Source organism: Lactuca sativa, chromosome 3 (assembly GCF_002870075.4).
Source record: "Lactuca sativa cultivar Salinas chromosome 3, Lsat_Salinas_v11, whole genome shotgun sequence".
Classification (NCBI taxonomy): domain Eukaryota; kingdom Viridiplantae; phylum Streptophyta; class Magnoliopsida; order Asterales; family Asteraceae; genus Lactuca; species Lactuca sativa.
The window spans coordinates 130,077,616-130,149,704 of NC_056625.2; the positions used below are offsets into that span (position 1 = coordinate 130,077,616).

Below are 72,089 nucleotides of genomic sequence, written 5' to 3' on the forward strand. Positions count from 1 at the left end.
GAACCCTTCATCTTTAAGTTCCAGAGTTCGTGTTCTAGTTTATGTATTTCGCCCCGAGGGCAATACTCAGCGAGCAGAAGCTCCTTCATAGCTTCCCAACCCATATAATTTGCTACAGGTAGAGTTAAGGATTTGACTCGGCCGTTCCACCAAGTCAGAGCTTTGTCAAGAAAGGTGCAGGCGGCGAACTTTACTTTGTCGGATTCTGAACAGGCACATATCTCAAAGATTGATTCAATTTTCTCGAACCATCGGGTGAGGGAAATGACACCTCTGGTGCCATCAAATGATGTGGGTTTTGCGTACATGAAGTATTTATAGGAACCCTCTTTTCGGTGTCCCTGACTGTTCTCTTGGTTTTGGGTTTGAGTACCATCGGAACCATCTGAGTTCCTTTGAGATATAGCAGCTGCCACCGCTGCATTGACAGCTGCCTGGAACATCACAGGGTCAAATTTAGGAGGAGGTAGTGGCGGAGGGTTGTTGTTGGTTCTTGAGCTGGATCTCCTTCTTGGAGGCATCGTGATCTAAAAAGATCAGGAAAAAGAGGATCATAAGTCCTCTGAATTGAATTAAGAGATATGGAACAGGGGATATCTCATTAAGACAGATATAGCATCATATAAAGCGATAAAGCAGGAAAGAGTTATCAAGGCAAAAAAATTTATCGCTAGTGGAATGATCAAGGAACAATGCGTATACGAGGATTTTCTACAAAGGATTGACTCGAGAAAACTCCCATAGTATTTCATGATTCATTGCAACGACGACTCGTTGTTTGGGTTATTGGGTAAGTTTTAGGTATGCTGCATACCACAGTCACTCCCAAGCACATGTTGGCCGTGTCTCGAATGAATATAGTTGGCCAGGCTATATTGACCCTAGACACGACTACATAACTGCCCAGGTTTAACCGCAGCGTACAACACCCATTTACTTATGTTTTGTTCTACTTGTAGTTACGGATCTTGACGGCTCGGTATACTTGTATACTTTTGAAAATACTTATTTTTTGAAGGATACTTTTAGTTCAGAGCGCTTAGGCCCTTTAGTGTTTATAGTTTTATACCATGTAAGGTTTGCTATACTATGTTCACTATAAACAAGGGCTCTTATACCAATCTGTCACACCCCGAAAACCAAAGGCGGAAACATTTCCGGGGTTGACTCCACGTTGAGTATCAAATCCAATGCACATAGTAATCAAAGTGAACAACCATTATATTACATATATTTGAAAGTTTACATTTGTTACTAAAGTAAATTGTACAAGTGTGATACTACTATATAATGAACAAAATGAGACGAGTCTTCTACACACTCCGTCTTCACCAAAAGAGATCACCGGGTACCTGTCTAATGCGGACCTGAGAATACAAGCAGTTTGAAAATCAGCATAAAGCTGGTGAGTTCATAAGATGTTTGTTTTCTGAAAAATGTACCAGTTTCCTTTCGTTTTTCCGAAAAGGTTTGTTATCCAAGAAAATCCCATATTTTCTTATGTAAAACAGTTTAGTTAACTTTCATTACAGTTCAATTACGCGTTATATGTTACCCCAGGAAAATCCCATATTTTCCTAAATGCAAGACCGATTGAATATCACAGAGTATAGTTTAATACACAAAACTATATATTGAGAATCATGGGATTACTATCCCGAATTAGATATAAAATACTTTAATATACGTGAACTGTAGATGGAAAGTTGTTTGAAAACCATGGGACTAACGTCCCGTACTAGATACAAGATAATTTGATATACGTGAAAATATAGATTGAATACCATGGGACTACCATCCCGGACTAGACATAGATTTAAAACCATGGGATTATTATCCCGAACAAGATATAGTTTCAAAACCATGGGATTACTATCCCGAACTAGATATAAGATAGTTTGATAAAAACCATGGGATTACTATCCCGAACTAGATATAGATTCTAACCATAGGAATAACATCCTGCAATAGATATGAAACCTACAGACTAAAAACCATGGGATTACCATCCCGTACTAGATACAAGATATAAAGATAGAAGATTGATATAAAATCAAATCCAAAACCAAAGCCGTGAATAAACTTATATTAATACATATTGTGAGTCGGGTAACCATGCTGATACGACAACGAGACCTCCTTGACGTTTGTCAGACGTCGGACGATATCCAGAATTTGTCACCCCAGGCGTGCCCGCCTAACTGTAGCTAGCAGTTAAGGTGTGGGATTGTCAGTCCCGAATAGATCTATTCACAAATTCCTTGCTCTCCCTCTAGGAGACACTGGTTACACTTCCGGGGAGGATTTACTGATCATCCAAAAAGGGTAGTGACGAAGTCACAAGCTAGTACTAAACTATTCATAGGGTTCTCATACGTTATCAAACATACAAAAGATTATGAGGCATAATACAGTGAATACAGATACATACAATGAAACTATCTGGCAATACATCCAAATGATACGGAGATAAACTGAATCAGACATAGTTTATCTAATAATTTTATATACATGTCAGTACGTGATTAAACAAGAACTAAAGAACCCCAAATTATTCCCATAATAATTTGATTAGTTTGGTTATTTCCTTAACTGAATTTCATATAGTTGTGGTTGATAAATCATCCCTTATGCTCAGCATAATACATAAAGGGTAAAGATATTTAAAAGTTTGTCAGATATTTAATGAAATATATCAATGTTATGATTTGAAAGCATTTGTAGTTTGCTTGTATTCCCCCTGAAAACATTGAAAAACCATTGAAAAAGGGTAGGGGTATGAACTCACCAGACGCGGAAATGTGTCGAATGGAATGCTATACGTTGAATCGAGGCTTGATAAGACGCGAGGTTCCTATGTAATATGAAATGGCATACATGTATATCTAATTAGATTCACAAACTCTAATTAGATATGAAGTTACACTCCAACGAACGAAAACACCTCAAAACGAGTGTTTGGAGTGACCCGGGTGACATCTACGGACGTGTATTGATGCGTGGGACTTGGGATTTGAGTTTAATCTTCAAGAGTAAACTCCCTAATGAGTTTTCAGCCTCTTAAACCATACCCACATGAGTTCACGGCCGTGAACTCATGTTTGGGTGTTTTATGGTGCTTAATCGGTCAATAACACTTAGGAATGGTTGGAACAATTTTACGTAAGGCATGGGAGTAATTTAATCCACAAAATAACATTATTTAAGGGATTTTATGGCCCTAGCATGGAGCTTACGGCCATAAACTCCTATACCCCCTTGAATGAGTGATTTAATGTCCCAAAACTAATCACATGTGATTCCTATAATTTTTACAAGCCTTGATATGAATTTAGGGCACCAAATAACACACAATTAGGAGTTTATGGCCTTGGAGCACATGCTATGGCTGTAAACTCTCAAATGAAGAGTTTTGTTATGTTTAAGGTCCCCAAACTATTTTTGATTGGTGCTATGATTTATTCCAAGGCTTTAGGTGTGTTAAAGTGGCATTTTAACACTTTTGGAGGAGTTTACTCTCCATGTTTGAAGGGTTTACGGACCAAGCATATACCTTGGCCGTAAACTCTCATATGCTCCTCAAAATTTATGTTTAGGATGATTTATGGCCAAAACCAATATTCTAGAAGTCATATCTAAATCTTGTTGGTGTCTTGGAAGGGTTTAAGGGCTTAAAAACCCTCTAAATATGTTTTTACGGCCTAAGCACCTTCCAGGGCCGTAAAATCATAAACAAGACCCTAATTCATGCATTAATCTCGAATTTGAAGGTCAAATATGATACACAATGGGTTAAGGAAGGTACCATGGTGATTAGATGCCTTAAATTTGAGATTTGTACCCTTAAACTTGGATTTAGGAGAGAGGTTAGAGAGAGAGTAGAGAGAGGAAGCAAAAGCTTCAAATGAATGAGTTAACACGTTTATATAGGTCCCAAATCTTGGACACGATGGAATTCTACCCGATACCGGCATTAAACGGGGCTTTTGGTCGCACCCGATTAAGTTTCCGTAACCCGGCGAGGACATTTCTAAAATTTCTGAAATAAACATTTTGGGCTAATTTCATGAGTTCCTAAGGGGTTTGGACACTCATTAGCATCAGATAAACATATAAGTTTAATTAATTTAACCCAAAAACGAAAATGGAACAAATTGGTAATCGACGAGTTTTACGGGTAGAACGGGTTTTCGGCGATGAACAACTTCGGGTTGTTACAGATCTACACACCTAACACTAAATGCACATGTACAATTCCAACCTTTTCCGCATGCATGGCCTTTTTGGGGCTAAAAAAGCCAACATGACACTCTAAGGCTTGCATGGGGGCTCCAATGGCATAAATTTGCATCTTTATGTCATATCAGCCCCTCTGGGTCCTAGATCTAGTAGAATACCCACTTCGATCGATCATTCTACAAAAGCTATCAATTTTGGATCAAAAACCCTCATAAAGATGGACATAAGAAGATCTAATGAACTAATAGTCAATATAGAAACTTGATTACTAGATACTATAGCAAATGGCGTGTAGTTTATGGATGTACTCTTCCCTTCTCGAGCTCACTACCTTCTTCTTCTTCAACAAGCTTCAAAAGTACACAAAGATCACTAAAAATGGCTCACACTCTCAAATAACACCCTAGGGTTTCGTGGATTAGGGTTTGAGACAGGGAAGCTGGAAATGAGGCCAAGGGTTGGGGGTTCAGGTGCTTAAATAGGGTGCAAAAGCCCGAAATTAGGTTTTTACTCTAGCCGATCGAATCGTCGAGTAAATAGCTTAAACCCCGCATATAATATGCCCTCTACTCGACGATTTAGGGCCACCAACTCGTCGAGTTAGCCTTTCAAAATAAATAAATTAATTAGTTAAATGCATATCAGGAACGAGACGTTACAATTTTTATCCACTTGTCTTAGACTTTGTCTTCGAAGTCTGCTGCGTCTAAAAACAACTCCGGGTAGTGCTCCCTCATCTCCTCCTCATGATCCCAAATCCACTCAGATGCCTTGCGGTGCTGCCGCGACACCTTCACTAACTGAACAACCTTGTTCCTCAAGGTTTTCGTCTTATGATCCAGAATCGCCAACGGTCTCTCAATGTAGTTCATTTCGTCAACCTGAATATCCTCCAAGGTCATAATTATTGAATCTTCCACTAAGCACTTCCGCAACTAGGAAACATGGAAAGTGTTATGGATCTGGCTGAGCTCTGCTGGAAGATCCAATTGATATGTCACCTTGCCCACCCGGGCTACAACCCTGAAAGGACCAATGTATATGGGACCCAACTTGCCCCGCTTCCGGAATCGGATCACACATTCCAAGGTGACACCTTTAAGAGGACCATGTCGCCCACCTGAAACTCCAAGTCTGAACGCCGCTTGTCGGCCTAACTCTTCTGCCGAATCTGAGCAGTCTGAAGCCTGCTTCGGACCTAGTGGATCCGCTCTATAGTCTTGAGTACTACCTCAGTACTCCCCATGACTCTCTGACCGACCTCGCCCCAACATATTAGGTTCCTACACTTCCTGTCGTAGAGCATCTCAAAGGGAGACCGGTCTATGCGGGCATGGTAATTGTTGTTAAACGAAAATTCTACTAACGGAAGATATGGATCCCAACTGCCACCAAAATCTAAAACACATGCACGCAACTTGTCCTCGAGAGTCCGTATCGTCCTCTCGATCTCTCCGTCCGTCTTAGGGTGGAAAGTGGTGTTGAAGTGTAGACAAGTACCCATCCCGTCATGAAATCGCTACCAGAATATGGAAGTGAAACGGACATCTCGGTATAACATCACTAAGACATGCACTCCATCTCATGCCACTATCTACCGCACATAAATCGTGACCTGCTTCTCAGTCGATATACTCTCCTGGATCGGGATAAAATGAGCAATCTTAGTCAACCGATCCACAAGGAATCATGTCAAATCAACCCCACGTTCGGTCCGGGGAAGCTAAGTGATAAAATCCATATTGATATATTCCTGTCTCAACATGGGGATGTCTAACGGTTGCATCTTGCCATGGGGCCTCTGGTGCTCTTCCTTGACCTTCCTGTAGATCAAGCATCTCTCCACATACCATGCTACATCCCGCTTCATGCAAGACCACCAGTAGTTAGGACAAAGGCCTCTGTACATCTTCGTCGCCCCGAGATAGATGAAGAACCGGGACTTGTAGGCCTCATCCATCAAAATCTATCGTACTCCGACCCAATACGATACCTAGACCCTCCCATGCTAGGTCAACAGTCCACGACTGTCATAATCAAAGGAGGCCACCTGGCCTACGATCCGTTCGCACTTCCGCCGCTCCTCCTTTAGGCCCTCCACATGCGCCTCTTAGATCTGCTCCAATAATGGAGTAATCATTGTTATCCTCAGACATATGTCTCGAATCGGGGCCGCTACCACCTTGTGGTTTAGGGCATCGGCCACCACGGTAGCCTTGCTAAGGTGATAAAGGATCTCACAACCGAAGTCTCTAACCACCGACGCTGCCTCATGTTCAGATTCGACTGATCCGTGAGGTATCTCAGACTCTTGTGGTCCGTGTAAATGGTACAACGGACCCTATAGAGATGATGCCAACAAATGTTGAGGGCGAACACCACAGCCCCCAACTTTAATCATGCGTTGGATAGTTAGCCTCATGAGGCTTCAGATGCCTCGAAGCCTGAGCTATCACATGACCCAGCTGCATCAAAATTGCTCCCATGCTTGTGATCAAAACATCACAGTAAACTCTAAAGTCATCATCTCCCTCTGGCAAGGTCAGAATCGGTGCCTCGCATAACCGCTGTTTGAGGGTCTCGAAGGCCGCCTGGTGCTCAAGCGCCCAACAAAATGTTGCCGACTTCTTGGTTAGTCGAGTCAAACAAACAATGATCTTGGAGAAATCCTGATGAATCTCCGATAATAACCCACTAGACCAAGAAAACTCTGAATCTAAGTTTGAGACCTCGAAACCTCCCACTGCATCATGACCTCTATCTTGGCCGGATCAACCAGAATACCCTTCTGGTTGACAAGATACCCAAGAAACTAACCTCGTGCAACAAGAACTCACACTTGGAGAACCTTGCAAAAACTCTCTCCCCCCTTGATGTCTCCAGCACCTCCCTCAGGTGTTCCTCATGCTGCTCCTGAGTCTTGGAGAAAACGAAGATGCCATCAATGAAGACTACTGCAGACCGATCCAACATCGGTCTATACATGCGGTTCATGAGGTCCATGAATGCGGCTGGAGTATTGGTGAGCCCAAACGGCATCACCACAAACTCAGAATAACCATAGCGAGTCCTAAAAGCTTTCTTCTACACATCCTCGTCCATAACTCGCATCTGGTGGTAACCCAATCTCAGATCAATCTTGGAGAACCAAGATCCACCTTATTGCAGGTCAAATAAATCATCAATCCTCGGGAGGGGGTAACGGTTCCTCACCGTTACCTTATTCAACTCCCAGTAGTCTATACACATGCTATGTGACTTGTCCTTCTTCTTCACAAACAGGATCGGGGCTCCCCATGGCCAACTACTCGGCCGAATAAATCCCTTGTCTAGCAGCTCTTGCAGCTGCGTAGACAACTCCTGCATCTCGGGAGGAGCCAACCAATATGGTGCCTTAGCTATCGGAGCCGCACCAGGGAATGGGTCAATCCTAAACTCAACCCGTCTCTCCATGGGTATTCTAGGAAAATCCTCAGGAATACACCTAGGTACTCTGGCATGAACGGTACATCATCGACTATCATCTTGCCCTTATCCTAGGTATCCATAACACATGCGACATATCCTGCGCAACAGTGACGAGGGTGATGCCTTGCCCTCGTTTCTGAAAAGAGAACTGGTATGTACTGTGGCCTTTCGCCCTGGAACACTAGCGCTCCCCCACTAGGAGTCCGAACCCTCACTAACTGCTGCTCGCAGTCGATCACTGCCTCATTGGGGCTCAACCAATCCATACCCACTATAACCTTATTCCCTTGTAGGGGAATAGGAACGAGATCTACTGAAAACTGATCATCAAATAATTGTAGTATACATCATCTATGGACCTTCGCAACCCTGACGGTCATGTCATCTACTATCTCCACATCCAGTGGGTAATCCAACTCCCCCGGAGCTCCTACAAATTGCTTGCTAAGCACGAGCGACATAAAAGATCGGGTTGCACCCAAATCAAACAGCACCTAAGCTGATATACCGTTCACTAAGAACTATCCAATTAACAAACAAGTAAACATAAGCAATAGTAAATACAAATAAAGAAATAAGGAGAGAATACATACCGGTCACAACATCGAGAGCCGCACGTGCCTCCTTTGCAGTAAGCTGGAAGGCCCTGCTCCTAGCCGCAACCGCCTCTGCCTGGCCCTGACGACCATCTGTAATCCTCAGTGTGGCAGGAGTGAGTGTCGTCACTAGTCTTGCGGCAGCTAGACTCGGACATTGGGCTTTCTTGTGGCCCCTCTAATTGTACTGAAAGCAAATCAGATCTGAAAACTGATGTTGTGGTGGTGGATCTATGCAATCCCTGCTCATGTGACTAGTTCGACCGCACTTGAAGCAGCCCAAACTCCCCGCCATGCATGTCCCCTCGTGCATTTTGTTGCAGTTGCCACACCGGTTGCGACCCTGTTGGCTCCTCGATTTATGGTCTGATAACTTGGGCTTCTTGCCCGAACTTCCTATCTAAACCCCATTTGGTTCCCTCTTCCTCTCCATCTCCAAATCTAACTCCCTCTCTTGAGCCCTGACAATCATGTCTTCCAGTGTCTTGCATCTGGAGCGGCTCACAAACTGGTGGATATCACTCCGCAACATCTCTTGATATGGGGCCTTTTTCATCTTCTCGTCCGCCATGTACTGCGGAACGAGAAGCACCCTCTCCCTAAACTTGGTGGTTATCTCCGCCACTGTCTCTGTCGTCTGCTCAAGATCCTGGCGTGACACCCCAAACAAGAACGGCGAAAACGTATGGGGGCGGATGACCTCATGTATAGTATCATAACAATTTAATATGAATGAAATATAGCAACCAAATATCATACATTATAATATGCCAACATTCATTGTTTTACAAATTGTACTTGTTTAACAATTACACAAAACAACATAAAGTGGGATTGCTCAAAAGGTAGTAAATTAATCCATATCCAAGGTTCGAGTACCTGTTCATCGAGTACCTGAGAATACAAGTCATTTTGAAAAGCGTTAACATAGAATGTTGCTGATTTCATAAGCATGTTTGTATGAGAAACTTTGTAATATCGTCTTTTATAATAAGTTGTAAAACTCCAGAAAATCCAATATTTTCTATAACAAGTTGTTTGTGAGTTTCGTTCCAAAACCGTGTATAATTACATGGATGTCCTTTATTATCCTTTGTTGGTGTTTGAAAAGAGTGTATCCCCAAGAAATCCTATATTATTTGTATTTAAAGGTGTGGTGGTCTTAAAACCCAAAGACCCGAGTGATGAAAATAAGTAGTGCACAGACAGTAGTATATCGTTTTTTTCTTTTAATAAAACCAATCAAGTAAAGCTCCCCGTGAACCAAAATAGTGTTGCTAATACCTATGTGAGTCGTTATAACCATACGAATATGATGGAGTGCCTGTCTTGACGTTCTTCAGGCATCGGTTTCTGAGAAGATATGTGTCACCCTAGACTCGCCTATCTAGCTGTAGCGAGCAGCTCAGATGTGGGGTGTCAACCCCATATAGAACTATACACAAACTCCTGCTCTCCCTCCGGGAAACTCTGGTTATAACTAACAGGGCTTACCGCGTACGGTAGGTAGGTACGACTAAAGGAGAGTCTCACAAGAGCCTTAACAGATTTACGTAAACTATGACTTCCCTTTCTTGAAAAACGACTTGAGTGTATCTAGTGTAATTTAAAATATTTATATAAAAAAGTATATAAGCTCATGCAAGTTATCATGTCTGGGTGTTTTCGAAAGATTACAACCTTTAACTTGCATCTAAACACATGTATAAGCACTTTTAGTATGTTAATACAATTTTCTGGTTTTTGACTTTTCTGTCCCTGTTTTTAGAAAAATTATAGAAAAATGATCATTAGTCAAAATTTCGATCCGTAAACTCTGGGAGTCTGGAAATTGAGTCTACTTTGTTCAAAAATTTTCTCATAATTTAGTTGATCCAGAACTAGTATGAAATTGTTCATCTTTTCAGTTTGGTCCGACATTATTCCGGAAATGATAGGCAGTTTTTGAAAAATTGCCAAAAATTGTTGAAAACTCGTATGAACATGTGAGAGTAGTCATTAGAAAGATATAAGCTTGTTCTATTCTCATGTAAAACATTTTTGAAGAATATTACATTCAAGGTGGTCAAAACAGTCCGTAAATGGACTATAACATTTTTGTGGAAGGCTAGAAATTAAGTTTACTTTATACATGTTTGTACACAATGCTCATTTATGCTATTTTTGTAGTGTATAGCCCCATATGTATTGTTTTCAGGCAATATTTATGTTAAGAACACTTTTCTCATGATATTTATGAAGATTTATGTGATAAAAATCTTGTTCAAGCAAAAATCCAAAAGTTAAAATCATAACACATTTGTCCATGCAATTATCCATTGGTTAACCGAATTCTGACTTGTATCCCCCCCCCCTAAAAGAGTATGAAAACATGAAAAATAGTGGGGTATGAATCTCACCTTGGGGTTTTTGAGATGTAGAGGAAGGTGAAGGAGGATTTTCAAGCTTAGTTGTTCTTTTGGTGAGATCCTTGAAATGGTGGGTGTTCTAAGGTCTATATTTACGAAAATGGAGTGTAAGAGGAAGGATTTTAGTCTAAACTTGGACAAAACAAAAGAGTTTAACCAAAATCTTACCAAGTTATGAAGCTTGAGGAAGAGTTTCTTGAAAAACACACTTACAAACGCACGAATCTTTGAAGAAGAGGAGGAGAGAATCCTTGAGGTTTGAGAGAAAATGTGTTGAAGATGAAATTATGAGTGAGGGTGGAGAGTGAGAGAGGGGCCGAGAGTTAGAGAAGAGGTGGAGGAGGGGTTGGTTTGACTTAAGCCATGGTTGATGTGAAGTTCCTAGATGCATGGTGGGCAAGAGCTTGGAGGCATGGGCGGTAAAGTTGTGGTGGCATGCATAGAAAATTCACCATTTTCTCTTTTTTTTACTAGCTCATCCTAACCGGCCCAAGGGGCTCTAGGCCCAAGGTTGGCCCTTAAAAAATATTTGTGGGCTTGATTTGGTTTGGCCCAATGAACGTTTTGGCCCATTTATGCTTACTAAGGGTTTTCGGCCTAATTAAACCTAAAATAGGAGGTCTCGGCCCGACTCAGGCCTATGTATGGGTTTTCGGCCAATATAAAGGCTTACTAGCAGATTTCGGCCCAACAGGCCCATCAGAGGAGTTTTTGGCCCAATATAATGTTTAATAAAAGTTTTCGCCCCTATAGGGCCCAAAGAAGGGTTTTCGGCCCAACAAGACCAAGAGGAGAAGTTATCGGCCCAATAGGGCCCAATAAAGAAATCTTGGTCCAATAAGGGATTTGGACCAACAATTCTTGGGCTAATGCCTAAAAGGATTGGATTTGGCGTATTGGATCGAGTTTTGGGCTTATACGTGGTGGTGCCGAAGATCACAGGAGTCTGATCCTTGATACTATGCATCCTCGTCTACTCATCCAGCTGCCCGGCTGCAGAGCCCGAGTCTGATCCCTCACCAGTGCCTGAAGTGCTAACTGGCCTAGTGCGCGTAGCATCACTATACTGAAAAAAATACACCATAACAAAATTCAGTATACTCATCATAACTCAAGGTATCTCACATTCTATAAGTTCCTTGGATTCATCTTAGCCTTCCTTGAGTCGAGTACGAATCCTTTGCTTTCATTAGTACGAGCCCATACTACCTTTTACATTTATCCATACTTTCCTCAAGAACTGACGTGACTCCACGATGTCCCTTCTACTACTACTTCTTTACGTGCTACTCTCATCCTAGGCTTGCCCTAGGATAATCACCATCCCACTCTCCGCCATCAGCTGCATAATAAGTCCCTGTTGCATCCCCCAACTAGCTTGCGAATACCATTAAATCTTACTAAGAGTAGATAATTTGATGGGATATCAAGCCCACCAAGCAAATTTACACCCTTTGATTGCTAAATAAACGTAATATAATGGTAAAAAGGGATATCAATCCTCGGCAAATTGGTTGTATTTAATCACCAATGCAATTCAATAGAACTAGTGAAATTAAACTAATTAACTACAATTAAACTAGGGGGGGTGTTTGATTACTTGAAAACTAAAATACTTGAATAACTAAGAACCTTGCAATTAAGCAAGTTGATGAGATGCTCAAAGGTTGAGAACAATTAGTTAACTGAGGCAATTCAACACAATGAACATTTGTGTGTTTATCATTAGGATCTAATACAAAGCTTATCCTTCATCCCAAATTGATTATAGCAATCATGAAGCATGATATGCCAAGATTCCTCAAAGGTAGTATGGACGTTGGGGAAGCCCACAACACACCTTCTTAATTAAGATCAAGGGTCAATTGAAGCAATTTAATCCCAAGAAATCTATTAGCCTGAAGAATGAAGGAATCCCCAATTCCTAGAGGATGTCAAATGCTTACACATCCATAAAGGAGCTATGATTCATAAGCTAGAGATGATTTCTACCATCATAAAGCCTTTGTTCTAGATAAATTCAATGATCCAATGCAAAATCAATGAAACAAATCAACCATTGCTCAATCAAATACTAAGCTCATGATCAAAGCATCAAATAAGCATAAGAATTGTAAACTAGAATCATAAACATGTAATAAATTGATAATCAACATAAATTCTTCAAAACCCACAAACATTCATTAGTTTTCAGCCAAAGTCAACCAAATAAGAGTATTAGCCACTCATGGCAACAAAGTAACAAGAGCAATAATTAATTTGCAGCAAGAATCTACCTAAGACTTGAAAAGATGAAAGAAATTGAGTATTTTGCTCCCCAAATCGCCTCTTGCAGGTCTCCAATGGTGGAAAAATCGTGAATGAGCCTCTAGATCTGATCCCCCTAGGTTATTGTGAGCCAAATGACCAAAATGGCCAAACTAGGCAGTTGCGCGGGTACCCGTGGGTACCCGCGCGGCCAAAATTCCCCCCACTTAAATGCTGCCAGAATGCCATTGGTCCACCATTCCACTACTCCATCCTTCCACTACCAAGGATTCCTTTGGTCCCCCCCTTATCCATGTAATTTGAATCCACCAATCATCATTTAGCCAACAAATGGATGCTCCAAGCCCAAAATTAGAATTTTATGATCCATCTTCACAAGCCCGAATAATCCAAGCCAATAACTTTCAAAGCCCAATTCTTCTTCTTTGATTCCGCCAAGCCCAATAATGCCTCGGTAGCCCACTAAGTCCGTCTCCAATAAACCCGCAACCGCAACAAGCACCTAAAAACCTACAAAATATCTCATGCAACATAACAAGCACCCGGTATGATCCATAATAAAGAAAATAACGAGTATACAATGCAATAATAATAAAAAAAATATCTAAAAATCTAAAATAAACTAATAAAATAAGGAAATAAAATAAGCTATCAAATCACCCCAAGCTTAAACCTAACTTGTCCTCAAGTTAGAACAAGACTAAAATGAGCTCGGGATGAACTATCTAAAAAGGAAAAAGCAAGATACCATAGAACGTGGTCGACATCAGTCAACATGGTCAGAATTAGTCCTTCAATGGACCCTACGCATCTTCAAAATGTTCCCCGCTTTCGAGCAATAAACCCCATTCTCAACCACTTGATGGGCGAATAGATCACGGCTGGATGCGGTCGCGGTGTGCAAGACAAAGGAAACAGAGATGCGCCTAGTGAGGGCACTTTAAATCACCAATGTAGACCATAGTGCACGAAGGAAAGGCGCCTCTTCACACACTATGATTCCTACATTTGTCAGGCCAAAGTGTATAATAACGAAATAGGGTTTTACAGCACGGCCTCCAGGCAAACATCTGGTTTCAAAGGCTTCTCTCTTGTACTGTCCTTTACAGTCTACCGTCACATCGTCGGGGCCTTTTCTCACCAAAAATCAAAAATAAAATAAAATAAAATAATAAAAACTCTACGTAACCTAAATCTAAACCTAACAACCTAAATCTTCAATCTTGAACTTCTGTTATTGGGTGTTCAATCACATTTGCTGCTTGACATTCAGATTTTTTTTTTGTTTTTTTTTTGGAATCATATATATATATATATATATATATATATATATATATATATATATATATATATATATATATATAAGTCTTGAACTTGGAATCTTGTTCTTCTTTTTGTCTTGCACTTTTTCTTCTTTGCTTTTGTTGCTTTTCTTTAAACTTCTTCATTGTTTCTTTTTGTCTTCACTTTTTCCAATTTCTTCATTTTTTTGTCTTTTCTTCTTGGAAGGTATAAGGAATTTCACCATGCAAGATAGGATGGAGGCTAACATGAACACCTAATGATCATTGACAATGCGCCAAGATCAACTAAAAAGGGGTGGGATATGACTCAAAAATGGGTGTTACCGAAAAAAAACTTGGACCCAAAAGATGTGAATTGGGGGACCCACTTCAAAGTTCATCAAGCACCTCAATGCAAGGTGTGATAAACAAAATCTATCTAACTATCTACTCTAGACCCCTAGAAAAAATGATAACCTATCCTACAAAAAACGGTGAGAATCTAACTAAGCAAGGCTCAGACGAGACTCGGGAGTACTAAGGGGTACTCCCTCCAAAACCAAGATGCGAGTCTTCAATATCTTCAATGTCTTCAAAATACCTTACCAGGCTAGTCTTTGCTCGCACACATTGGCATGACCAACCACATCCCTCCGCACCTAGACCCAATCAAGCTACATGCATCTGACCCCCACACAAGCGGTCTCAAAGTGGTCTGTGAGGCTCAAAACGTGTCCCATTCATCAAATACAAGGAATTCCATATCAAGACCCGGGACCAATCTATGATTCAATACTTATGACTCGATGCTCTGGTACCTGTAGGGATGCGAAGACAAGAGAGAACAAAAATGCATGAACTTAAACTAGAATGCATGTAAAAAGTATGAAAATTAGAAAAGAAAGAAATAAAATATGCAATATTTTTGAATTTTTTTAATGCAATTTTTATGAATGCCCTAAATGACTAACTCTAAATGCAACTATATACAACCTAAATGCAATAAAAATAAAAGATTAGACTACCTCACCCCAAGCTTAAAATTAAGCATTGTCCTCAATGATTAGGATGAGAGTAAGGAAGGATCATACCGGGATCAAGATGGAGGAGGCCTGCGAGGATGGTATGGAAGCAACACATGGGTTGCATGATGATGCTTGGATGGAGTTCTTGGCTGCCTAAATACACATGAATGAAAGCTTGGTGGCGCAAAGGACGCATATGAAATGGATTGAAATTTTCTTATGAAATGACATATTTGCGCGGGTACCCTCACAAACTTTGCGCGGCTGGGAGGCAGCCGCGTGCACACATCAGAATACATCCCATGTTGGGGTAATTTGGAACTCGGAATCTGCGTGGCTAGGGGTTCGGTCGCGCAAGGTTTGCGTGGGTGGCAATTGGCCGCGCAAACATTTGCGCGGGTGAGGAACCGGCCGCGCGCAACAATCAGATTGCATCCCATGTGGGGGTAATTTAGAATTCGGAATCTGCGCGGCTGGGGGTCGATCGCGCAGTTGCTGCGTGGGTACTTGCGCAAAGTGCAAATTTTTGGCATTTTTCAAACTTCACCAAGATCATTTCTAGACTTCAATATGTTTATTTTGAAGCCAACGTCAAGCTTAGAATCACCCAAAACTTTAAGCGGATATTATTTATTTACAATGCATTTGTTTAACGTCTTTGCCAAGACATAGCTCCGCTTCCGTCAGCCTTTGTAATTCGGATTTTCCAATTTTATGTCGTCAAATTCTCCTGTGTCAAAGCCTTCATAAAATGGTTTCAAGTGATGCCCATTCACTTTGAATATTTGATTTGTTTCCAAACTTTTAATTTCAACCGCACCGTGATCAAACACTTTTATAACAATAAAAGGTCCGTGCCATCGAGATCGCAACTTTCCCAGGAATAACTTTAAGCGTGAATGATAAAGGAGAACTTTTTGACCCGGAATAAAGTGTTTTTGGGTTATATCCTTGTCATGATATGCCTTTTTCTTCTCTTTGCACCTTTTAAACCTTTTAATCATCTTCTTGTTGACCACTTCCATCATTGGAGGATCCAATCTTCTTTGAGTTTTCCTCTTAGGATTACAATCATCTTCCATGAGTATCTTGTTTGTGCATACATTAGGGATTATCTTGTTTATTGGCTCAATCACATCAACCCGATACAATGGAGAAATGTTGCTAGGGTACCTCATTCCTTCAAAGATGTTAAGGTGAATGGTTTCTCCATCAAACTCCATAGTTATCTTTCCTTTATGGACATCAATGATTGTGTGAGCGGTATGCATAAAAGGTCTTCCAAGGAGGATCATAGATGATTTGGAAGGAGTCTTCTCTTCAAGATCAATCACATAAAAATCCGCCGGAAAAAACAAGTTAATTAACTTGTACTAACACATCCTCCAACACTCCCCTTGGAGATACCCTTGACTTGTTTGCTAATTGAATGAGTACTCCGGTTTCTTCCAAAGGTCCAACATTGAGTGATTAAAAACCTGAATATGGCATCACATTGATCGAGGCTCCAAGATCTAACATGGCACTTTCGACATGCAAATCACCAATGGTACAAGGGATAACAAATATTCCCAGATGCTTGCATTTGGGAGGTAACTTCTTTTGGATAACTGTAGACACATTTGCATTGACTTGAATCTTTTCATTTGCCTTGAATTTCCTCTTCTTGATGCATAAATCCTTGAGAAATTCTGCATAACTTGGAATTTGCTTAATAGCATTCAATAGTTGAATGTTGATTTGGACCTTGCGGAAAGTTTCAAATAATTCATTTTCTTCTTCTATCTTCTTGGAAAAGGCTAACCGGGAAGGGAAGGGTGGTGGTATGACCAATGGTTTGATGGGTTTGTTGGAAGAGTCAGGTTGATCAACGTTTGGCACAACCGGTTCCTTTGGAGTAGCTTCAACCTTCGAAGGCTCAACAACAATAACCTCATTTTCTTCTTCTCTTGAAACTCTTTTAGGGTTGCTTTCTCCAAGTGTTTTTCCACTTCTCAAAGTTATTGCACTTACATTGGGGTTCTTCTCGGTTTGAGATGGAAGTCTACCCCTTTGTTCTATCTTGTTGAGAGCGGTTGCCAAGTCTCCAATTTGTGCTTAAATGTTGGAGAAAGTATTATTGGTTTCTTATTGAAATTGGGTTTGGCTTTGAGCAAGAGAAGTGACAAGTTCTTGAACACTCATTTGATAGGTACCATTTGATTTGCCTTGTTGTGGAGGTTGTTGGTAATTTGGAGGGTTATAAGAATTTTTTGGATATGGAGGTTTTTTGGATTGGTATTGTGGATGTTGGGGTCTCATCAAAAGATTTGGTGGATTTTGCTTTGGTGGATAAGGGATGTTTTGGTTATTCCTCCAATTTGGGTTGAAATTATTTTGAAATCCCATGGGTCTTGGTTGACTTTGATATCCGCCCATTGCATTCACATCTTCCGGTTCACTTCCAAGTGTAGGACACTTATTTGTATGATGGCCCGCCATTGCACAAATACCACATACCATTAATTGTTGACCACTTCCCACCACCATTTGACTTAACACATTAGTCAAATCCAAGAGCTTTGATTCCAAGTGTTGAGTGTTGCTAACTTCACCAACTACTAGTGTAGAATTTCTCTTTAAGTCATTTCGAGTCCCAAAATTCCTTTGATTTTGATAAATGGTACCAAAAAGTAATCGGATCTCGTGAGGGGTTTTGTTGAAGATGTCACCACCACTTGAAGCATCAATCATCCTCCGATCTTTTTCATTCATACCCTCGTAAAATTGTTGAAGAAGTAGTTGTTCGGGTACATTGTGTTGAGGACAACTTGTACACAAATTATTGAAGCGCTCCCAAAAATCATGAAATGTTTCATTTTCCCCTTGACGAATCCCCAAAATGTTACTTCTTTGACTTGAAATGCGGGAGGTGGGATAGAATTTGCTATTGAAGGCCTTGAGTAACTCTTCCCATGTGTGAATTGATTCCAGTGGTAAGTTGAATAACCACTCTCTAGCTTTGTCTTCCAAGGTGAGCGGGAAGGCGGTTAGCTTGAAATCATCCAATGTCACATTCTCGGGCAACATGCTACCACATCTCATATGAAAGGACTTTAAATGCTTTTGAGGATCTTCTCTATCCAACCCATGGAATTTGGTTAGTTGATGGATGAAACTTGACTTCAATTCAATCCCTCGGCGGTTTGCGGATAAACAATAGCAAGAGGTGTGTGAGTAACATTTGTTTCCATCATTTGTCTATGTGTCAACTCTTGAGGGGGATTGGGTGGATTGGGGTTATTGAGATATTGTTGCAAGTAATTGGGTGGTTGATGATAAGGTGGGTAAGGGTATTGGTTGTGATTGTAAATTGGTGGTGGATAAGCTTGGTAATTGGGATATTGGTTGTAGGGGGGTTGTTGTTGTGGGTACATTTGGTTTTGGTACATTTGAGGGGGTTGGTAATTGGGTTGATTTGGGTAATGTACTTGTTGTTGAACTTGAAAAGCATTGTTTTGAGGTTGGTTGTTTTGTTGGAAGTTTTGGTTTTGTGGTTGATAATTGGGTTGGTTTTGAGGAGGGGCTTGATTCCAAGGTGGCATATCAATGAGAGGTTCTTGTGGTTGTTGTCTTGGTTGATGGGGGTGGGGTATTGGCATCTTCATTGATTGGGTTTGGGTTGGGATTGTGAGGTGGAGTGTGATTCATGGCTATGTGGTTTTCAAACGGAATGTCTTCAAAGGAATGACCAACAATTGGAAAACTCGGTTTGGTGTCCGTTTCACTTGAAGTATGAACTTGATCTTCTATGTTGATTAGTGGAGAAGAGGAAGAAGCTTGAACTAGTTGTTGTTAATTTGCTTGTTTGGCTAACTTTTTCAACCTTTTTTCTTCTTTTTCAATTTCCGGATTGTAAATAGTTCACCGGTTCTTGTATACATAGGCATAAAAATCAAATAACAATAACCAATTTCCCCGGCAACGGCGCCAAAACTTGATGGGATGTCAAGCCCATCAAGCAAATTTACACCCTTTGATTGCTAAATAAACGTAATATAATGGTAAAAAGGGATATCGACCCTCGGGGAAATGGTTGTATTCAATCACCAATGCAATTCAATAGAACTAGTGAAATTAAACTAATTAACTACAATTAAACTAAAGGGGGGGGGGGTGTTTGATTACTTGAAAACTAAAATACTTGAATAACTAAGAACCTTGCAATTAATCAAGTTGATGAGATGCTCAAAGGTTGAGAATAATTGGTTAACTAAGGCAATTCAACACAATGAACATTTGTGTGTTTATCATTAGGATTTAATACAAAGCTTATCCTTCATCCCAAATTGGTTATAGCAATCATGAAGCATGATATGCCAAGATTCCTCCTAGGTAGTATGGAGGTTGGGGAAGCCCACAATACACTTTCTTAATTAAGATCAAGGGTCAATTGAAGCAATTAATCCCAAGAAATCAATTAGCCTTAACAATGAAGGAATCCCCAATTCCTAGAGGATGTCGAATGCTTACATACCCATAAAGGAGCAATGATTCATAAGATAGAAATGATTTCTACCATCATAAAGCCTTTGTTCTAGATAATTCAATGATCCAATGCAAAATCAATGAAACAAATCAACCATTGCTCAATCAAATACTAAGCTCATGATCAAAGCATCAAATAAGCATAAGAATTGTAAACTAGAATCATAAACATGGAATAAATTGATAATCAACATGAGTCCTTAAAAACCCACAAACATTCATTGGTTTTCAGCCAAAGTCAACCAAATAAGAGTATTAGCCAATCATGGCAACAAAGTAACAAGAACAATAATTAATTTGCATCAAGAATCTACCTAAGACTTGAAAAGATGAAAGAAATTGAGTATTTTGCTCTCTAAATCGCCTCTTGCAGGTCTCCACTGGTGGAAAAATCGTAAATGAGCCTCTAGATCTGATCCCCTAGGTTATTGTGAGCCAAATGACCAAAATGCCCAAACTGGGCAGTTGCGCGGGTACCTGCGCGGCCAAAATTCTGCCCGCACAAATGCTGCTGGAATGCCATTGGTCGACCATTCCACTACTCCATCCTTCCACTACCAAAGATTCCTTTGGTCCCCCCCCCCTTGTCCATGTAATTTGAATCCACCAATCATCATTTAGCCACCAAATGGATGCTCCAAGCCCAAAATTAGAATTTTATGATCCATCTTCACAAGCCCAAATAATCCAAGTCAATAACTTTCAAAGCCCAATTCTTCTTCTTTGATTCCGCCATGCCCAATAATGCATCAGTAGCCCACTAAGCTCGTCTCCAATCAACCCGCAACCGCAACAAGCACCGAAAAACCTACAAAATATCCCTTGCAACATAACAAGCACCCGGTATGATCCATAATAAAGAAAATAACGAGTATACAATGCAATAATAATAAAAAAAGTTCTAAAAATCAAAAATAAACTAATAAAATAATGAAATAAAATAAGCTATCATAATTCTTCGAATGAGAGATCCTACTATAAAACGGTTGGAATCAAACAAGAGCTGTGAAATAGAGCGAGACCTAACCTTCTGAAATTATTTAGTCCTCGCTATATGTAACTTAACATATTCGTTGACTAGTTAGTTGAAGACAACTAGAACTCCTAAAAGAGAAAACAAAGAAGCATTCGAGCATTGAGTAACGACAATCAAGCATATCTCATTCAGGCTATCCCTGACTAATTTGTACTAGCATGCAGTTCATAAAGCTGATACACATATAACAGGCACATAAGGCATCCTTGCTAGATCCTTATTCCTAATCTAGCATGCAGTTCTATTTAAGTTGATACACATATAACAGGCACATAAGGCATCCTTCCTAGATCCTTAGTCCTAATCTAGCATGCAGTTCTCATAAAGCTGATAAATATTTGGGAGTACTTACTTGAGCTTGGCTTATTGGATGCACCACACCCTTTTCTCTTTTTTCAAAGTTCTTTTTGCTTTTTCTAAAATTCCTTTCTTTTTCTCAAAATCATTTTTATAAAAAGGTTTTCCTTTTGAAAATTTCTCTACCAATTCCTTCGTTTGAGTTCAGACACACCCAAAAGTGTGACTGAATCCCTCAAACCAAGGCTTTGATGCCAACTTGAAATATCCCCATCTATACGGTCCAAAAATATCGTTTCATATCATTTAAGAAACCACAAGTATCAAAATTTCATGAATCGTGTATCTCAAAAATCTCATATCATCTATCAATGCATCAAAATCATATGCCAAATATTAGAGAGAACTCTCCCAAGCTAAAAGTTGTGATGTGTGCCATGCAGTCATCCCGAGCTCTTCCCATTGCTAGTGGAAGTACCTGAAACCAAAACTAAAAACTGTAAGCACGAAGCTTAGTGATTCTCCCCAACTACCACATAGCATACACATGTCACATAAAAATATATTAGGCCCCACCCCTGATACATCGAGTCAGGGTCAGCATCAGCTTTCTCGGCATTGGGCCCCACCCAACATCGAACCATATTAGGCATCGGGCCCCGTCCGTCATCGAGCCTCGCCTGTCATCGAGCCTCGCCCGACATCGAGCACATCTTGGAATAAATCTGAACACAATCAAGTAATACACATAACCTAAGCATATATCATTAACATTTAAACATTCCTCGGGCCCCACCCAGAATTGAACTGTAGTCCGGAAACATACTAACATTCCTCGGAACTGCCCCGACATCGGACCGAAGTCCGGAAACATACAAGTACAAATGCATGCAAACGTTCCTCGGGACCGCCCCGACATCGGATCAAAATAAAGAAGCACATATAAACCTACATCGGGCCTCGCCTGATATCATACCGTAGTCCGGAACTACTACTAACTAAACGGGTCGGCCATGGTACCTTAGTCCCGTTCCTACTAGTGTAAACTCACCTCGTGTACTAGCTACGAAATCTCGTGGGAAGAATCTCCGACAGCTGCTCCAACGACTCCCTAGCTATCAATTTCACAATAACACTTAATCAAAATCTGATAATCCTTCTTAGGGTAAAATGACCATTTTACCCCTAGTCAAAGTCAACGTCATGGTCAACTCCCAGTGGACTCAACTCGTCGAGTTACCTTCTAACTCGACGAGTTCCTATACTACTCAGACTCGTGACCAACCGAGTCAACTCATCGAGTCCCTTGATAGACTCATCGAGTTCTACCTGGCATAGAATCGAGACAACCCGACTCAACTCGTCGAGTCCCTTTCTAGACTCACTGAGTTCCCTTGTTTGTTTGGGTTATCTTAATGGATTAAGCCCATACACTTTAGATCCAAGCTTCACAATTTAGAAAAACCCTTGCAATGCCCTTTTAAAGGTAATGTCTCTAACTTTACCCATTAGTACCTCTTCTTAAAGGATTTAGCTCAAACCTGTAACATCCCGAGATTCAGGTGCATTTCTTTCATCCTTATTCTTTATCGAATTGTCATGTTTAGTCCTTGAGTGGAGGACATGTAGCAAGTGAGTATGTTGGGCGTACCAGAGGAGTACGCTGCGCGTACTCACACGCTTAATTTGGATGTGGAGTCGCCAAGGTACGTTGGGCGTACCTAGAGTTACACCGGGCGTACCCGTCCCAGGTGCAAAACCCTAATCCTCCATGTGCACTATTTAAAAGGTGTTATGGCTCATTCCTTAGCCTCCATATTAGTGAGTGAAACCCTAAAAGAGAGCCCCATCATTCTTAGAGTGAGAGAGTGTTGCTTTTGAGCTTGTTAGTGCTTTAGTGGCTTAGTGAAGAAGGAGGAAAGGAGATCTTGGAGGCTAAAGCTTGAGGTGCCATTTTGGATCGGAGATCTATAGAGGAAAGAGCTACTCTTGGAGGTATAAAGTTCAAAACTTTCCTCTTCTTTTGGTTGCTATTGTATGTGTCCTTTTTAGGGCTAAAAACCCCAAAGGTGGAGACTTTATGAGTGTAAAGTGCTCCATGGTCCAAGATCTGTCCCTTTTCAGTGTTATTAGTGATGTAGAGCCATAAAGTTCCCATCTTGGATGTTACTTTGGAGTCATGCATGTGTTTTAATCCTTCTAGAGTTGAAGGTTGGATCATTTTAGGAGTTAGTGACTTGTTCATCCATGCAAAGGCTTAAAGTCATCAACTTTATGGATTAAGGGGCTTAGAAGGGGTCAGATCTAAAATATGGACGTAGGTCTTAACTGTTTAAGACCTCAAGAGCAAAACGGCTGAAGTAGGGAAGTACGCCGGACGTAATTCCTAGTACGCGCCGCGTACTGGGTGGCGCTCCCTGATTCTGAGGTGCAGCCGGGTACGCTCAGCGTATACATCTGGTACGCCCAACATAACCCGGAGAGTTGACTTTTGGTTGACTTTTACGGTATGGTCTATTGTGGGGCCTTTGAGCTATGGGAGGGGTAAAATGGTCTTTTCCCCTTCTGAGAGTGTCATAAGAGAACATAGTCTAGCCTTTGGAGTTATATTAAATAGAGTATTATTTTCATATGATTAGGCGAAGGCTAGGCCAGCGTTTACCGAGTCAGAGATTTACCGAGATACCCGAGGTGAGTCTTCTCACTATACTTTACCTAGTGTGGTAGTAGAGTTCAGAGACAGAGTATTATAGAGTTATATGCCAGTGTGATTGCATGTTATTATGTGTTGTGATTTGTTGTGATATGTGATATGCATGATTCAGAGTTACAGAGTTGGGACTTTCGGGTCCCTAGAGTTAGGGCCAGAGGGCCCACAGAGAGTTGGGGCTGGAGGGCCCCACTGAGACACATTGACCAGAGGGTCAACAGAGTTACATCCTCGAGTGGCTATTATGTGATTAGTGTGGTATTTTGGGGAACTCACTAAGTTTATGCTTACAGTGTTCAGTGTTATGTGTTTCAGGTACCAGTGATGACCGCGGGAAGGCGCCGGCTTGATTCGTACACACATATGGGATTGGATGTATTTTGATCTTGGGAGACATTTGTGATTTAAAAACATGATGTTATCACATTTTGTGAATGAATGGTTTTATTTAAAATGTGTTTACAAATGTGAAAAATTGTTTTAATTTTTACAGTGTTACAAAACCCTAATTCCGTAGGACCTAGAACATGGTCCTTACGCCATCCTTACACATAAATAAAGCTCACAACCTCAGATCTACACTCATAACACTAAATGGACACATAAAGTTCCCACATTTTCCACATGTATGGCCTTTTTGGGGCTAAAAATGCCAATATTACACTCTAAGACTTGCATGGGGGCTCTAATGGCATAAAGTTTGCATCTTTATGTCATATAAGCCCCTTTAGGTGCTACATCTGGAAGAATACCCACTTGGGTCGATCATTCTCCAAAAGCTATCAATCTTGGATAAAAAACCCTCATAAAGATGGACATAAAGAGATCTAATGAACTAATACCCAAGATAGACACTTGATTAACAGAAAATGTAGCAAATGGCATGTAGTTTCTGGATCTACTCTTCCCTTCTTGAGCCCTCTGTCTTCTTCTTCTTCCACAAGCTTTAAAAGTACAAAAAGATCACTAAAAATGGCTCTCACTCTCAAATAACACTTTAGGGTTTCGTTGATTAGGGTTTCACTCTGGCCGATCTACTCGTCGAGTCGAGGGCCCTTGACTCGACGGGTAGGTAGCTTAAACCTTGTGTATAATTTGCCTTCTACTCGATGAGTTAGGGCCACCAACTCGTCGAGTCACCTTTTCAAAATAAATAAATTAATGATTTAAATGCATACCGGGAACCAGGCGTAACAAATTATTTAGTAATACAAGTTTTATCTTCTTATATCGTTTGAAACGAATAAGAACTATTTAATTTTTTTTATCAAAGATAAATATTACGTTGTCGATGTCGGATATCCATGTACTACGAGAGTATCTTTCTCCATAAAAGGTACAAAATTCATTATCATATAGTAGGCTTTCAACATGGGCAAAATGCTGCTATACATCTTCCCACCGAAGCAAAAGAGACATTTAACCATTACCGATCATCATTGAGAAATATCATCCAACGAACTTTTGGAGTTTGGAAAGGTAGGTGTGCATTACTGAGAAATATACATGCTAATACAAGTATACACACCAAATAAACATTATGATAGGATCAATGGTAATCCATAACTATATTGGAAATGATGGTAGGTATGATCAAACATTTTACAATACAAAACAAGAATACTATATTCCCAATGATGTTGAGACATCATGTGGTACTTATTAATAATTTAGCTCATAAAATGAGGTTGAAGTATAAGTCGTACAAATCATAATGATCATCGTTGATGACCTAAAAAATTAAGAATTAAACTCGACTTTTCTGAAAACCACAAAGACTATTTTTGAAAATTTCCCTTGTAAATATTTAATTTGAAGAATATAGTTATGTAAAAATCTCTTTGAATGAAATCAGTTAATGACATCTACATTCTCATTAATAAAATTGAATATAATTCATGATTTAATGTTAGGTTCAACTATTTTTATGATTAAGCGATTTAAAAAGATTTATTTCAATTTCCTTTTATTTATAATGTAATTTAGTTTATAATTTTATTTATTGTAAATTGTTATTATTAATTAAATTTAAAACCATTTATTATTATAAAAAATTTATTGAAAACTAAAATCTTTGTATAATTTTTTTTATATATTTATCTCACATTAAATAACAAAATTATCTATTCTCACAAATTTGACAGGTCATGTCTTATGAGATTTTATTAGAAATGTTAAAGGTGTTTTAAGTTTCAAAATAATATGGTGTAAAGAATTTTACCTTTTTTTATTATATAGTTTGTTGATATGATTAGGTTATAACCAACAAGGTTGGGTTGACATAATAAAATAACATTGATTTTATGTTTTTTACGTTAAAATTAAAAATAAAATCATTATATTACATAATGAAATCTAAAATTTAATAGAATGAATGAAAAAGAATTGGTCAAACCTAGTTTCGAATTTATTTTAATATAATACAAATAAGAACACAACAAAGAAAATCTCAACTCACAACAGAGGTACATTGTTTTGCTCAAGCTATGGCAAATTAGCAACCCATCACATTTCAATAAGTCGTCCCACTTGAATTTACCAATACACAATACATATCCAATAAGGGTGAAGGTTAAAAACGTTTGGCGTTGTTGGCATTTGGCAGCATAAAATGAGCTGTATGGAAAGCGAACCAATTTTCAATGGCCCCCCTCTCAGATTATGCAATATATAAATTACCCTACAATATCTACATCTATAAATTCGTATACGTATATAAATATCCAACTTATATCCATCACATAGATCACACATTACACACAAGACAAAGATTGCATTAGTACATGGTCAAAATGACACATTCGTCGACAACATTTTTTACTAAAATTGTTCTTTTCCTAATTCTAGTCGTGTTCTTTACACTGTCACCAGTGGCTGATGCCAGACCCGCTACATTTCTCCAAGATTTCCGTATTACATGGTCTGATTCCCACATTAAGCAACTCGATGGTGGCAAAGCCATCCAACTTGTTCTTGACCAAAACTCAGGTAAGTATACATATACATATATATATTCAGTATGCTTAGTATTTAGAAAGCCTCTCATACGAGCATTATTTTTTGACATAGGATGTGGGTTTGCTTCAAAAAGCCAATACTTATTTGGACGTGTGAGCATGAAGATTAAGCTTATTCCAGGAGACTCTGCGGGCACTGTTACTGCTTTCTATGTACGTTTATTTTAAAGAAAATAATGTTTTATGTAACTTGTGTTTCTTTATTTTTATAAATAGTTACATGGGTGCATGTTTGGTGTTGATTTTTGTGGCAGATGAATTCGGATACCGATCAAGTGCGTGATGAACTGGATTTTGAGTTCTTAGGGAACCGAACAGGGCAACCTTACTCGGTACAAACCAATGTGTATGCTCATGGAAAGGGTGATAGAGAACAAAGGGTTAACTTGTGGTTCGACCCAGCTGCAGACTATCACACTTACTCCATCTTATGGAACCATCACCATGTTGTGTAAGTAGATGGGAGATGTCAATCATTAATTTATGAATATACATATTAATATTCGAACAATCTATGTTATAGTTTTATTTAAGGTTTAATTTTAACGGATAATTAAAAAAAAAGGCTATAGCTAGGTAGACATATATACCAAAAGCCTAGATGTACTCAACTAGTTACAACCAATTAAACCGATTTACCAAAAAGTCGTTTATCATGTTAATAATAACTTTATCAACTGAGTTTAATATATTGGTTAGTTATTAAATTAAATAAAATGAACAAAAATATTGGTGAGGCTGCCTTACAGTTCTAGGATTGTTTTTTGACCGTTTTAAACAAATTACACGTGCGTTTGGGATTCTTTTTATAAGTTAAAAGTTTTTTTTTTTTTTTTTTTTTTTTTTTTTTTTTGTAAAAAAAGACTTTTTTCTAAAAGAAGTTTTTCTAAAAATAGATATTTAAAATGTGTTTGGATGAATTTTTAAGATTTTTAAGAGATAAAAGTCAAAATTCACAAAAAATAAGATTTTATGACTTTTAAAAAGACTTCTTTTTTATCATGGCTAAAAGTTGATTTAAAATAACTTTTTTTGTTTTATTTTGCCAAACATTTTTTGGATTTTTTTAACTTTTTGAAAAAGTTAAAAGTCCAAGAATTGTTTTAAAAGATAAGCCAAACACCTGGTACACGTTTGAAAGAAACTTATTTTGACATATGTTCAATACATAAGTTTAAGTAGTATCATGGTGTGTATGGCATATTGGATGCATCATAACTTGTATTATACAACTTAACAATAAAAAATGTGATCATACAGATTTTCCGTGGATGAAGTACCCATAAGGGTATTCAAGAACAATGAAGCCAGAGGGCTTCCATTCCCCAAGTTCCAGCCAATGGGAGTCTACTCTACATTATGGGAAGCAGATGATTGGGCTACAAGGGGTGGACTCGAAAAAATTGATTGGAGCAAAGCACCATTTTACGCATACTACAAGGACTTTGACATTGAGGGGTGCCCAGTTCCTGGTCCACGCACCTGTGCCTCGAACCCTTCCAACTGGTGGGAAGGTCAAAGCTACCAACAACTTGACCCAATTGCAGCTCGTCGTTACAGATGGGTTCGTTTGAACCACATGGTGTATGATTATTGCACTGATAAACAACGCTACCCAGTTACACCACCAGAATGTTTAGCCGGAATTTGAGATGATTGAATATTGAGGATATATAAATGGGGTTATTGATTATTACTATTGGCCGGTTGAGGATGAGAACTTTGTTTATTGTGTGTCTGGAAAATAAAGTCATTGGGTATTTTATGTGTACGTAAGAGGGTTAAATTTGTAATTGTACCATACAAGGTATCCTCAATAGGGTGAAATTATTGTGTATGCATTTATGGGATTTCAAATTATCTATGCAAATAATCTTTGTGTTTATTTCTATGAATGATATCTACAAGTTTTAGAACTGGATGAAAGAGCAAACCACACACGAGTTTTATCGGTCGTGCTTCTTTAGTAAGTCATGAATTAACTGGATAAAAATTTAACTAACGCATTGTATGCTTGAAGTTGTGAATCGAATGTATAAACTCATATTAGTTTATAGAGTTTGGATGTCCTCGATCGAATTATGACTATCAAGTAAAATTGTGTCAATATAGAAGAAATGGTATCAAACTACTAGTCCGTTTTAGCTCAAAGCTTTCAAAAATTCAAGTTTATATCTCTATTAAGACATTATATAATTTGTTCAACTATGACATCAAATAAATGAAAACCAAACATGTATTACATAAATACGAGGTTTTATATAATTTGTTCAACTCAAATATGTATTACATAAATACGAGTTTTTATAAATTATAATACTAGGATATAGAAATTGAAGGAATCTACATGATTGTTCTCACACTACATAATTCAATTGATAGTAAACACTTACGGACACCTGAATTTTAATTTCCACATTTGACGAATGGTTAGAATAATTATTTAGTAACACAAGTTTTAACTTTTTTTATTGTTTGAAACGAATAACAACTATTTTTTTGTCATCTGTTAGATGTGTCTTAAGCATTTGGAGTTCAATGGAGCACTTAAAAACACGGGTGAGCATCAGGGATCATGAGTGAGCATCAAGGATCACGAGTGAACATCAATGATCATATGAGTGAGCATCAGAGATCACGAGTGAGCATCAAGGATTAGGAGTGACCATCAAGGATCATGAGTGGGCATCAGGGATCTGACGTGAGCGTTATGGATGATAACAAGTTGAATATGCTAAAAGGGGATGTTCATCAGTTGAAGATGCTCAATGAGAATGCTCATCAGTTTAAGATGCTCAAGGAAGATGCTAATTAGTTGAAGTTGCTCAAGGATGATTCTCATAAGTTGAAGATGCTCCTGGATGATGCTCATGCAATGTATCTCAATGATGGGGTTCTAAAAATGATGTCTTGTCATATTGTGTTTGGTTAATACCTATCATGGGCTTATATATTAATGAGCTTGGCCTATTAACAATTTTAGGTATGATCCATAGACTATAAATACAGATGCATGCTAGTAATTTGTTTGAGGTCTTTTGTGTTTTAAATCCTTAGTGATTAGGTCAAATCTCTATTGAATTGTAGTTCTAATCTTTGTTTGGTAATTCTATGAATAAGAATATTCCCCTCATGTACATTCACAAAGGTCACCTTGACCGCACCACATATGTGTCTTTGTGTGCTTTTAGTTTCGTGTGTTATACATATTACTTCCTAACATGAGTCATTAGATCTTGGGAAGTGGCACCAGATCAGTTCTGATTCTTGACAACTGTTGTTTGGTTTCCCTAAAATAAATGGTATCATAACTGTGGTTGGTGTTCAGTTGATTGAAGATAGCATTTCACAAATTCAATTTGGAGAAATTCAATGGTTCGAATGATTTCACTTTGTGGAAGGTTAATATAAAGGCTCTTCTTGTTCAATAAGGATGTGAAATAGTATTAGAAGGAGAAGTGAAATTGCCAAAAGACATCGCGGCTGGGAAGAAGGTGGATATTTTGACAAAAGTGCATATTGTTATTCTGTTGAGTTTGATTGACAAAGTATAGAGAGAGGTCGTGGATCAAACAAGGGTCATTTAGGCTTTAGGAGAAATTTCGTGAGAAGTGTCAGAACATTTCTATGGAAAATAGGATGTATCTAAAGCAACGTTTGTAAACTCTTAGAATGTCTAAAAGTACCCAAGTGAAGGATTATCTGAATAACTTCAATAGGATAATATTGGATTTACAAGTTGTGGATGTAAACATTGAATATGAAGATTAAGCACTTGTCCTCTTATGTTCATGGCCGAATAGTTATTAGAATTTTTGTTCTATAATTTTGTATGGTAGGACAACAATCAATGTGATTGGTGTAAATTATTTTTTGATGCCCAGGGAAATGAAAAGATTCAATTTGTGAGGAAGTTTCCAGTTTATGTTTGGTCGCAGGTAGAGGAAAAAGATAACATATAAGAGGAGGTAACAAAGAAAAGTCGTGTTCCAAATCTAAATCCAACATTAGATATGATAAATGTAAGAAAAATAGGCACTTCAGAAGAGATTTTCCATTGCTGAAGAAAGGGAGTCAGGGAGTTGAATCAAGCAATAACAACAATGTTTTTGTGGTTTAAGGAAATTCTTATGAAGGGGATGATCGTGAAGTTATGAATAATTCTAAAAATAGTTCTATTGATGCTTAGATCTAGGTCTTAGGAGCATCTTATCACATGACATACAATCGTAACTGGTTCAAAACCTTTAAAGAGCAGAATGGCACAATCAAGATAGTTGATGATAGCATGCACAAGATCAAGGGCAGTGGTACAATGCAAATCAAGGTGCACAACGGTTCGGTCAGGACATTAGATTGGTGGTTTGTCCCGAATCTTCAAAAAAACCTAATCTCTTGGCACCTTGGCGAAAGATGGACAAAAATATTCTATAAAGGGTGACTAGGTAAGAGTCACCAAGGGTGCTCTCGAACTTATGAAGGAAAAGATGAATCATGCGATTTATTTCCCAGAATATTATACGGTTATGGGAAACGGTGGTGGTATCCTAATCCTTGGATCAATATGATGATAAAACAAATTTGTGGCATCATAAGATAGGGCACATGAGTTATGCGAGTATGATAAAGATTATGAAAGATTTGAATGCCCTAGAGTAATTATAGAATGACATTTGCTAATGACATATGATCCTGTAAGGTCACTACGTTTTCTTAGAAAATTTGTATTGATTTTCTTACAAAAAGAAAACCACCTATGTTTTCAAAAAACAAAGACTATAACCATACCAATCTTGCAAAAATGGTTATGACACCGGTTTTGGAGTTTTATTCATAATCGTTTCCTAAAAACGCTAAAAACGAAAATGGAAGTGTAAAAACATAAGAACCTTAAAACTCTTTTTAACCCACCAAGGATAATTTTGAAATCAAAGAAAGATTAAATCAACCATAGAAAGTAAAATGTTAAAACCTTTGAAGACTTTGATTCTCATGGGAGATGAAAAAAGTGGTAAATATGTAGAAAATGTTGAAAAGAACAATAAGATGTTCGAAAAAGGTCAAGATGCTATAACGTATCCCAAGATACATGCTACATGCCAAAGATATAATGAGATATAAATATGTTTAATAAATCGTGTAAATGTAGTGCAAACTGAGAAAGTTTAGTTTAATCATAAATGTGAGAATAAGAACATAAGAATATACCGGGAAAGCCCTAGATCACTCAACATTTCCAATGTAAAAGCTTGGGAGGCAACAATTGTGACACTACTTTAAAAATATTAATAAAAATAAAGACGGTTACAGGTGTAATATATTCATGTAGTGTAGAAGATTAGAAAAAGAGTAGAGATGTCAAGAGCTAATCCAAAGTGGTTGTAGAACATGTTTTCTAATATGCTATTTATACAAAGGAAACATTAATAACGTTTGCTGAAAATTCAGGATTATCCTTAGTCTTCTTTTGAATGTTACGCTACAAATCTGAGATTTCCATTTATTTTTTCTTGACCAATTTAATCAGGAAGAATAAACATATATTCCCTTTGATCGTGTTCTTAGTTGACTTAGTCCATGCCTTGTGATATAAGCCTTTCATCTTGCACAAGAAATACTATCGCAATACCAAGATATTCACTTGTTTAAGATCTTCAGCAGTTCATGATCTTTGGTGGTTCAAGATATTAGTACATGTTCAAGATGTTAGGCATAATAAATTAAATATAAAAATTTACCTCACAAAAGTTTCCCCCAAAAAAATACATCTTGAGGATTTTCAAAAAAGTTTTCCGAAGACCTGTCTTACTGTTGGGGTGGTGATGATTTTGAAAAAGTATAAGTGTTTTTGAGAAAAAACTAGGATTTCTGAAGGCAACATCAAAATAGTTAATATGCTAAATTTTGAAATACCTTAGGAAAAAATCTTGAACTTTTACGAAAATTTTAAACTTAGGAAAATATCCAAATTTCGAAACAAATTCACAATAGTTTTAACTTCTGAAATCACTTTGGAAATTAAGAAAAATTGGCAAAAATTAGAAGAGTGTTAATTTTCAGAAAAGCTTAAGCAAATTCATTATCATTTTGTAGAAGATTTCTCAAAGAGATCTTCATTAGAAAAACGTTAAAGTGCATAGATGAAATTTGAAGAAGAATCTTGAAAGATGCAAATGTTAGAGCTTAGAAAAAATATCATAAGGATAAGTGTGAAAAAAAATGATCGAAAGTGAGTCAAATTTTCATTAAAGATCTTGGTACTTGTGAATATCTTAATGTATTGGCTTAGGAATTTGAATATTAATACATAAGTGTTAATTGCTTGAGATTTTCTCAAATATCTTAAGATTTTCCCTATGTCGTAGTTAACATGTTAATGTTAATGCATTGTTATTCTTTCCTGGCTATGTGACATATCTCTGCCACTCCATTAATACAAATCTTTTCGATCTAACATATACCTAATAATAAGAAGGTTTCCATCTACTAAAGCATAAACTAACCCCATTATCCTTAAACTATAGTTAGATTTCTTGGGGTCAAGCGAGGTGTTTAAATCCAATATCATATGATAGATGTTAATCGTTAAACCTATGAAAGGACTAAGTACCTTATAATTAGATGAGTAATCAACCGCTAACTTTTGGTCAAGATCTTAAAGTTCTAAGTTCTACAAAATAGAAGATCTCTGGTAAAGGGTGCCCATTAGCTTAGCTAACACCCCTCTGATGCTCAAGTCAGTATCAAGAATGAATATATGTAAGGATAATTGAAATAAGAAAATGGAACATGCATGAGTATCTTGGGCCTACGCAAAATAAATTTTAAGTTGTATGGCATTACAATATCACGGGAGTACCTAATCTTCTAAGGCTGATAGCCAATATGCTCCCTACCAAATTTTAAGTTTATATACCTTCTTATTTTAAACAACCATTATAGCTTTGGGAAGATCTTTGAGTTCATCATCTGTTTCAAGGTCTTGCACCAAGATGTTGTTCCCTATTTTTAGACTTATATTTCTTCCTTTTAAGAGGTTATTTCAAATTCCCTTTGCTTAACAGTTCACTAATCGCTTTCCTTGAAGCAATGCAATCTTCAATCATATTAAGAAAATCCTCATTATAAGCATACAATTTTAATCTCTCAATCGATATTCACGTCTTGTTATTTTTCTGGGGCCATCTTGCCTTATCTCCAAGATCATGAATGGCATAAAGAAAACCTAAATCATAAACATTAAAATAGTATTCATATAGTTTAGGATAATCGCCTTCTTCCTCCTCATTTTGAAGAACGTTATCCCTATCATTCTTCGGTGTAGAACAAGGTTTAGCACTGTAAGATCTTTGAGGTGAGGTTTAGGTTTTTCTGTTAGGATGCTCATAAGATGTTTGCATATTCCTATTTTTTTAAAGATCATCTTGTCTTCATCAAGCATAATGAATCTTAGAGCTCTACATCTAACTTCATCCATTTTCTTGGATGGATTCACCACAAGATCTTTGCAAAAATAATGAATCTTTCTTGAACCTCATCTTGAAGGCGTCCACAGATGTGGTAACATCCAAGATTGCGATGTCTATACCTTTTCTTCTGAACATGCTTAGATAATCTCACAAGGATTCTTCAGTGTCTTAAGCTATTTTGTAAAGATCACTGGTTAGTTTTTCAAAAGTTCTACTACATGAAAATTGATTATTAAATATGTTAATGGGATGCATGAAATATGTTATAGAAAAAAGGGACGATTTAGAATCCATTTTAATTAAACTCCAGTAAGGGTTGCACAAAAACCATTGCACAAATAAGCTTCTTTAAGATTTTAGAAAATTAGGATAATCTCCATGCTCTCTCTGTATTGGGTAATGGGTTCTGCAGGATTTGTAATCCCACGATAGAACTTCTGAATGTCCCAAACCCTTTGTAGATTCGTAGATCGAATACAAACAAGAACAATAAAGAACAATGAAGAACATAGAAGTATCACCAAGTTGTCTTTCACCAAGAAATTCGTATTGTTTTTACCAAGAAAACGGAGTTGTCACAAAGACGATTGACACAAATCCATTTACAAGACACTCTTACAACATTAGAGTTTCACCATAATGCTGATTAAATACTAATCTATTCTAGAGAATCCCTTAAATCAAGGGATTGTATCTAATCTAAATATAAACAAATTTGCTATAAAAGAAATGTATGAAATCATATCTTCTCTAGATTCGGATATCAGCACCAACACTTCATAAGCTAATTAGAGCATCAGTTTCAGCGTCTGGAGATTAGCTTCAGCTTCAGTAATCGATGTCAGGGTCAATCTGATCAACTTCAGCTTTAGCAGATAGTGAATGACCATCAGTGAGTATCATCTGATCAATGTATCATCAATGTATAACCATCAGCATCTGGACACACTGATCAGTCTTCAGTTGTAACAACCCAAATATCAAGTAAAAATTTTCATTTAAATATTAACAATCCATGTTTGATGATTAGAAATTTCCATCATAATTTTTTTTTCAAAGACTCAATACATCAACATATTATATAGAAAGATAAGAGTATCCATAATAACTAGTGGAGAAAGAAAATTCTAGTGAGTGCACGCCACGCCATCAAGTTGGGTCCATATCCTTGGAGCTAGAAGTACCTGAAACATCCAACAAACTGTAAGCACGCGCTTAGTGAGTTTCCCAAAACACACGAAACATATAATCACATAATGACATGCGCACACATATACAAGTTTGCCATGGATTCCCTCCATGGTCTTTAGTTGGGATTCCATCCCCGAGTCTTGGTCTCCTCCTATGGTCTTGCCAAGTGCCATGGGCTCCTCCCATGGTCTACACATAATTCACATATAATTCACTCGAACGATTACAAATTCGATGATTAATAATTTCATAACAATCAATGGGCCGTCCTTGGTGCCTTCAACCCATGAATGTATTTGGAGGACTCACCTCGAATATTGAATGATAGCTAACTAACTCCCGGCCCCATTGTCAGCTCTAGTTAACCCCTAAACAGAAACTCAAAATGCCCCAAAACCCCTTATAAGTCAAACATGGCCGATCGGTCAAAAGGTCAAGAAAGTGAACTCAACCTGGCTGCTACATTGCGGTACCCTTGTATCATGTTGTGGTGCCGGATACGACAAAGTAGTCGCGAACCAACCCGCCAACATGTCGTGGTGGCCTTGCCATGTCAAGGTTACAGGGTTTTCAGTAGCTTAATGCATTTAGCCACTTCATTCGATTCCAAAAGGTCTCGAACTCAGATCTGGCCCAAAATAGGGTCTAAATGGATAAAGTTTCCAACATTATCCAATAGAACCCTCTAAAATGTATAGATCTCCACTTTTAAGATCCAAAACACTTCATGGCTTCACCAATACTCGTCCAATCTATGGGGTTACCTGACCAAAAGCTACAAGACAATCCCTAACTCCAACCACACCTTAAAAGTCGATGCTTTTCAAACATGCATGTCCAATTCATGTCTTAACTATTGTTAGTTCAAAATAGGGAAAAAGGCCAAGATGCCATGCATTACACTCAAAACTCAAATCTAGACTTGATCTACAGAACCAAATGCTCCAAATGACCTTTAGACTCATAAAGTTGCAAGCTTTATGAAGTTCAACCACCAAGGCAATAAGAGAAAAGAGAAAAAAAGGGAAAAACCCATAGATCTATTCATAAACTCATCAAGATGAAGACTTTATACCTCGTTGAGATGCTAGAGGAATGTGAACTCCTAGATCTTCTTTGCCTTGGACTGCCAATGAGGTCTTCCACTACCTTTTTCCTTCATAATCACCAAAAACTCACACATTTAGGGCTTATACTAACACAATAGGTCTATGGTTACATAGGAAGATTTGGAGAGATGGAGGCTGATGGGAGGTGGCAAGATGGGGGATAAGGATCTTTAAATAGGGCTCAACCCTTAAACTTTTGGGTTTTCCCCCCATCATCCAGCACCACGTCGTGGTGGTTTATTAAGCCTCGCGGCCCAAACTCAGCGCCACGTTGTGGTGAGGCTTCACCATGTCGTGGCTTCCAAAGAAGATTACCATACTTACTCTAAAATTATACCATACCGGGAACCAGGTGTTACAACTCTCCCCCACTTGAATCATACTTCATCCTCAAATACCGTTGCAAAGAACAAATCTGGATAATGCTCTCACATCTTTGCTTCCAGCTCCCAAGTCCATTCGGATCCCCTCCGATGCGCCCATTTCACCTTTACCAGCATCACCTCTTTGTTATGAAGAGCCTTAGTCTTTTTATCCATGATTGTGATGGGATTCTTAACATAATTTAGGCTAATTAAATGACTGCAGATTCATCTAATACACACCACCAGAGCTGAGACTCATGGAAAGTGTTATGGATCTGACTCTACTCATCCGGAAGATCCATTCGGTAAGCGACCCTGACGACTCGGGCCGAAATCCAAAACGGTCCAATAAATCGGGGCCCCAGCTTCACCCTTTTCCGAAACCGAATGACACCCTTCCATGGTGACACCTGCAGTAAAACAAAATCTCCCACCTGAAACTCGAGATTCAAACGATGTCGGTGAGCATAACTTTTCTGACGGCTCTGCACGACTCGCAACCTGTCACACACTTGTTGAATCATCTCGGTCGTCTTAAGCACTACTTCAGTGCTTCCCATAACTCTATGTCCAACCTTACCCCAACAAACTGGGGTTCTACACCTCTGACCATACAACATCTCAAACAGGGGTTGATCAATACTAGCATGATAACTATTTTTATACAAGAACTCTGCTAGCTGAAGGTATGTATCCTAACTCCCTCTAAAATCCAATACACATGCCTATAGCATGTCTTCGAGTGTCTAGATTGTTCGCTCGCTCTGTCCATTAGTTTAGGGGTGGTAAATCGTGTTGAAATGTAATTGAGTACCTAATTCCTCATGAAACTTTCTCCAGAACCTGGAGGTAAAACGAACATCGCGGTCCGAGACCATAGATACCGGTACCCCGTGCCTGACCACCACCTCTCGCACTTAAAGGTCTGCTAATTTCCAAACGGAGATACTCTCAGAAATTAGAATAAAATGCATACTCTTCATCAGCTTGTCCATAATAACACAAATGGAATCCACACCCCGTTTCGTCTTAGGTAGCTTCGTAATAAAATCCATGGTGATCTCTTCCCATTTCCACATGGGAATACGTAGCGCCTGCATCTTGCCATGAGGCATCTGAGGTTCAGCCTTGACCTTCATGCAGGTCAAACATGGCTCGACAAACCACGCAACCTCTCGCTTCATGCAAGGCCACCAATTGCTAAATCTCAAGTATCGGTACATCTATGTGGCCCCCGGGTGAATACAAAATTTGGACTTATGCGCCTCCTCTCTGATTCTTTGCCTCACACCCCCGGATTTCGGAACCTACAATCTGCCAAAATGATTCAATAACCCCCGACTATATCGAACAAACAATAGAAATTGCCCCCGAATCTACTCGATCTTCCAGTTCTCCATTTTTAAACCCTCCATATGTGCCTCCTTAATCATATCTAATAAAGGTGAAATCACTGTCAACCTCAAGCAAACATCTTGAATCGGGCCACCTTTCACCTTACGGCTCCAAGCATCGGCTACCACATTAGTCTTCCCAGGATGGTACAAGATCTCACAGTCATAATCTTTCACCACATCTAACCACATCCTATGAATCATATTCAAATTTTGTTGATCCATCAAATACTTCAAACACTTGTGATCGGTGAAGATAGTACATCGTACCCCATATAGATAATGCCTCCAAATCATGAGGGCAAATACCATTGCCCCTAACTATAAATCATGAGTGGGGTAATTCACCTCATGAGGCTTTAGCTGCCTCAAGGCATAAGCAATGACATGCCCCCTATGCAACAACACATCTCCTAACCATGAAATAGAAGCGTCGTAATACACTACCAAATCTTCCAATCCCTCGGGTAGAGCTAGAATCGGGGCCTCACATAATTTTTTCCTCAATGTCACAAAAGCCTATTGCTGATCTGGACCCCACCGAAAAATCACACTTTTCTTGGTCCAATGAGTTAAGGGTAAAACAATTAATCTTTAAGAATCCTAGATGATTCTCTGATAATATTCCATTAATCCCAAGAAAATCCTAATCATGGATGCGTTTATCGGAACCTCCCAACGCGTTACCGCCTCAATCATGGCACGATCTACCAAAATACTCTCTTGGTTGATGATGTGCCCCAGAAACTGCACCTTACGAATCCAAAACTCGCATTTAGAGAATTTGGCATAAAGCCTCTCCCTCCTTAAGGTCTCCAACATCTCTCTCAAATGTTGCTCATGCTGCTCCTTGGTCTTAGAATAGACCAAAATATCATTAATGAAAACAATCACAGACTAATCCAACATTGGTCTGCAAACCTAGTTCATGAGATCCATGAACACTGCTGGAGCATTGGTGAGCCCAAATAGCATCACTACAAACTCGTAATGACCATAAGGAGTTATGAACGCCGTCTTCGGTATATCTTCATCCCAGATCCTCATTTGATGATACCCTGACCAAAGATCAATCTTGGAAAACCACGATGTACCCTGAAGTTGATCGAACAAATCATTAATACTCGGGAGCAGATAACGGTTCTTCACCGTTAGATTGTTCAGCTTCCAATAATCAACACAAATCCTGTATGACTTATCCTTCTTTTTCACGAATAGGATATGTGTTCCCCACGGGGAACAACTCTGATGAATGAATCGTCAATGTAGCAGCTCATGAAGCTGTGTAGACAACTCTTTCATCTCAGGCTGAGCTAAACAATATGAATCCTTGGTTGTACGAGCCACACCAGGCACTAAATAGATATGGAACTCCACTTTCCTCTCAGGAGGCACCCCAGGTAAGTACTCTACATATACATCAAGAAAATCTTGCACAATTGGCACCTTGCTCGTATCTAGTGTGGCCTACACCCTCGTATCCGAAACGTAAACGAAAAACCCAGAACAACCCTGTTAAAGGAGTCTCCTAGCCCTCGCAGCCAAACAGAGAGCTGGCCTACGAGAGGCTCTCTTTCCAGAAAAACTAGTTTTCCCCCACTTGGGGTTCGAACCCTCACTAACTGATGCTCGTAATCTATGATGGCCCCATTGGGCCCCCACCAATCCATCCGGATGATCACCTTCAATCCTCGCAAAGGAATCGAAACCAAATCCATAGGACACCTCTCCCGGAACATATTTAGAACAATCCTCCAAAATACTCTTGCAGCACTCACAGTGCGGTCATCCGCAATATCCATCTCAAGTGGGGGATCCAAAGTCCCCAAAGCATCACAAAACTTCTTTTTGAGCGTAAGAGATACAAACGATCGGGTAGCCCCGATGTAAAACAGAATCTAAGCCGACAAACCATTGACCAAAAAGGTCCCTATATAAAATCATAACAGCATAAGTGTAATCATAAAATAAACAAGATAGAATTCGATCACATACACATCACGGCGTTTGGCGCTGCTCATGCCTCCTCGGATGTCAACTAAAATGTGCGGCTCTTCACCGTAGGAGTTTCCACCTTTATCAGACGGCCATCAGTAATCCTTATCAAGACGGGTGCATGCTTCGCCGCCTCCCCTCCTCTTTCAACCAACCTTGGACAATCGGCCTTTTTCTGACCATTACGGTTACGGTGGAAACAAATATAGCCCTTCTTGGGGAAATCCCGGCTCATGTGACCCAGCTGGCCACATGCATAACATACCGAGCCTGCTGCTCGACAGGTTCCACTATGCGGCTTATCGTACTTGTCACACCGTCCACGACCTTGCTGGCCGTTGCTGGGAGGATCGGAGGTCTTAGGCTTCGTGGCCTGACCTACTGCTGCCAGAACCTGCTCCGGCTTCCGCTTGGTCCGAAGCTCCAACTAAATTTCCCACTCTCGGGCCTCTTCATCATGTCATTCAGGGTCTTGCACCCTAAAAAAGCTCACAAACTCCCGAATGTCATACCTCAGCATGGAAGGATACCTCGCCTTCTTCATCTCCTCATCAACAGCATACTGCGGAACCAATAGTTCCCTCTTCTGAAACTTAGCGGTGATCTCTGCCACAGTCTCGGTAGTTTGCGGTAAATCCTGGAACTCTCTAACTAAGCACTACACATTGAGTCAAACCACCTCACAAACTCCTCCCAAATCATCTCAACCACACCAGCCAATCCCACCTCGTGGGTAACCTCCTCCCACCATTCTCGTGGTCGATCCCTCTACATAAAAGATACGAACCTCACCTTTACCGCGTCGGGGAAAAAGCTCGTGCGCTGGGCATTCTCCATGTCTTCCACCCAGTGTCGACTAGTGATGGGATCGCTTACCTCGAATAACTCAGGCACTCCACACGCCTTGAACTCCCTGAACGAAGGATCTCAATCCCTAATCTTCCCCGAAAAAATCTCAGCTCGGAATGACATGAGTTGCTCTTTCATGATCTCCATGATGCCCTCCTTGACGGTAACAAAAATCACCAGGGTGGCATCAAGGATGCCACGAGTAAACTCGGTTGTGATAAGATCGCGCAACTTCTCATTACTGGTCTTCACAGCAGTGTCTAAACCTTATCATGATCTCGAACCTGAACCTCTTCCAATCATCACCATCCTCAACTAAAAATATCACAGCTAAGAATGAAAAAGAATTTGAAAGGGATTCCTCTTCACCAGACTCCTAAGAGCTATCAGGTTTGCCATTAATTTGGGTATAGGTCCTATGATTTTCGTAGTATGGGCCCCACACTACCTTCCACACCTACCTGTACCTTCCCCAAGGCCATACCTGATATCCGTAAAATTATCCACCGCAAATACAACACTAACTCAAATCCTAAACCATTCTAGGATTCTTAATTCTCATCAAATCAGAACTCAATTCAGTAATAGCATGTTGCCTTATGCATGCAAGTTACACACAAAGAGAATGACATAGAGTGTCAAATAAAGTTCCTACATTAAACCACAACTAGACAAGGAACAAGAATAAGGTAGATTTCCTAATTCTAGGGCTATGCAATCCTAAGCATGTACAACTTTGAAAGCGTACACTTAGCAAATATTCCATTCAACATCGATTTCTCTCTCTCTCTCTCTCTCTCTCTCTCTCTATATATATATATATATATATATATATATATATATATATATATATATATATATATATGAAAGCATGGCTAAAATATTAGGACCACTTACTTGAGCTCAGCCGATTACGCACTTTGCACTCTCCCATTTTACTTACAAAAATCGATTTCAAGAAAATTTTAACTTTTGTTTCTTTTTGAAAAACAATTTTACCGTTTCCTCAGTTTGATTCTGACACACCCAACGGTGTGCCTTAATCCCCCCAACCAGGATGTGATACGAACTTTTAATAGCCCAAAATTTCAAGTCGATGTTTTTATTTAAATTTTAACAATCCACGTTAGATGATTATAAATTTCCATCATAAATGGTTTCGAAAGACTCAATACATTAACATATTATTTATAAAGATCAGAGTGCCCATAATAACTATTGGAGAAAGAAAATGCTAGAGAGTCGGGCCTTTGCCCTTAGAGCTAAATGTTCTTGAAACATCCAACTAACTATAAGCATGCACTTAGTGAGTTTCCCAAAACACACAAAACATGTAATCACATAATTCCATGCACACATACATACAAGTTTTCCATGGGCTCCCTCTATGGTCTTCAATTGGAATGCCATGGGCTACCCCCATGTTCTTATATCCCCGAGCCATGTGCTCCTCCAATGGTCTTGCCAAGTGTCATGGACTCATCCCATGGTATTCACATAATTCACATATAATTAACTAGCAACCATTACATATTCCATGACTAATCATTTCATAACAATTAACGGGTCGGGCTTGGTTCCTTCAACCCATGAGTACAGTGAGAAGACTCACCTCAAATACTGAATGATAGTTGACTAAATCCCGGCACCAATGTCAGCCTTAATCAACCCATAAACAGAAACATTTACTTAAGTACAACTCAGAATGCCCTAAAACCCCTTATAAGTCAAACTTGGCCGAATGGTCAAAACGTCAAGAAAGTCAACTAAGCATGACTGCTACGTTGTGGTACCCTTGTACCACGTCTTGGTGTCGGATACGACGAAGTAGTCGCGATCCAACCTACCAGCACGTCATGGTTATAGGGTTTTCAGCAGCTTAATGCATTCAGCCACTTCATTCGACTCCAAAAAGTCTCCAACTCAGATCTAGTGCAAAATAAGGTCTAAATGGATAAAATTTCCAACTTTATCCAATAGAAACCTCCAAAATGTAAAGATATTGACTTCTATGGGGGTTACTTGACCAAAAGTTACAAGAGAGTCTCTAACTCCAAACATACCTTAAAAGTGGATGCTTTTCAGACATGCATGCCCTACACATGTATTAACTCATATTACGTCAAAATTGAGCAGAAAGGCCAAGATTCCATGCATTACCCTCAAAACATAAATCTAGAGTAGATCCAAAGAGCCAATTGCTCCAAATAGCATAGAGACTCATATAGTTGCAAGATTTAAGAAGTTCAACCACCCAAGGCAACAAGAAAAAACTGAAAAATGGGAAAACCCCATAGATCTAATCATAAAATCATCAAGATGAAGATTTTATACCTCCTTGAGATGCTAGAGGAAGATAAACTCCTGGATCTTCTTTTCCTTTGACTCCCAATGACGTCTTCCACCACCTTTTTTCTTCACAAGCACCAAAAACTCACACTTTTATGTCTTATACTCACAAAATAGCTCTAAGGTTGCAAGGGACAATTTAGAGAGATGTAGGGTGATGGGAGGGTGTGTCACACCCCAAAACCGATAACGGCGGAATAAGTTTCGGGGTGGAGGACGTCATGTACAGTATCATCACAATTGCATAATAGTAAAAACAAGAAACATACAACCATTTCATTTCATAGCAAGTTTAATTACAAGTATGTTCTGCAAAGTTCAACAAACACCATAAGTAATACAAAAATAAGAGATGGATCTTGTATGCTCCACCTTCTTCAAAATTCCGCATCTGTACCTGTCTATCTTTGGCCTGAGGATACAAGTTATTTTGAAAACGAGTATCAGCATAAATTTGGTGAGTTCGTAAGAGTTTAGTGTGAGTTTTGTATAAAATGAATTAAAACAGATAGTATGAAAAACTGCAATTCACGTTCATAAGTAGTAGAAAACCGTAGAAAATCCTATATTTTCCAGAAAATATAGCGTATGTGAAAACCTTTAAGTTGTACGAAATTTTCATCATTGAAAACCGTTTGATGTAAAAGTATATTGACGAATCTCCAATAGGTAGTGTAATAGGAAAAGTTATGCCTGTTATCAGTAATAGTGGTGCAGGCTCCCATTAGTAATAGATACTTATTTACTTCGGGATATTAACTTATACTTTAGTTTTAGTATTTTAGTGTGGAGTTGGTGTATTCTTTGTATGCGACTGATAGTGTGAGTAATAGAGAACCCCCATGACCTTCCCGGTCATGCACAGTGTAGTGAAGTAGCGTCATCCCTGGGCTTGCACAGCTCGGACTGAAGTTAACAATCGGGACGTAATAGTGTCTGCCCCGTATAGATCTATACATGTAGCGTCGTCTTCCTATAGGAAAACTCTAGGCATAGTATGTAACGAGTAGAGTATCTTGTAGTAAATTAGTGTGTATCTTCCTGATTAGTGCTTTCTCTTGTATTATAGTGTAGTAGTCTTTTATATAGTTCGTAGTATGTTCTCTCGTTCGTGTATAGTCTCGTAATAGTGTGTATTATAGTATGTAGAGTAGTGATAGTAGCGAGTAGTAGTGGTGTTAACTATACCTATTATAGTTAACTTAGTGTGTATGGTTCTTGTCAATTTAGTAGATTAAGCATCGAATGGAATGAAAATACACGTATCCAACACCAATATACATGATATATAACTAAGAAATCAACGACAGTCGGACGGATAACGACTACCCTAAGCCCACAATCAAACAAGAACAGGAAATAAGGCGAGCTATCGGTCCTAAGTCCTTCAAGTCTTACTTATATAAATATATTTGTGTGGTTACACTTTATAAGAAAATTTATTTATTAAAAATCTTGTCAAAAGGGAACATTTTGAAAATTGTTTATTCATCCAAAATTGTTTTGAAAACGCAAAGTTCTTTCATAAGGCATAGTGATAAATCACATGTGATTTGAACTATGGATAGTGAATCACAGGTGATTAATTTTCATAAACATGTATATTTGACTTGTATCCCCACCCTAAAAGATATAAAAACATTTGAAATGTTCATTTAAGGGGTATGAACTCACTTGAAACCGAGTAAATCGGGTAAATCGGGTGAAAGTGTCGGTTGAGCGTTTGGTACCAAATAAGGACTTGTACACCTTTTAAGACCCTATTAGCATATGGAATATGTGTTTTACAAGAAATTAGTCATTTTATGCTTTTTATTAAAACATTTAGATATTCTAGCATTGATTCGGGGTCTTAGGGCTTAGAAGTGGTTCTCGGGGGTTGTACAAGGCCAAAAAGGGGTTACGCGGGAGTCCAAGAGTTTACTCCCTTGGAGTTTATGGCCCAAAGGCCACTCCTTGGGAGTTTATGGCCATAAGTCCCTAGGCTTGGCCGTGAACTCTTGTTCTCCTCCCAAAAATGGATGCTAAGGCCCTAAATCAATCCCCTATATTTCTAGTGAATGTCTAAGACCAATTTGGGGGTTTTAAACCTTCATTTGGTGTTGTTTGGGGGAGTTTACGGTCCTAGCTTATGCTTGGGCCGTAAACTCTATATTATCCCTCAAAATGTGTTGTTAAATGGCCCTAAGCATTTCCTAAAATCATATCTTAATTCTAATATGCATTGGATGGGTTTTTGGGACATTTTAACAAGGAAAAAGGGTGTTTACGGCCTAAGCATATGCTTGGGCCGTAAACCCTCTTTTCGGCCTTAAACACTTGTGTTTTGATGTCCAAACTCATCTAGGTAAATTCCCTAATTAGCATTCAAGCCTAAAGGAAGGAAAAGTTGGAGTTTGGCCATGTTTTGGGGTGTTTACAGCCTAAGGAGCTTCTTAGGCCGTAAACTCCTTGTTTACTCGTCAATCATATGATTTTCTAGTTATAAACACTTTGATGTACGTTTAGAACAAGTTAGGAAAGAAAATCTTACGTTTGGAAGCCAGAATTCGCGGTTTTGGAGTCGGAATCGGGTCTAGAGAGAGAAAGTAGTGAGAGAGTGTATGTTTGGGGTTGTAAAAGGGTGCAAAGTGGCATCCATTTTCCTTAAATATGCCTCAGGTACTACACCCGATACACAACTACCCGATGCTCAAGTTTAACGGGGTTTAAACTTTTTACCCAGGTGAAGTGGTTGAAAAGTAATATAACTTTATTTTGTTAAACGGGATTTCATTAACAAGTTATATTTACTTATACTAAAATGATAATGACATGAAATATAAATAAATAGATATTTATTTATTGACGACTCCAAATATTACGGAAATTTTCAAAAGCGACGAATTCCGTTAGTGAAAACGGGATTATGTAACGGAATAAAATTTGGGTTGTCACATCATCCCCCCGTTAGGGGAATTTCATCCCGAAATTTAGAATTGATACAGAGAGTCATTACAGAACTACTATGCAAAAAGATGGGGATATTTGAGTTTCATTTGATCCTCGCGCTCCCAACTGAATTCCGGTCCTCGCTTGGCGTTCCACCGAACCTTCACAATTGGGATGTGGCTTTGTTTCGTTCGTTTTACTTCCCGATCCATAATCTTCGCAGGCTCTTCCATGAAGTTGAGGCTCTCATTGACCTCGATCTCGTCAAAGGGAATCACGAGAGTCTCGTCGGACAGGCATTTCTTCAAGTTTGAGACGTGGAAGGTAGGATGTAGGTTACATAGCTCGTGGGGTAGGTTGAGTTTGTAAACTACGGGGCCGACTCTAGCGAGAATCTCGAAAGGCCCTATGTACCTTAGGTTCAGCTTTCCACGCTTTTCGAAGCGTATCGTGCCCTTCCAGGGCGAGACCTTCAAAAGGACTCGGTCTCCCACCTGGAATTCCAAGGGTTTTCTTAGTTTGTCGGCATAGCTTTTCTGCCGATCCCTAGCAGCTTTTAATCGTTCACGAATCTGTACAATCTTCTCGGTCGTTTCTCGAATGATCTCTGGACCAGTGAGAGCGCTATCAGGAACTCGTCCTTTAGGTAACTGAGTGTCACCCACCTTAGCCCAGCACAGAGGGGATCTGCACTTCCGACCGTAGAGGGCTTCAAATGGAGCTGCTTTGATGGTTGTATGATAACTATTATTGTAGGAAAACTCCACAAGAGGTAGGTGTGTATCCCACGATTTACCAAAGTCGATCACACAGGCTCGCAGCATATCCTCTAAGGTTTGGATCGTCCTCTCAGTTTGTCCGTCAGTCTGCGGATGGTAGGCTGTACTCATGTCCAGCCTCGTCCCTAGTGCCTTTTGTAGTGATTTCCAAAATCTCGAGGTAAATATACTATCTTGATCTGAGATAATAGATATAAGGACACCATGCAGCCGTACTATTCCTTAAGGTATGTTCTTGTGAGCTTCTCCATCTTCTCCGTTTCCTTGATGGGTAGGAAGTGTGCAGACTTGGTCAATCTGTCGACGATGACCCAAATGGTATCCAACCCACCCGTTGTCTTGGGCAGCTTGGTTATAAAGTCCATTGTAATCCGCTCCCACTTCCATTCCGGTATCTCCGGTTGTTGAAGGAGACCTGATGGCTTCTGGTATTCGACCTTAACCTTCGCGCAAGTAAGGCACTTACTCACGAAGGTAGCGATCTCCGCTTTCATGTTAGGCCACCAGTATAGCCTCTTGAGATCCAGATACATCTTATCCGAACCTGGGTGGACGGAGTATCGAGTGTTGTGTGCTTCCTTCATGACCAAATCTCTGAAACCTCTGTGGCGTGGAGTCCAGATTCGGTCCATGAGATAGTAGGCTCCGTCACTCTTGACCTCCAAACTTTTATCCATTATGCGCATGGATTCTCCCGTCACATTCTCAGGCTTTAAGGCTTCCAGCTGAGCCTCCTTGATATGTGCTGATAGATGCGAATGGATAGTCATTGTTAATGACTTGGTTCTTCGACCAGAATACTCTTTCCTACTCAAGGCGTCTGCTACCACGTTGGCTTTCCCGGGTGATATTGAATCTCGCAGTCGTAATCGTTGAGTAGCTCGACCCATCGGCGTTGTCTCATATTGAGCTCTTTCTGGTTCAGTATGTGTTGGACGCTTTTATGATCAGTGTACACTACGCTCTTCGTTCCATACAAGTAGTGTCTCCAGATTTTTAGTGCGAAAACGACCACTCCTAACTCGAGGTCGTGAGTAGTGTAGTTCACTTTGTGTGTCTTTAGCTGTCTTGAGGCATAAGCGATGACTTTACCTCGTTGCATCAAGACACAACCGAGTCCCTGATTCGATGCATCGCAGTATACCACGAAATCTTCTGTTCCTTCGGGAAGGGATAATACTCGTGTGGTGCATAGGGCTCGCTTCAGGGTCTGGAATGCCTTCTCCTGTTTCTCTTCCCAGTCAAATGATACGCCCTTCTGGGTCAACATAGTGAGAGGCTTCGCAATCTTAGAGAATTTTTGAATAAATTTGCGGTAGTAGCCAGCGAGGCCTAGAAATTGACGAATCTCTGTAGGCGTCTTCGGTGTTGACCAGTTCTCAATAGCTTTAATTTTGGAGGGATCCACGTGGATTCCTTCTTCACTAACCACATGTCCTAAGAATTCAACTCTTCGGATCCAAAAGTCGCACATAGAGAACTTCGCATATAACTTCTCTGATCGCAGGGTTTCCAGGACTCGTCGTAAATGATCCCTGTGTTCTTCCTCGCTCCGAGAGTAGATGAGTATATCATCAATAAAGACGATGACGAATTGATCTAGATATGGACGACATACCCTATTCATGAAGTCCATGAATACTGCGGGGGCATTAGTCAGTCCAAAGGGCATCACTACGAACTCGAAGTGCCCGTAACGGGTTCGGAAAGATGTCTTCGGAACATCTTCCTCTAGTACCTGTAACTGGTGATACCCAGACCTTAGATCAATCTTCGAGAAGTAACTCGCTCCTTACAGTTGGTCGAATAGGTCGTCGATACGAGGGAGAGGGTAGCAATTTTTGACCGTGAGTTTATTGAGTTCCCTATACTCGATGCACATACGGAATGATCCGTCCTTCTTCTTTACGAACAAGACCGGAGCTCCCCAAGGTGAGAAACTCGGTCTTATAAAGCCCTTGCTGAGCAGCTCGTTAAGTTGACCGGATAGTTCTTGCATCTCGTCAGGCGCTAACCGATAAGGAGACTTTGCTATGGGGGTAGCTCCTGGGACTAGGTCGATTCTGAACTCAACTTGACGTTTCGGAGGTAGACCTGGAAGGTCCTCCGGAAAGACATCGGGGAAATCGCATACAACGGGGATGTCCTTCGGCTCATTCGCTTTCTGGCTGGTGTCGACAACGTGAGCAAGAAAGGCGCGATATTCCTTACGCAAGTATTTCTGAGCCTGGATACTAGAGATGATACGAAGGCTCGTACCGAGTTTATCTCCATAGATCAATAGAGTTTCGTGGTTCGGAAGATTCAGGCGAATGGCTTTGTCGAAACATAGAATATCGGAACGGTGAAGACTCAACCAGTCCATATCGACAATGACATCGAAACTCTTGATAGAGACTGGTATGAGATCGACTGGAAATGAGTGATCGTCTAACGTGAGGGTACAACCTATATAGATTTCACTAGAGCTTTCGGTTTTCCCGTTAGCCATTTCTACGAAGAATGTTTCTTTTAGTTGTTGAGGTGTTTGTTTGAGCAAGTGTTTAAAGTTTTGGTTTACGAAGCTTCTTTCTGCACCACAATCGAATAAGACACAGGCATAAGAATTGTTGAGAAGAAACGTACCCGTGACTACTGTGGGATCCGCCACCGCTTCATTGTGACCAATGGAGAGTAGTCTTCCATTTCCCCCAGCATTTTTAGCCTTCGGACAGTTTTTCTTGAAGTGACCAGCTTCACCGCAGCCGTAACACGTTGGGGTCACTCCCGAACCGGGAACTTGCAAGATAGGTTTGGGAGGGGCCTTGCAGAATCGCACAGTACGCCCCTTCCGACCGCAGTTGGAACACTGCAATTCACGGTAGGGGCCGTTGTGGTGGAAAGGGCACTTGGGACACTTGGACAGATTCCCAGTATAAGCTTTTGGTGGTGCAGGAGTGGCTGGAGTAGTGGCAGCATGGACCACCACAATTTGCTGGTCCTTGGAGGAGGTTTGAGTTTTCTTGCCTTTCTTCTTATCCCATCGCTTCCTCTTTCTTTCAGATGAATCGGGTGGTGCAGCGGTAGTTGTGATTGTTGTTGCTGGAGTGGAAGAGACTTCATGGTTGATCAGACTTTGGGCCAATTCCTTGGCGCTGTCGAAGGTGGTAGGGCGTGAGGCTAGAACATTTCCTCGATATGGGGGCATTAGACCCCTGATGTATCGTTCGATCTTTTTGCTTTCGGATGGGATCATGTTGGGACACATAGCCGCCAAGTCGCAGAACCTGGCCGTGTAAGCTATTATGTCGGTCCCTATCATCTTGAGGTTCCAGAGTTGCTCCTCAAGCTTTTGGATTTCGCCCCTAGGGCAGTACTCCCTTCTCATGAGATCTTTTACTGTGTCCCAGCCCATGGCATTGGCTGTGACCAAGGAGAGTGCACTGACATGGCCGTTCCACCATGTCAAAGCCCTGTTAGTGAGGGTGGAAGTAGCGAACTTGATTTTGCTCTCTTCGGGGCAAGAGCACATTTCGAATACAGCTTCGGCTCTTTCGAACCATTGGGATAATGCCAGAATTTCTCCAGTACCATCGAAGAAGGTAGGTTTACAGTTCATGAAGTCCTTATAAGTGCATCCCTACACTCTTTGATGGACTTCACCAAATCTGGAGTTACCACCGCTCGCGTCCCCGGAGTCCATTTGGGCCATGGCGGGTGTTACAGCTGCAGTCACAGCCGTTTGAAACAGCACTGGGTCGAACTGCGGGGGAGGAGGTGGTGGAGGAGGGGTTTGAGTTGCTGGTCTTCCTCTGCTTGGACGCTTTCATGGAGGCATCTTTCACTGGAAGACCATAGAAATGATAGCAATAGTAAGAGTCTATTGCGAATAGGAATAGAGTGTTTCATGGATTAAATCAACATAATCCAAGATCAGAATGAGAGTCATAGCAATAGAGTAGTTAGATGACAATATACTGGTATTAATGATGTAATGCAAGTTCATGAAAATTGACCTAACAGTAGGTCTTACATCAACCATAAGGAAAATGTTGGCAGTTTAGAGGTCTAGTTAGAGTACTTTTAAACCTAGGAATGTTTACAGACAAGAGAGCTACGGAACATAGGGAGGAAAGGCTAGTCCTTTAAACAAAAGAGTGAGGTACTAGACGTCTTCTACTGGCGGCGGTTACTTGTTGGGCGAACTCTCAGATCCGCTAGCTGACGCATAACTTCCTGAAAGTGTCGATCTTGAATCCTTTGACGTGCCCGGAGTTCCCTAACCTCAGCTCGGGATGCAGCTAGCTGGTGCTGCAGAGCCTCGTTGGTCCTCCTTGTCCTGTCCATTGCTTCTTCAAGTTGGCGGATGCGAACAGTGTTGAGATTCGAGTTGGCATCCACTTCTACAACTCGACCAATGGCTGCTTGACCCTGCTCGACATTCCTGGCAATCCGACCATGATGGGCAGAACTCGGTCCGCTGATCCTCCTTCGCTTATGTTGTAGAAGCTTCAGTCTCCATTGAAAGGTAAGGGCTGGCCCTGCTCCTTGCTCCATCGGTGCAAGGATATGGCCCACATAGGAGTGGGTCTCTGAAATACCAGACGAGGGTTGGGGCTCGGAGCTTCAGGAGGTAGGTTGTTAACTTCTGGTTCGGAGCTGGAGCTATCCGAGAAGCCTTCAGCATGATGATCATCCAAAGGGATCGGGTGATCATCATTTGACTCTTCATCGGGCCATCCTCCATTGCCCTCGTTTGGATAGTACGGATCACCGGGATGGTGGAAGCCAGCCATGCTATCTACGCGAGAAAAGGGGAAAGAAAGGTTAACAGATGTACTACTCTAAGATACTTATAAGATGAATCGTTATTATTTGACCCAATACTTGCGTAGTGCATACCAATTACATGCAACCGAAGCAAGATAGTCCTTCGAATAAGCAACCCTAACTCCAGATCCCCAATCAAACAAGAACAGGAAATGAAGCAAAGGCTACTGATTCTGAGTCTATAGCGCCCTAGTGTGACAACCCGAAATTTCCATTCTGAACAAACCATACCAAGCCAATAGAAGTAGAGCAGTTACAGTGAAAATTCAGACTTCGAGTAAAAGTTTGGCAGTTTTCAGGATTTTACACTTAAGAAGATATTAGGAGAGTGGATGCACTAGGGTTTTGTGCAACACTGTAATTCCAATACTCTAGGATATTAGAGTTCATTCCTAGAATAGAAATATTTTCTGCCAAAAATCTCAGGACTATAAATAGAATTCTGAACCAAATTGGTTCATTAGTTGAATTCCAATTAGAGAAAAGCCAAATTCTCTCTCACGGATCTTCGGGTTTTCATCCCAAATCGTGAGTACACTTCTCTAGTTATGCTATAATGCTTGTTTTATGCTTATTAACATAGATTGTATAGCAAATATATGAGATCCAAGAGTTTACCGCCCAAGAACGTTCTTGGGGAGTAAACTCCAAAATGAAGCTTAAAGGCCATCTAGTCCCATTTCCTTGTTAGGTAACTAGCTTAGGATAATATGTATGATCATTTGAGACTAGAAATCAATCAAGAACACATAGCTTTAGGAGTTTACGGCCCAAGAGTTTCTTGGACCGTAAACACCAATTTCAAGGGCTTAAATGTGCCCTAATCACCCCCAAAGGCTTTAGACTTTAACCCTCAATTACTTCTAGCTAAATTGGAGACTTTAACACCTCAAGAACACCCCTTAAAGGGAGTTTACGGCCAAGAAATGCTCTTGGGCTGTAAACACCAAGTAAGGGCACCAAAGTGTGCCTAGGGTCCCCCTTAGCCTTAAACAAAAGCCTAGAAATTATCCTACTTGTGCAAGAGACCTGAAAGAATTAAAACATCCATCCCATGAGAGTTTACGACCGTAAACTCTAAGGGATGTGGTCTTTTGGCCGTAAACTCCTCAAAGGAGTATTCTCCATGCCCTAAACTACCAGAAGGATTAAACCACCAACCTAGGATTAAACCACCAAGGGAGTTTACGGCCGTAAACTCCAAGGGAATATGGTCTTTGGGCCGTAAACTCCCCAAAGGAGTTAATATGGCACCCAAACACTTGTTATAGCCTTGAAACAATTCACCACTAGAGTTGTAATAATTCTAAGCACCATTTAGAGCCTTGGTTGAGAGTTTACGGCCAGGAGTTTACTCCCCTGGGCCGTAAACTCCAATGAATATGGTCATTAGACCTTAAACTCCCAATAGGGGCATTGCACTCCTTTGTTGCAACCCATTAGCCTCCTAGCACTTGACCAAAAGTGTTTTCCTCGCGCTTAAATGTTTATACTTGTATAATTAGTTTATTAATCACTAATTATTTATATACATATGCTTTCATATGAAATTAGGATCGTTGTGTGTGTCTAAGTCTTCGCTTGACACCAAGCACTTGCCCGATCCTTCCTTACGATAATAGTCCGTTCAATTCCAGTCACTTACTGCAGGTGAGTTCATACCCCTTAAATAATGTTTTAAACTATTTTTAAATGTTTTATGGGGGTGGGGATACAAGTAGAATTATGCTAGTTATTATATCAATCACATGCGATTAATAAGTAGAATTACGCTAGTTATTATATCAATCACATGTGATTAATATACAACATTCAAAAGATTTGGCTACTCATTAGCCGTTTTACCAAACAGTTTCCTTCAAATGATTTTAATAAACATTTTATATGTTTTAAACTCCTTATTACACTGTATATTTTACTCTGTATATCACATTCCAAACTTATTTACAATTGTGTTTCAAACAAATGTTTCTTTATACTAAACTTTTTTATCAAAATCCATGCCTTCAAATTGTTTTATAGGTTGACATCAAGTTGATCTTTTCTTAAAATAATAATTATGTTTCAAATGTTTTACAAAACTTATTTATGCTTTTATATTATAAATTGCATGCCTCTATATGTATAGTTATATAAGAAATGTTTAAAAGACCTAGGAAGGCTATCCACCCTATTTCCTTTTCGCGCTTGAGATGTCGTCTGGTGGGATATCGGGTACTCGTCCGAAGGTCGTTTAAATATTAGTTATATATCATGTGTACATATATAGTCATAAAAGGTCCTTCCAGTTCATCCCATGCCCTTGGGTAGCAAGGGTATACATCCATGACCATATGTACCAGATAGATTACTAGTAAACTACCATATGGGTAGTTTAGGAAGATACTAGAACAATTACTAGAATGCGATATCATACAATGAGTCAGTTCATTCATGAGTCAATACTTTCTATAACAGTACAGTACATTACATATACAAATATACTAGGAAGAGAACATATACAACTATACTAGAATGATTACTTTACTATACTTGCTAGGTAGAGAGCACGTACATTACAGCTAGAACAGTTCATTACATTACATATACAAGAATACGTTAATAATAGTGATTTAAATCGGAGCATGACTTAAATGTCATGGCCCGAGTTGTAGCCAGAGTCTCTTGAAGGGCGAGCGTGAGTTTGCGTATAGATCTATAATGGATTGACTATCCTACACCTTGCTGCTAGCTACAGTGGGACCTGCAGGTCTGCAGGTGCCAAGCGTCATACCTTATTTTCGACTATACGTTGTCGTTGTAACCAGTCTATAGTATGAGTTTGTGTATAGATCTATACTGGATTGACTATCCTACACCTTGCTGCTAGCTACAGCGGGACCTGCAGGTCTGCGGGTGCCAAACGTCATTCCTTATTACGACCATTCTTATGTCGTTGTTACCAGTCGATAGTACGGTATAATTTATCACATAATGCCTTAATATACATCCGACTTAAGGTAGTTAGTACGGTAGTAGTTCTTATAGCACTACACCATAATACTATTTCTTTTTCCCATTACATTCACCTTGTGAACATTCACACGACGCACGGAAATGTAGAAACTATATTTTTGGATAATGATAGTTATACTTTGGAAAATACATACTCGTACAAGAGACACACATACAAAGCAGTTAGGTCTTGGTAGAAGACTATATTCAGAACAGTTAGGTCTTGGTAGAAGACACCTTCAAATACTAGTAGGAATCATAGGGATTCCAGGGTTTTTCAAACACTTACAGTTCATATACAGTTTCCATACTTACAATACATAGACTTACAAATTCTTACATACAAATACTTACATACAAATTAAGACACGAAATACTTATGATCTCACCGGCTTCAAAGCTGATACTCGCTTTCAAAATTACTTGTATCCTCAGGTCATCATAGACTGGTACTGATACAAGGAGAAAGGAAGATGGAGCTTGTTCAAGACTTATCTTTCATTTTGATTTATGCTTTAGTGTTTATCAAAATTTGACAGAACACATTTGTATAATAACTATATTATTAATGCAATGGATGATGTTGTTGCTGGTTTACTACTTTACATTGTTGTTGACATTATACATGACGTCCTCCGCCCCAGAACGTTTCCGCCGTTCTTTGTTTTAGGGTGTGACAGATTGGTATCAGAGCATTGCTTATAGTGAATTAAGTATATCAACCCATAAAAGATATACTAACTATAAATACAAAAGGGATTAAAAATACTCTGACCAAGAGTTTATACTTTAAATAATAAAATATTTAATAAAGTATACGTGTTGCATTCATACTAAAATCAGTGTCACTAGGACAGTACAAAAGAATTACGGTTGTTGGGCAACACAAGTGAGCTTAGAGACATATGGTCAAAACTGGGAAGATATAGCCTGATCGCCTATATTATCCGAGGGTTGACTAGTATGTGCCTAAGTTTAATTGTGTGGTTGCAACAATGCTAAAATCTTACCAACCCTACCACAATGAGAACAATAGAACATAACAATAAATTTAAAATACTATAGGAGTATTTAGTGTTACTACAAGTAGTTTATACTTGAGAATTAAAACGGGATCTTCATTAATAAGTTGATAGTTGCTAAGTGGATACACTGAGGCTATATGTAATTAGGATGTTATAGACTTAGAATCTGTGAAAATTTTACTTCACCCCTATTCTGTGTGAATATGGAGTTAAGGTCGCTTATTCGAAGGTCTATCCTGTTTAGATCACACATAGCTAGTATGCACTTCACAATTAGTGATGTAACTAATGAAGGTTTTCTAAATAATTATCTAGATAGTTCGTATAATAATTATTCTCTTACCCTAAATTCTCGCATAGAAAACATAGCTGGACTCCATCCCCTTAGCAACCAGTATCTTCCGAACGAAGTCATAGCTGGTTGGTTTGGAGAAGAACCAGAGAATGATCATCCTATCCCCTTGAATGATCACCATGTTGAAGACCTTTCGTATGATGCTAACTTCAAACCAGAGGTTGAGAACCTACCCCAAGCAGCTCCCTTTCAAATTCCTAACCCTCGTCCGGCTTTTCATGGCCCGACCCTGAGTGAGTGGAATGCTTGGAAACATGGAGCCAAGGACAAGATCAACCCATGCCATTTAATGGCGACCGAAGCTTTTACGACTTGAGCAATGGGGGCTTAGCAGATAGAGCCTTGCCAATCTTGGTCCGCAAAGTGGCCCGAAATGAGATTCAAGGCAGGATAGCCCTACGTCAGATTACCGAAGTTGTCGCTGATGCGAGACTGCATACCCTCCGCACCATTCGTCTAGAAGATGCTCGTGAGAGATCTGAGAGAAACCATAAAACCCTGCTGCCAGCACTGGCTGAATCTTGAGTCGAAGTGATAGAGCTCCGAGTACGCCAGATGGTGTGCGAAAGACACCTACTTGACATGGAACGTCAATTGGCTGAACTAAGAGTTCACCAGAGGGATGACCGTCGCCGGTAGTGGACGTTTTACTTTATTTTTCCTTATAAAAACGAATCGTGTTTTTCTGTCTATGCTCGATGTGGCATTTTCTATGAAATTATCTTGTGTCGTAAGTACTTTAGTTAGGTCCTTATGCTGTCAGGAACTACCTTCTCGGGATATGATGTAAGACCTTTACGAGGTCATTTTCCCGAATCTTTACATCGTAAATATCCAAGATATTGACAGCCGGCTAACTTCTGTTTCATTCTTCATTCAAGTACTTTCATCATACTTTCATTGGAGTCTATCTGAATCATGCTTTATTCAAGTCATATGACTATAGTAATTTAGCTCCGGAGACATTTCCAAGTCTCTTTCAGTGGTTGGATCCTGTTATTTACCAAGCGCAAAGACACACACAAATCCACTCAAAACTTCAAGTTTCTCAACAAATAGCTCATAATGCGATTTAGGGTTTCAGGGAGGCTGATGAGAGGCTGAGGGAAATGATTAAGTCCTTTAAATAGGGTGCAAAACCCTGGAAATTAGGGTTTCCTCCTAGCCGATCTACTCATCGAGTTGAGGCCTCTCAACTCATCGAGTAACTCACTTAAATCACGCGGTTTTGACATTCTCTACTCGATGCGTTTGGGGCTTCCAACTCCTCAAGTTGCTCTGTAGAAATGAATAATTTATAATCTAAATGCATACCAGGAATCAAGCATTACAATTTTCCCACACTTTTTTTAGACTTCGTCCTTGAAGTCTATTGTCTCAAATAACTCTAGGTAATGCTCTCTCACTTCCTCCTCGGGCTCCCAAGTCCACTCTGACCCATTTCGTTGCATCGACTGCACCTTCACCAACTGTACAACCTTGTTCCTGAAGGTTTTTGTCTTGCGATCCAGAATCGCAACTTGTCTCTCAATGTAGTTCAGGCTATCATCAACCTGGATATCCTCTAGAGGCACAACTATGAAATCATCCACCAAGCACTTACATAGCTAGGAGACATGAAAAGTGTTGTGGATCTGGCTGAGCTTTGCTGTAAGATCCAAACAATAGACCACATGGCAAACACGAACCATAACTCTAAAAGGTCGATGCACCCGGGGCCCAGCTTGCCTCACTTCTTGAACCGGATGACACATTTCCATGGTGATACCTTCGGGAGGACCATATCCCTACCTGAAATCTAGGTTTGAACGACGCTTGTCAACATAGCTTTTCTACCGACAATGACCAGTTTAGATCCTGCTGTGGACCTGTTGCATCTTCTCTATGGTCTTTAGTACCACCTCAGTACTCCCCATGACTCTCTGACCCACGTCACCCTAACAGATTAGGTTCCTACCCTTCCTCCCGTAGAGCATCTCAAAGGGAGGTCGATCTATGCTAGCGTGATAACTATTGTTATACAAAAATTCCGCTAACGGAAGATACGTATCCTAACTACCACCGAAATCCAATACACATGCGCGCACATATCCTCGAGATTCTGGATTGTCCTCTTATTCTACCCATAAAACGGAGGATGAAAGGTTGTGCTCAAGTGAAGACAAGTGCCCATCTCGTCATGGAATCGCTTCCAAAACCGGGAAGTAAAACAAACATCTCGGTCTCACACCACCGAAACCGGCACGCTATGAAGTGCTACCACCTCTCGAACGTAGATCTCGGCTAGCTTCTTAACCGATATACTATCCTGGTTCGTTATGAAATGAGTGCTCTTGGTCAACCGATCCATGATGATTCAAATCGAATTTACTCCACGTGCGGTCCTGGGAAGCTTCGTGATGGAATCCATAGTGATATCTTCCCATTTCCACACGGGAATATCCAATGGTTGCATCTTTCTGTAAGCTCACTGGTCCGCGACCTTGACTTTCCTGCAACTCAAGCACCGCTCCACATACCATGCTATGTCCCGCTTCATGTAGGGCCACCAATAGTCAGGGAGAAGATCCCGATACATCTTTGTCGCCTCGGGATGGATGGATAACCTAGACTTGTGGGCCTCCTACATCCAAACATGGTGCACCCCGTCCCAGTAAGGAACCCAGATTCTCCGATGTATGGTCAACAACCCCGGACTGCCATAATCGATTGAGGCCACTTGGCCTATGATCCACTGACACTTCTGATGCTCCTCCTTCATACCCTCGAGTTGTGCCTCCCGGATCTTCTCCGGTAATGGAGTAACCACTGTCATCCTCACACATATGTCTCGTATCGGAGCTGCTACTTCCTTATGGCTAAAAGCATCGACCACCACATTGGCCTTGCCCAGGTGGTAAAGGATTTCACAGTTATAATCCTGAAGGTTTTTGAGCATTCTAACACTCCTATGGTGAACATGCAACCCTAAATACCTTGGATCTATGTTTTCTCTATTATACATGCAAACTTGAACTTTCCAAGGTATTACCCTAACTAGCTTACAATCATTGATACTTGGGTAATATAAAAAGGTTAGAAGACATACCGTTTCATGTAGTTTGATTACATGTATCTTAAGAGCCTAGTGCCTCACGTGTGACACCTCAAATGGTTCACACAACATCACCAACATCTTGGAATAACTTGAGAGAAAAGGTTCCTATGCACAAATCGGCTAGCCCTCATGTGTACACATACTAGTGCCAATTTCTTGAGCCATGGGGTCCTTATATATGGTGGCTATTAGGCTTACACCATGTAACTCATGTCTTTCCATATTCTTCACGCTCGATGGGTTAAAACCTCCATGGAGTATCCATGGATTTAGCCCAACATGAAGAACTATGGATCATAAGCCCACATATATAACAATGAATGATTTACACAGTCAATCCCCATATATTTAATTAGTCTCCTTTTGATCACAAAATTAATTCCAAATTAATTATTGATCAATACTAATTAAATAATATGATTTCATATTAATATATTAGAACTTATAATATATTAACAAATCATAAATATCCTTTTCTCACTAAAGTCTATCCAAATTGTTTCGATGCCATGCAACCCAAATGGACCATGCCAATCGGGTCAAGTACATACGAATTATAGTTATGGACTTAGACATTAATCCAACAGTCTCCACTTGGATAAGTCTACAACTATTATTGCGTATGACTTCAAATCCTGACTAGCAATCATATCTCTTAAAAGCTGTTGTCAAACTCTGAACAAATCAATGACGCATCCATTAGATAAGGGATCATATATTTTCTCCATTATAGATATCATATGGACTGAGACAAGGATTATAATCATTCTCTCTGTCCGTTTGTTGTTTCCTGATTTTCGATTTATGACGACCGACTAATTGAACAAATCAAATCGATCCTGGCTTGGACAAGCACTTCGAGGTGTCATCACTAAATCATAGAGGGGCCCACAAATATCGCTTTTATCCCTTCAAAGGTAAAACGAATGGATAAACTTCGAATCATATGCTTATTCTACTACTTGTTGAATCACACACAAAGGCACGTTTTATAACATCGAGTTACCAATGTGTTTTCGTACAATCAATGTATAACCAACTAATAGGCAATAACTTATATCTATAGGTTTGAAGAATATAAGATATTATCATCTCATGATCACTTGTGATAAAATCCATGAAGTGATTCAAATGAGCCTGGGTTTAAACCAATACTCAGAACTTATGAGCACTCATCAATGTTGCAGCAACTCTGGCTATGTCCACTACCTTGGACATCTACAAACCAGCTTCATGATAGTATGATTCATATCTACTTCCAACAGATGACCGACTGTCGATGGTTTTAATAACTTAGTCATTCAGGAAGAATGATCTAGTTATTCTGGAAGTCAAAACATGCAAAGTGAAACACACGAATAATCGAATTCAATATGGTCTTAGAACTTATGAATATAAATAGAACATGTTCATTTTATTTATCACCATATTGATTACACATTATTCATTGTATACTGTTTCAACCATTAACTTTATACTTGAATTAAAACAATAGTTGGCCCATGCTCCAAGCATGTACACAATGTTTTCCTAAACACTTGTCATGCCATACACCAAGTATGCACACTATGTTTTTTCAAACATTAGTTATGCCATACACCAAGTATGCACACTTTGTCTATGATCTTTACTTTGTGAAATAGATCGGTTGAACATAATTCCAATGATTCTCATTTCACAATCCCAAATTCTTACCGCAAATGCAAGAAGTCTAAATTCCTGCCATTTACCTAAATCTATTAGATATTAAACTTATATGCATTGATCCTCTTGTAATGATAATGCACAAAGTCACAAAGACTTGTCAACAGAAATTACAAAGTATTCCAATGGAGATCATTCAATGGAAATGAAGTCTCAAATTCAAAGTACATTGCTTTGAACATCCCTCTTGCATTAAGTTTCCTAATCTTACATAGAATTAATGAATAACTTCGACCTATGGGAATATATCCATATTCTCATTTTGACAATCACTTCTGAACAAGAGTTGCCACTTTTCAGAATATGTCAAAATGGTCCTCTCCAATAATTTACACTATACTTCCAACTGTCCCTTAGCAACCAATCTTTGGTAAACCTTAGATAGTCCTCGACAATTGCTTAATCAAATTAGTCATACCCAGTTCTAGTACTTTTTCCCTCTTAATGCTCTAGGCATTTGGAAAAATTTGGAACAAATGAATATTATAGCACATGCAATCGATCCTCACTACAAGAAAAATCACATACAGTCACACCAAAAAAGTGTGACCGTATGCGTATAGTGACATTTTATTTTTTTCACTGAAAGTGCGACGAAAGGTGACGCCATCGTATGGCTCTTATGGTCACTTTAAAATGTAGTGTCCGTATGATATGAAAACATGTGGCCGTATTATAAAAGTGTGGCAAATGTGTACGGAATTTTGTTCCTTAAATATCCAATATTGTAGCGTTAAACCGTCAGTAGTCACATATATTTAGTAAACGTTGTGACTGTATACCACCAACTTGCGACATTCATGATGTTTTAGTGTAGTTGTTTTCTTCTATATTGTCACACAGTTTAAATTTTACTAAGACTATTGTGTATCTTTTGTAAACATGTAATTATGGTGAATGTGACCATGTTTGCTAAATGACCACATGTAATTACTTCCATAAGTGGCGAATTGGTAATTATTAGTCACAATAAAACAATCAATTTTTGTGACCATAACCTATCGTATAGAGACACACAATTAAGTGAAATACAATCATAAGTATTATAAAGACATACATTTTGCTAAAATTAAGGACTATTCGGTATCGTATTAAGACTATTGGGTATATTTTAGACACATATAATTACGGTGAACATGTCCATGTTCGGTAAATGGACACATATAATTAATGATGTAAGTGACGATTAGCTAGTATTTAGTCTCAGCAACAATCAATTATGGTATTTATTTGCCACATAAATTGTTTTTCATGTTGTTATTGTTTAACTTAGTCACAAGAACTTTAGAATAAACATCATTTTAAATCAATTGTAGTCTCAAAATTCTTGTATATTATGGCTATTGTTAACATGAAATACAATCATAAGTATAGAGACACACAATTAAGTGAAATACAATCATAAGTATATTTTTAGAGCCATTAAAAACCTATAAAACATGGCAAAATTTATATTACAACCACTTTAACTTACTATTTATTGCTACTTTTTATACATTGTAGACACATCAAAATAATTTAAATTAAAGTAATGAAACCCAACAATATGAAACAAAACAAAATTCATAATTTGATATTACTAATAATTAAAATCCAAATCCATACATTACATTCCAAATTAAAATATCAAAGAAAAGAAAATTGTCCTCATTTCAAGAATTTAAATAATTGTTAAAAAATCAAACATGTCATAAACAAAAACCTAAACATAACTAGACATTCATCTTGTTTGTGTTGCTCTATGTCTTCTTGAGAAGGGAATCAGATGAGGAAGCTTTGTGAAACGGTTGACAGCAATTAGGATGCTTCATGTATATATCTAATATAAACACTAAGGGGTTGTTCGGTAGCCTCTTAATTGACAAATTAAGAGGCAACCTCTTAATTATTCAGATTAAGAGTGTTTGGTTGCCTATGAATTAAAGCCTCTTAAACTTTTAGAAGCCTCTTAAACTTTCAGACTTCAACGTATATCTGAATAGAAAAGAAACGCACTTTTCCCTCTTTTGCCCTCATACACGTTCTGTGATTCATCATCCCTTTGGTATTTCCCCACATTTGACCAACTCTAACACCGATCATCTCCTCCCATCGGCGACCAACTCCGTCAACCCCCTCCCATCGTCGACCTCGGACAACGTAGCCGTCCCTATCTTCTACCTCACACACACGAGTTTCCGACAACTTCTTATATTCACTCCTACCACCAAGATCAGAACGATGGCACCAATCTTCGAACGCTTCTTCGACAACGCCATCATCGCCAGTGGTATCGGCCATCGACAGCGCTGACGACCGCAACGGAACCGCCTTGGCGCACAAGGTTTGTTTTTCTCTAGTTTTTCTAAAAATCGATTTCTGTGAAATCTGTTCTTGAAGTCTACACATGAAATCATTTCCCCCTCTAATTTTTTGTTATCTATGATACATGATTTTGAAGGCTGATCGACTGCTAGGGTTGTTTGACCAATTTCAATTTTGCTGCACAGGAATGGAATTGAGGTGAAAACTTGTTTTTTTCTCCTGAAATCAGATTTGGTGTATAGTTTTATGCATTTGCTGGGTTTTTTATTCTTTTACTTTGTTTTTGCTGTGAATCTTGTTTATCTTTGTTTTCTATTGGTTTTCTCTGAAATCTTGCTAATTTCTTGTTTCTCTTCGTTTCTATTGTGAAATGTTGCTGAAATATTCAAAAAAACATTGCTGTGAAATCTTGGTTTTTGCTGTTTGTTCTCTTTCCAACAACAACACATGAAGTATTTTTTTTTGATTTGTTGTTTTTCTGAAATTTTGTTATGAAAGTATGCATATGATTTCTGAGAATCTGTGGAATCTTGTGAAAAAATCTATGAAATTGTGCTAATTTTATTAGTTTGATAATATTGCTGAAATCATATGCTTGTTGTTTGTTTGATGAAATCTGAAATGTGATCATAATTTTGCTGATGAAATTATATGCTTTGTTGTTCTACTTTGATTTGTTGTTTTGCTTGATAAAATATGAATATTAGCTTGTCATGGAATCACTAAATGAAAGTATGATGCTATATCTTGAACAGGTGGTGAATTTAAGTAAAGAAATTGTGAATTTAAGTAAAGAATATGTGGTTTACACCAAAAGGGTATTTTGGGGAACAAGTGAAAATTGACAAGAGAAGAGAAGATATTTACTTTTTAGATATGTTTTAGGTTATCAATGTTTTTGAGCTTTTAATTGTTTTGGATACAACAATTAAGAAATAGGTTTGTCATTTTTGATATGAAATCTTGATTTTCTTGTATTATTGCAATTAGTAGCTTTGGGTATAATCAAGAAATAATAGTGATATGTTTGATTTGGATTTTTGTTTAATCTAGATTTTATATGATGTTTGTATACTTTATAATTATTCAATAAGTTGATTCAGTTATTTTATAAACAAAAACATTAAATTCAGCAAACAAAAATTAAAAAAAAAAACACAAAAGGGTAAAATGGTCATTTTTATAATTCAGTACCGCAATTCAAAGGTTCCAACCAAACAAAATTTGAAAATTCAGATCTTAAAAATTCAGACCCTCTTAGAAATTCAGACCTCTTAAAAATTCAGCTCTTAAAAATTCAGATCCTGCCAAACAGCCCCTAAGAACAAATTCAAAATGAAGCAATGCAAAAATCAAGGATAATGTAGTATGAAGAAAGGTAAAAGAACAAAGTTCACCAGCCTCACTAAGCAAATTAGCTGATCCCTTTGTGAAATAATTCACTTTACTCAATTGTATTATGTATCACTATCTCCTACTCTAAAATGAAATAGAATCACGACATCTTGGGCAACTTTAAAGGAGAAGTGTGTATGTATAAAAAATAATGAAAATACATATAGAGTTATAAATGATAACTAGTCAGATGAATCTTCATAAATTTATTTGTAAAAAAATACATATAGAGTTATAAATGATAACGGATTTTACCTTATCAGGGAATACCTTTTAATGGGTACCTTTTGGAAATCAATAAAGATAAAACATCCTCTGTTTCATTCAGACTAGTATCAACTATCAACCAACCGTTTCATTCCTACAAAGTTTCAACAAGTGAGAAGGTTGGAATTTCATAATTAAGAAAAAGAGTTGTGATGTGATAGATACGTTTGAGAAACTTACTATAAGAGGAAGCGTAAGAGTAGCACCATCCCTTGCAATGTTTTTCCAAACACCGCCACACTTACCTTTCTGCATGGTAAACTAAGGAACACAACATATATACAATAAGGACAAAGGAATCCAAAAGGCAACTGAAACAATCAACAACAATGTTTTTACCTCGACCGTTATCCAGCATGAAATGGCAGCCAATAAAGGAAGAATATAGAAGGCATCAACAATGGTAAGGTCGATGAACCAAGATGCCCCACCATTTTGAAAAGATGGAACCTTTTCCACCATGTTCTCAATCTGCACATTACTACTTACTCAAAACTTACAACACATTCCAAAAATGTAGTATTATATATTATTAAAAGATTGAAGTTGCCATTTGGGATATAATATGTTTTACTTACAGCAAGGAAAAAGCTGACAAAGACAGGGGCTTGGAAGAAAAGCCTGGTCAGTTTGAAAAGATGGAACCTTATCTTCCATCTTTTGTTGAATCTGCTACAATTCTGGCCCCAAAATCTATATGCAAAATGCCAACAGATCAATGCTACCTCTAGACAATATAACTCAATATACTATTATACTTAGGACTCAGGTGTCAGTACACACACCCAGAGAGAGATGGGGAGAGATGTTGACTGATGCTTTACATATATTGGCTTTCAACTTCAAATGTATGAACTAATAAATATATTAGGCAAATGAGTAGAGCTCACATTTAACTTCGAGGCAACCTTGTGCTGATTAATTGTGATTGGAGCCAATAAGGTTCTAATATCAACAGTTGCTATTACTATGCTTGCCCACCTGAAAGTGACAGAAAATGAATTGATGTTAATTCTTTCAATAATCAACATACATATGCATCGGAAGTATAGCACATAACATGATCGATCATGGAACTGTAACAACATCAACTAGGAATTCATACTTCATTGTTATACATGAGTCATGACATACAAACTACGAGCCAGCAGATACCTCTGTCATTAAAAGCCTATTATTAGAACAGAGTATAACATGGTGTTTGAATACTTCTACACCATAAAGGCACCCATTAGAAGGTATTCCCTGATAAGGTGAAATCAATATTATTTAAAATCAGTTAATCAAATTCTTTTAGAATGGAAGAAGAACTTAACTTCACAAATGACAAGGATAGATGTTGGAGGGATTCCAGAGGAGCAGACGATGTCAGAGGATATCTGGAGGAGTAGATGGCGTAGCAACGACTGGAAGGCGACCACGAAGAGCCTGAGAAGGTTAGTGACGGTGGCTTCTATTCATCGGAGGCGACAGAACAACAAATCTATATACCCACATCCTATCGGTCAGACAATAACTCATCGATAGAGCAAGTTGCTCTCGAATATCTGGTGACAGACGACCTAATTTTACCTGTGGTTCTTTGAAATTCACCTACATGTGCGCCGATTAAGCAAGAAATTAGGAAGGAAACCCTACACAATCTCGTTCAGCGGCTGAAATCCACTCAATCGAAGACTAATCACCGAGTCAGTAGCGTATATTGTAGAGCAAAAGAAGATTTTGAGCTATTCTTGAGCGTAGAAACAGATATGAAAGAACGGAGCCCTCGCCCTTGTATATCTGGGAAGAATTCGAATAAAAAAAGAAATTAATAGAAAATAAAGATAAAATGCATTAATATTTGGGAGAGAGTTTAAATTTAATGTGTGTGAAAATTAAGTTCAAATAAAATCTCGAGTTTTCAATTGAAATTTTGAATGATGGTGTTTACTATATATATATATATATATATATATATATATATATATATATATATATATATATATATATATATATATATATATATATGTATGTGTGTGTGTATAGAAAGGTTCGGAATTCTGAGAATTGTGTATAACACTTTCAAATTAAAGTATTTGGGTGGTTCTCCCAATCTTTAATCGAATAAGACTCAGAATTGAGAGAAAAAAAACAAAAGAGAGAATGTTTTGATGTTATAAAGAAGAAGTGTACCAACAACAGATTTCGAAAATGATCATATAACAAAAAAAACATCCTGTCTTAAAAATGCCACATGACAATTTTATATCTTAAAATTGTCCACAAACGGTCATAAGCCAACTTAAATCTGGATCTAGAATATGGACCACAAAATCAGGTACATTTATCAAAAACCGGGTACAAAACCGGGTCTAGAACTCGATCCCAGACAGGGGCTCTGTCCCTTGGACCCCGCTCCTAGGGGCGCTACCCCTGGACCCCCATTGGTTCAGGGGCTTCGCCTCTAAATAGAAGTATACTTTCAACAAAGACAAAATTAAACAATATGCACTCCGTACCATACCAATTCGTTCAATGCTTAAGCCCTTAGTCCTATGCATCAAGTCCTAACTCATAAGAAATAATTCATACACCAAAAGTCATATGACCTAATCCCTAAGCCTTGGTATATTATCCATAAGCCATGAAATATGATACATAAGCCATAAACCATAAGCAATAAACCATAAGCAATATGCCCTAAACCTTCACTTATAAGCACTAAACCATAAGCCATGACATATGAGCCATAAGCCATAAGTCATAAGCCATAAGCCATGAGATATGAGCCATATTCCTTAATCACCTAAGCCCCAAGCCTTAAACCCTAAGTCATAAGCCTTAAGCATTAAGTTATAAGCCATAAAACATAATCCTTAAGCGTTAAACCATAAGTTGTAAGCCATAAGTCTTTAAACACCATAAGCATAAGCACTTATCCTTAAGCCTTAAGCCCTAAGCCCTAAGTCATAAGTCATAAGTCATAAGTTATAAGCCATAAGCCATAAGTCGTAAGCCCAAAACCTTATCTCCTAAGACATAAGCCTTATGCCCTAAGCCGTACATCATAAGCTATAAACCATATCCCCTAAGCCCTTAGCCATAATATATAAGCCTTAACCCCTAATCTATGCCACCTTTAACCATATGCTATAAGCCATGAGCAATATTCCATACATCATAAGATTTAAGTTGTAAGAACTAAGCTTTTAGACATAAACCATAATCTATAATCCATAAACATTAAAACCTAGGCCATAAGCATAATCCCTACACCTTAAGCCTTAAGCAAGGTTCCATAAGAAATATCTAGTAACCGATAAACCATAAACCATAAGCCAAAATCCCTAATTCCTAAAACATAATCCCTAAGTCGTACACATTAAGCCTTAAACCATAAGTATTAATTTATAAGCAATATGATATAAGCATTAACCAAACCCTAAACCATTAACCAAAAGCTACAAGTTTGGTCCAAAATAGGTTTGGCTTGCAAGGATGGTCCAATAGTTTCGTTTTGTTGCGAGTTTAGTCTAATGAATTATACACTTATTCCCACAAGCTCATAACTTCTCATGTATGAATTGGGGTTTTAGATTTATATATGCCGTAAGGTTTATGACTTAGGGCTTCGTTTTAATTTACTTATTATTTCCATTTTTTTGCATCCAAAATGAATAGTCACAAAACACATCCTTTGTATCATAATATTGCATTGGTCTCAAAGAAACTCACACACATAAACATGTACACACACACACACACACATATATATATATATATATATATATATATATATATATATATATATATATATATATATATATATATATTCTAAACTATTTTAAATTTCTCCTCAAAAATTTAGTTTCCCGGTATAATTTCACTCTTCCCAAAAAAATTAAAAGCCCTAATTATATTTCCCACCTAAAATTGGCTCTAAGATACCAATCAGTTCGTCGGCCTCTCCATACAAATCACTCGTTGCTGAGATCTCCACCATATGATATCCTTATTGCTAGCACCTCTCTGTGAATCATCTGCCACCACTTCTCGCCTTATTGCAACCTGCATGTCTCTAAATATCGAAGCTATATACTACCTCCCATGCTCGTGTTCCCCTTTACGGATACTGATGGACGACTCCACCTTCCTCACCAACGATTGACGTTTCTTATACTCACCCTACATGACACCCATCGCCCTCACCTTAACCAAATGGCCCATTACCCCGCCTCCTACCTTTTTCACATACATCTCCTTCAATAACCATAATTGTTCAAAATATGATTGAAGCAATAGATTGTAATCGATATGTATATATTCGATTATTATAGATATTGTATTCACAGAATCACAATCACTGTCTCATTGCATCCTCAGTTCCTGTCTCTTCATGCAGCCATTGGCAAATCAATTTTCTATTCCTGCTTTTGTATCACTACACCACTATGGCCCCACATCACAGTGACACTTGCCCCCAATTACAGTAGCGGCACTAGGTACCACCTCCACCATTGCATTAGCTACAAGTTATTCTTTCTTTCGTTTCAGAGTTTTAGTTGTGTTTTCTTGCTATTAATCAATAGTTCACTTTGTATTCGGAGAATATCCATAATTGGGATGCTGAAAGTTGTGTTTTCTTTCTTTCTTTCCTTTCAGACTTACCATTTTTCGCCTCTTCATTTCAGGTATGCTTCTTGTTCTTAAGGTCTTTCTCTGTTTTTGTCTTACTTGTCTCTATGTGAGCTCATATCTATTTTTTAGTCTCATCTCTACGATTTGAAGGGGCTAAAACGTAGATAGGAACCTGTGACAAGTTATTCTTGGTCTTATGGGATAGACTTGATACTTAGATTATTATAAAAAAACAATAGTTGCAAATTATTATTAAAATATGGAATAATGTTTTTGATTGTAGAATTTATTTACATGTACTTAGCATATGGGAATTGTCTTGGAGAGGTCAAAAGCAATATGGTTTGGGAGAGATACACTTGGAAGGCAAAGCCTTCTTCTTTATTGGCTAAGTACAAAAGAGCCCTGATTTACACTTTCTTCTGAATCAACACCTGGAATTTGATGAAGTGCATTGTTGGGAAGAACTACATTTAGGGCCTATAACCTATCTATGAATTCACCAATAATGGATGATAATCTGATGGGTGAAGTGAAAAGGCATAATTGGGCGGACCCCTTGCTGGAAACTCATTGAGTGGGATAAAACTTTTGTTGAATCCAAAACTAAAGATTTTACCGAATATCTTTTTACCATATTATACCATCAAACTTTTCTGGTGTAATAATGTTATAACACAAAGTTAATTTTTTAGTTTTTTACTGTAATGGTAGATGACATGTTATAACATAAACTCCATATTATAACAATGTACTTTCGTTATGCAATGTTAGACAAAGTTGTATTCTTTTCATTTATTTATCATACTTTTCTATTAAAGAAATTTGTATTATTTTCATTTTTTAATGGTGTATGATCTGGTGCAATTAAAAGAATAGATGACAAAAAGGGCAATTTGGTCATTTCTTATAGTTGTTATTCAATACAACTACATTATTATTTGTTTTTGTTTTTATTATTTTTATTATTCTTTTTTTTTGGTTTTTTTAGAAATTGTTTCTGTTGAGGTAACTTTACACAACTGTTATTCAATTTTTTTCATTAATTTATACAACCCTTTAATTGCAAATAAAGCAATGTAATTTTGTAAAATGGCGTGATTGACCTTTTTGTTCATTTTTAATTCTGCCAAGTGATATCAAAGAAAAAAATAGTCAAGTTTAAGAGTCATCCAAAAAGTCTAAAATTGTCATTTTTTTGTATAATAACTTACCCAGGAAACAATTTCAATTTTACATCAACAAATTTTCATTTTATGAAGACTATTCTTTAAACTTACAAATACAATAGTTAAACTAGAATGAACATTACATAATTATAGTAACATATTCAATAAACAACCCATAATTATACTGATAAGAAATTATTGTTCCTTTATAACTATATTTACATATAGACACATATAATAACTGTAATCATAACTAAATGCTACCTACACTCACAATATTTGTTTCTTCTCAAAGCCAATTCATCATATTTTGACACACCTAATAAAAAGTAAATGACCATAAACAACCAATACTAACTTGTTTTTTTGTGTTTACTAAGTACAACTTATACAGAACCGCCCTATAGACACACAAATATTTAGTGTGACAATATGTATCACCTTTTAGCTACTTTCTCTGTTATGTGGCTAAAAAGGAACCAGGTTATAGACACACATACAACTGACTCATGTGACAATACATTTATCTACTGTCTCTCATAAAAAAAGTATGACAATCTTGATCGATATCTATGGCTGATTGTGACCTATGGCCTCAGTGTTTGAGTGTGACTAATATTTGTCACATTTTGTATAATTAAGTGTGGTTAAAGTTTTGATTATCTATATAATGGCCACACAAACTAATTTAAATGTGTCCAAAAACAGTCTCTAAATTTTGTTTAGTGACCTTTAGCCACACTTTTAATAAAAAGTGTAACTGGTCGTTTTTCGGAAAGTGTAACCATAGGTCAATTTTGTACTACTGCCTATATCCGAAGCATATGGTACACGACTCATGATGTCTCACATAAAGACATGATACTGGACCAGTCTTCTGCTATGATATTTCTATTTCTATTTGTCATGTTCTCATAATTCAGATTGTGAAAAGGGATGACGTAATGATAATCGAATTTTAGAATGCAAGTAATGGAGTCACATATAGAATTATCTCATGTTGAGCCATTCCAACATAAAACTCATATATATATATATATATATA

The 72,089-nt window shown here is 38.6% G+C and overlaps 2 protein-coding genes across 2 annotated transcripts; one reads left to right on the top strand and one right to left on the bottom strand.

The window, feature by feature from the left end:
• Positions 1 to 16,757: 16,757 nt before the first annotated feature.
• LOC111912953 (uncharacterized) lies at positions 16,758 to 17,768 on the bottom strand. Its single transcript, XM_023908675.2, has 2 exons — positions 17,483 to 17,768; positions 16,758 to 17,383 (listed from the first exon to the last, which is right to left on the bottom strand). The coding sequence occupies exons 1-2, from the start codon at positions 17,766 to 17,768 to the stop codon at positions 16,758 to 16,760; spliced, it is 912 nt and encodes a 303-aa protein (XP_023764443.2).
• Positions 17,769 to 26,594: 8,826 nt separating this feature from the next.
• On the top strand, positions 26,595 to 28,759 carry LOC111912962 (probable xyloglucan endotransglucosylase/hydrolase protein 7). Its single transcript, XM_023908683.3, has 4 exons — positions 26,595 to 26,845; positions 26,927 to 27,027; positions 27,129 to 27,325; positions 28,135 to 28,759. The coding sequence occupies exons 1-4, from the start codon at positions 26,641 to 26,643 to the stop codon at positions 28,523 to 28,525; spliced, it is 894 nt and encodes a 297-aa protein (XP_023764451.1). The 5' UTR covers positions 26,595 to 26,640; the 3' UTR covers positions 28,526 to 28,759.
• Positions 28,760 to 72,089: the final 43,330 nt, after the last annotated feature.

Excerpts from the sequence above, each read along its gene's own strand:
- LOC111912953 (XM_023908675.2), bottom strand. The coding sequence starts at position 17,768 with ATGGCGGGCCATCATACAAATAAGTGTCCTACACTTGGAAGTGAACCG. Across the intron at positions 17,384-17,482 it reads ACAACAAGGCAAATCAAATG|CACAAATTGGAGACTTGGCA; the intron begins GTACCTATCAAA and ends CCAACATTTAAG.
- LOC111912962 (XM_023908683.3), top strand. The coding sequence starts at position 26,641 with ATGGTCAAAATGACACATTCGTCGACAACATTTTTTACTAAAATTGTT. Across the intron at positions 26,846-26,926 it reads TGTTCTTGACCAAAACTCAG|GATGTGGGTTTGCTTCAAAA; the intron begins GTAAGTATACAT and ends TTTTTGACATAG. Across the intron at positions 27,326-28,134 it reads TGGAACCATCACCATGTTGT|ATTTTCCGTGGATGAAGTAC; the intron begins GTAAGTAGATGG and ends GTGATCATACAG.